Genomic DNA, 72,089 nt, shown 5'->3' on the forward strand with positions numbered 1-72,089 from the left:
GGGGATGGAGGTAGAGACTGCCTTTGTACCTTCATTCACACAGTTGAAACCAGGATAAATTTAGCAGTGATGACATTACTTCAACAAGGGTTGATCCTGAAACATTTTTCCTTGGAACACTATCGATTCTGCAACTTCTTTTGGGCTATAAAATAGCATGTGTTGGAAAGGCAAAACAGTTTGCTATGGTTAAATTTTCAGATAGATGTCAAACAAGTTCATTCAAAATAAGGCTTGAAAAAATTCTTTTTTCCCCTGTATACCTCAGGGCTGTTCAAAGATAATATTATGAAACACAAATGCTTTATTGGCCGAATAAGTGACATAAGTACATTTTTATATGTGAATCATAGTTTATAATACAAACCCTAACTATTATGTAACTAAAATTCACTGCAAATGCAATCTAAATAAAATATCTAAAATACAAAATATTTCCTGTAATAAGCAGAATTCTTTAGCAATCTCTTAGTGTGAAACCTTCAGTGCTTTTGGATTAGTTGCTTGTCATCCAGATTAAGTCTAGAGACATGTACGTCAGCCAGAATGCATTTAATGATTGCTGAATCAACTAAAGAAATCAATTTATATCACTAATGTGTTTATAAGAAGACCAAGGAAATGGAAACTGGCATGCTATCTGCCCATCACTTAGGAAGGAGAGTAGAGGCCAGATTATTTATTTGCACTGGCTCTTCTGCAGTCATTTACACCACCATAAAGTGCCCATAAAATGCTACTAGATGAGAACAGCAGCATTTTATATACAAAGAACTAGGGCCTCAAAAAGAAAAGATGTGGGAAAGGCAACATTTAGGAATGAAAATTTTCATGTCATAAGGAGAGGAAAAAGCAATTCAAGGATCAAAGAAGAAAGAAGAGGCATTAACAAAAAATGTGCCAAAAGGCAGGTCAACAATTTTGTTCTTAAATTAAAACACAGGAATATTCTGTAAACTGCAGTTAAAATAGTTATCAGTTAACAGCTTATTTGTTACATGAAGAGAAGGCACAATGTGTATCTTGGTGTGATTACATGGATTTCCAGAATTATGCCAGATTTTCAGCTGGCACATAATCGTATCTCTTGTGATTTTTAGCAGAGCCAGGGTATCTGACATACTTAAACACTGGGATCCAGTGGGTGTATCTGATGCCAATACATGGGTCCATCCTATGCATATACATTAAGTAGAGCTTTCATTGAAGTCAGTAGGTTGTTTTTTTTTAAAATCTCATAGGTGTAATGTTGGGCCCCAGTGTAGAGTTAATATGCAGTTTATAACATGCATGTTTTTGCAATTCTTTATTCTTGGGGGAGAGAAGTTGGAGAGGGGAGGAGAACCCACAGTATGTAAATCTGCACTATTAGGTCCATAAAAGCTATGAGAATTGGGATTAAAGCATGTTTCTACTAAAGGCAAAAGCAAGATTTTCACTGATTTCAAGAGTCATCTCTGAGCTTTTGGGGTGGAAGCTAAAATCTTCACCTGTAAAACTGTGGAATAAGCTGAGATGCCAGATGAATAGGGCTCCTCTCTGGGTACCTCTGAATAAGGACCTTGTTTGTCATAGGAAAGGGGGAAATGTGCTAAAACATCATTATATATACATGATAGACTAACAGTTATTGGGGCCAAAAAATACATCCAGTGAATTACAGAATGAGGTTTGATTTTGCTATGTTCACAAAGTATAGCTTGTATGAGAGGAGATTGTTCAGAAGTTATTTCACGTACTTGGCTATGTTCCACGCAATTTATAAATGTCTTGCTATGTTAGTTCCTTAAATGATTTACTGGAAAATACAGAAAGCACTGTTTCCAAACAAAGTACATGTACCATAATTATGTTTCATAGAAGCTTGTTCTTTTGGTGCAAGCTTATTTTGAAAAGAGCCGTAGAATGTTTTTGGTTCTCACAGAAATTGTGAATTTCCTTTAAGCAGCATTCAAAATACTTCATTTTGCATAATCCACACATGTTAAAAAGCTACAGTGGTTTTCTGGGTGGAAACACAGGCACAATGTTTGCACACTGATGGAGGGCTTTATGCCTCTTCTGATTAGGCTTCCATGAAATCCTAATTAAAGCTAATCAGGGTCAGAACTTCTCTATTTAATGGCTTGATGCAGTGGCCAGGACCCTAGTGTGATACAGTTGCAGCTGCTGTATGAATCATAAGCTAAAATAATCATCACGGGGCATGTCTACATGAGACGCTACTGTGCACTGGTTACCGTGTATATATTCAGTAGAGCTGTGTGAAGTTTCAGTCCCTGATTCAATTCAGCGGAGATTCGGCCTGATTCGGAGGCCAAATCTCCACATCCGAATAAAATCAGGACACCCTTTAATCTCTCTGAATCACAATGGAACCCTCCAAATTGATTTGGAGAGATTTGGAAAGATTTGGCAATTTGCACATACACACAGCTTTAAATGTTTTTTCTACATACCTCTAGGTACCAGGTGGCTCGTGAATGCTACAATGTGGGGGTGGATAAAGTGTCCCACAGGAGCATGGGGGGATCCCCAGCATGCTCAGCAGCAGACCCGGACATAGACCAGAAACACTTCTGGTCCACTTCTGGGTCTGCCAGGGAGCACACAGGAGGCCTCCCCTGCACCCCCCACTCCCCCCCGGCTCTGGACTGAAACTCCCAATATCTGACTTCAGTTCCCAGCATAACCATGGATTTCCTGCATAATGTTGGGAATGTCAGTTAATTCCACATTTTATCTTTTTTGGGCAGAGACTCTCTCCTCCATCTAGCACAATGTCACTTTGATTGCAGTTGAAGTATTTCCATACTGTCTTTTTCAAATAGAAATAAATAATCTTCAGGATGAGTTTCATCTCTTCCAACTGCCGTTACGCTCCTTCTTACTCCTGCCTCACCCAGAATAAAACCTACGGCATGTGGCTCCTCAATTTCAGTACATAAAGGCCATGTGTTTGCAATATAGGTGCTAGGCAAAGATTCAGTGCACCACCATTTCGGATGAAATGGCTGCCTGTTCATCATGGGTCTTTGAAACAACTGGCTGACTGTAAGAATTGAGCTAAATTGCTGGTGAGAGTTTTGCAACAGGCCGGGATTTTTCAAAAAATTTAAAATGTGGTATCTCAGTGCAGCTGAATATACTATAAGACAATATGAGTCTATATATCATCCCAAGTGGTGTCATCATGAAAAATCAGAAAGGATTAGTGCTTACATTTGGCCCAGTTAACAGTTGGTCTTTTGCTAGCAGTGGTTAAGTACAGACATTTGGGGATGTTAAATTGGATTCAAAATAGCCATTGAATATAAACTTAGTTTGTCCCAGTGCCAACCTTACACTTACAGACCCAGTCAGTGGCCAGCAATCAGTCTAAGCCTGTAACTGTACAGAAGTTTCATGCATACAAACAAGTCTAAAAATTGCAGGACCCAGTTTAAGGTAAACCTGGATCTATGTACTATCAAACTTATTCTGTTGAGGTCAAACCAGTACATGGAACTTCTGTACATTTTCCCTGCACAGCCCCGGGGCTGGGAAAACCCAGCCACTGGCCCCAGCTCCAGGGCTGCTCTTCTCACCTCTCCCCTTTGCAATGGGCTATCCCCACCCCCCCGCCTCGAGCCCTTGCTTCCCCCTCCCTGACCAGCCAGCTCTCTCAACTCCCATCCCACAAGCTACTCCAGGTACAGTGCTTTTATCAATGTTCACCCGTGCTAAAGCTGAGCAAGTAAGTCCCAGTGGGGAGAGGGGCAGGAGAGGTTGGGGTGTAGGTTCACTGTGGGGGCATCCCACCTGCAGGTCATGCCTGACCCCCACACCACCCATGAGTCCTGCCTTCTCACCCCACTTGCAGGTCACACCTGCCCCACCCACCTCACATGCAGGTCATGTCTGCCCACCCACTCCACCTGTGGGTTGAGCCTGCCCACCCCACATGCAGGTCTCACTTGCTCCCTCCCACCCCACCTGCTGGTTGCGCCTGTCCCTCACACCTCATGGGTCATGCCCCCATCCCTCAGTGACCCTCCCCCCCTGCTTGCCACCCCATCCTGATTTACCTGGTGTTAGGCAGCCATTTTAAATCAATTTAACCTCCCCCTAATGTCCCTGAATGTCTGTAATTAGGCAGTTAGATTCTAGTACCTAACTGAACTGTGCCTGGTGTTTCTTTTGCTCTTCTTGGAGTGACATTTAAACTTTCTGGATTCCCAAAACATAATTTAGATCTATCTCAGAGCTATTCTTCCATTATTGGCCCCTAAGTGCAGGACAAGGATCATGAGAGTGCAAAGTACCCCATCCCAACATCCCATCCTTCATCAACAAATCCCTTGAGGCTCTCTTATAGCAGACTCTAGTTGCCTTTTTTACTTAGAAATCACAGCTTCTGATCCTTAAGGTGTTAATTCTCTTTAAAAGATCCATGTTAGAGTCTGTCTTTTTATGTATAGATGCCATGTGTATTTATTATTTAAAAACAAAACAACACAAGACCTCCAAGAACTCCCTTCCTATTTCAGAACTGTAATGAGCAGTCTTCTGAAAATATAAATGCTGGCAGATATGTAAACTCTTATTACCCTTGCTTCAGTTACAGCTTAATGACACAACTTGATTGCATAATGAAATGCTTCTTCTCCCAGCTGAAGATTAAAGCTGAATATATTTATTTTCATCTCTCAAAAGCTCTGCAGTTCATGCAGCACTTTCATCAGCAGCTGCTGCTGCTGCTTTTTAATAAAGATCAGAAAGCATGTGGCAAATGATTTGGGTTTAACAATGTTTGAGGACTTTCAGATTTCTGTCAGCAGACAATGGAAGAGATATGAATGTGTACAGCATTATTTTTCTGTCTTAAAGAAAGTGTGGGATAATACTGGAGTTTAATATCATTATGGTACTGCAGGACTGGAAAAGATATGGCTCATGGGCTGGATATGGCCCATACAGCTGTATCATCTGGCCTGTGGAGCTGTGTGTGGGTCTTGGATTGGCACCGCATGGTGCATGCAGAATGTGCTGGTCTCCACCCCTGTGCTGCATGCAGTACCTGGAGCTGGTCTGGTCTGCACTGGACCATAACAAGCAGGAGATTGGTTTTGGCAATTGTTTTTCAGCCAGGTTCTCAGCTGGTGCACTACAGTATAGCTCTTTTGACTTTACATAAACTGCATCAGTTCCCAGTTGCTCATGCTCTGTAGTCTTTAGGACTTACTTACAGGATCAAAAGCTTTCTGTTCCAATTTTTATTTAAATTCTTTGGTGAAACAAAATCAATGTGGTGAGTAAGAGCTGAACTTGTTGGAATTTGGGAATTTCCCTGAGTGGTTAAGAGAGATTTATTTTCTTACTTGATTGAATATACTATAGGGTCACAGCAACTCAATGGGTATGTCTACACATGCATTTAAGCACAACTAAATTTAATGCTCATTAAGCTAATGTACATTAGTGATTTTTGGCAGGTGTCTACATGTTCAGAAACTTGGAACTAAAGTTAGAGCAAGTCCCTGCATGCCTGCCATGTGCTCCTAGTACAGGGGTGGGCAAAGTCTGGTCTGCTGGCCAGATCTGGCTGGCAGTGGACTCCATTTTCCAGCAGCCCCTGCCTGCATGGCTGGGGCTGGTCTCCATGGAGACCCGCTCCACAGCTGCACTGTGATAGCACAAGGTTGGAGTTGCCATGGAGATCAGTCCCAGATGCACTGGCAGCACACATGGCAGGGCAGGGTAGAAGGCTGCTCCAGAGCTGCTGGGATATTGTGGCAGGGGTAGCTTGGTCAGGGCCAGGGCAGAGCTATGATCTGCAGCGTGCACACTCTGGGAAGGGGAACACAGGCAGCGGATTGTGGCTCTGCCCCAGCTCAGGACCATGCTATCACTGCTGCAAGGAGCCAGGGCAGAGGTATAATCTGCTGCCTGTGCACCCCTGCCCAGAGCATGCACACTGCAGATCAGAGCAGTGTCCTGGCCCCAACCAAGCTGCCTCCACTGGAAGATCCCAGTGGCTCCACAGCAGCCCCCTGCCCTGCCCTGCCCCCTGCTAGGCGTGGCTGGGGCCCATCTCCATGGCAATCCTAGCCTTGTGCTATTATGGCCAGCATAGCTGTGGTTGGGGTCACCATGGAGATAGGTTCAAGCCATGTGGGCAGGGGCTGCTGGGAAATGGAGTCCAGTTGCCAGCCAGATCTGCCATTTTGCCCACCCCTGCCTTAGTGGCTGGGTTGTGTCTACACATGTATTAATGTGCTTTAACTAATCATGCCTACATTTGATACCTGCATTTGCAGGTATTAAATTTAGGTGCAAATGGCCTAATTTCACCATTTTTAATGTGCATTAAGGGTGGACACGTATAGGTGTACAGCCGTAATGCGCATTAAAATAGGCTAAATCACATTAACATATCTTATGTAGATGTACTCAATGAAATTGAAGTTAAACTCAACTTTGATGGAAAACAAGCTTTTTAACTGGTGATGGTAGTTACACATTGAAACAGCTTACCAGCAAACGGTGGTGGTTTTGCCACTTCTTGGATTTTGATGGCAATGTTGAATTTCTTTCTAAAACAAATGTATTTGGGATAATTTCTTTGACTCATACGTACAAGGTAGGAGAAGTTGATTAGACTCAATGGTTGTGATAGTCTTTTCTGGTATTGGAATCTATGGTTTTATTCATCCTCCCTTCTTCATGAGCTCTCGGAAAAACCAAGTTATTTCCATTGCTTTCAGCTCTTCATGAAGACAGTGATTATAATCAAATGTCATGCTTCAAGGCTTCACATAGTCAGCTATAGGAGTCAGACATAATTCAGGAGTCCTAATCTTGGAGATAGTTAAAAGAATCATGCTAATGAACACTGGGGTAGACTGATCACTGTATTTCCCCGCTCCCAGTCAGATGGGTAGGGATCACGGGTTTTTTTGTTTGTTTGGGTTTGTCGGTTTTTACTTGGTTTTGGGTTTTTTCGATCTTTTTGCTGATCTCTGTAGTATGTTGCATGATTCAGCTGCTGGGATTGTTATCTCTATCTATGGTATACATTTTAGTTTTTTGAGGACTATAAAATTTGCCCCAAATTGGTTTCTGATAGTTGGATATCATTTAGTTGCCTGTAATGTACAGGAAGCTAGAATAGATGACCTAGGGTGGAAACAGACACTGTCCCTTTTTGTCATTGTACCACCATAAACATTTGTATGGCAGCACCAAGTCCAAACAAACAGATGTCCATGTCCCTTGTCACACTAGAAATAGTGGCTGCAACAAAGGTGGCATCAATTCATGCCACTATTTAAACAGACATATTTGTGATGTGAGAGTATGGGCATCTCCAGGCTGCTGGAGCAATCCAGTTGCCCAAAGAAGGTGCCCTGGGGGGCTTGAAGAGCCTGATTCCATATACCCTGGGAATTCCTAGGGAGGATTGGGTCCTTCAAGTCTTGGAACCACCTGCCTGGCTTTCCCTACTTACTTACAGATACATTCCCAGGAGATCTCAGGGATGCATCTTGGCGAGTGGGGCAATTTTGACTTTCCCCATTAACAGAGGTTCACTATGGGGATTCTGGAAGTACATCTAGGTAAGCAGGGAAGGTTGTGCAAGTGATCTTAGGGCTTGAGGGGCCTGGTTCTGCACAGAAATTTTCAGGGTACACAGTACTGGGCCTCTTAGACTCTGGGAAAATATGTCACCCATTGTCCCACAGCATCAACAGGGAGAACAACAGGTAATGTGTTTTGCCCCTAGAGACTCCTTCTGCCTTAATTTCAGTGAAACAAGTGAAAGATGCAAGAGGTTGTAACCCACGCACAAATGAAATGTTCTCTAGTCCATCAGTAATTAGGGCAAATGTTTAACAGTTACTCTTTGAGTAAAACTTTTCCAGTACTACAAGACTAGATAACTTGCAAAAAGCAGTAGTAAAACAATTGTCCAAAGTACACTTATGCTAGGAATAGACATTCCAGTTGTCCCTGGATACATTTCGCCTGCGTTTGTCCTAAAATAAAAATATCCTGGGATTGGATCATACACATAGCACCCTTCTAATCAGGGTTTAATGAATGGCCTAATTCAGTGCTGCCTTTCCACCCTTGATTCAAAGATGCAATTCTGGGATAACTGTATAGACATACTTTTCAATATTCCAACAGGCATTAACAGTTTATCCAGGAAACTTCCTTAGGATTTATCCAGCGACAAATTGTATAGACATCCATACAGTTTGGATGTCTATACAATTGGACTTTGTCCCAGGATAAAACAGTTTATCATGGGATAAATTGTGATGTTTGCTTGTAGCCTGTGGACTACTTTTTCTTTTCTACACATATCCTATAAGCTACTTTTGCTTCTCTACACATACAGAGGTACAAATTGGAGGTGTAACTACTAAAGTTTGTACTGTGGGCCAGCATTCTTTACTCTATGCTGCTCCATGTTCCTCATTCTTGCTCTATCTTCTGCCACACTAGACTTCCCAGTTCTATGCCCAAGGCTATCCTCACCCCCCACTACAGCCACTACCTCTACCACTTCATGAACAAAGTAGCACCTACAGTAGTGAGGCAAGAAAGAGAGAGTTGGGAGGGCTAGGGAATCAGCAGCCCAGAGGCACAGGTGTTCATGGAGAATATGAAGAAGAGGGATGTACTGCTGTTTCATGTTACCATTGATGGCCACAGGAACTGAATTTGACAGCAAGAGGAGCTGCACATGAGCTAAGGAGGTGAGAGAGACAGCAGGGAACACTGGGAAGTTACATTTTAGGGGAGTAGGGGGAAGATTTGCAAGTTACACCTCTGCATTCAAGTGAATGATTGGTGGCTGCAGGCAGAGAGGATACCCTCTCTAGGTTGGTGCCTCAGGCTATTGCCTTTGTTGCTCATTCATCCTTAGTTATGGTACTGCTACTGAGAGCATTACTGGAGTAGTGAAGTATACCTTTAAGAATCTCAGTCAAGTTAGATTATCCAAGATATGGTTAGAAAGTGACTTGATCTCAGTGAATAGTTACCTGCTACCACTGGGGAGCAGGTTTGAAGACTTCCTGTAGGCAATCTTAGTCCTGGTCAGTCCCGTCATTTTAATGTTGAACTTTTGAACAGAAGTATCATTTGGGGAAATTATTTCTTATAAAAAACATAGAGGCTAAAATTATTGCTGCTGCTACCATCTGTCTATATTCTGGTTTAAAAAATGAAACAGAGAGAGGATAATCTTCTTCACTTGTGTGAAATGCAGAACAAAACAAGATGAGGATTCTGTAAAAGTACTAAGAGACTGTAAGTTTTTGTAGGACTTCACTCTCAAAATTAGATACAAACTACATAGTCCAGAGTAAAAGGTGAACTTATCCATTGTTGGGGAGGTTTAGATTTGTGGTATGTATTGGTAAACCCATTTAAAATCTGGGTCAGAGAAAGGTGCAGATCTGAATCTGATGCTAACAAATTCTAGGATGTTTGCATCTTCATTTTAGTTCTGATTCATTTCTAATTTTGACTTTTCTTTTTGTCTTCACTTTTACTAACTACCTGCCATATGTCTGGTGGAGGCAAACTATGTCTATTGTATTTATTTAGGCCAAAGAACATTTCTTTGGACACAATTATTGCTTGTTTGCATAGCACTGTCTTGCCGTTTTTGTCAAAACCTTGTGGCACTTGCTACTTTATTTTCCTCAGTCTCTGGTTATCCAGTCTACAGTTTGCTAGCAGTAGTGTTCTCTATGCTTCATGAATGCTTTGCATGCTGTTTTAAGTGATTTTAAGTGATCTGTCAGGGATATGAATACCAAGATCACATGTACCTTTAATATTTTTTTTGCCCCATGGTTACTTGATTCTACCATTAGAAAACGTTTTTTCCCTTCCATCTAGGACAGAAAACATGATAATATTTTAGCAGAATAGTGAGAATATATTAGCCATTCAGAATACCTAACAGAATATTTTGAACTATTCATACAAACCCTATTTGAACTTTCCTTGAAGCACATCCATGCCAATTCATTTTGCTATTCAAAACTAGTAGAATGGTGGGCTAAATAAAGCTGTACAAGATCATCTTCAAAATACTCCATAGTAAAAGTGCATTACCCAAAACCACTCAGGTTTTCAATTCAGATGGACTCTTCTAGTAGACTCTTACATGTGAACAAGAAATTTTAAAATATATAGTGCATTTTCAAAAAAGATTCTTACTCCACATTGTTTCCAGCTTTTAGAGAAACAGATTCACAGCAGGGGTAAGTGAACCTAACTTCGAACACTAAAATAATGAATTGCACTGTAATAAATGAGGGGTGATCAAGATAGAACCTGGTGCCATCACTCACCATATTGCTGAATTTCTGGACCTGCAGGCTAGATCTGGAGAGTGGAGTTACGTCATCTAGCCCACAAGGCTGCACCTGGAGCTGGAAATGTGGTGGTGAAAGCAGCTACTCCAGTTCTGGGAGCCACATCCATTAATGCTGCCACTGCTGCTGAATTCCAGGCCTGTAGGCCAAATGACATGGCCTGTGCTCCAGTTCTCTTCTATAGACCAGCTCAGTAGGGGTGTGTGAAATGGGCCATGTTCAATTTGGCTTCGGCCTGAATTGGGGACAGTGATTCAATTAGTTGATTCAGATCACTGTCCCCGATTTGATTCAGCTGAATCTAAATCTGAAGATTCGATGCCGATTTGGAGAATTAGCACAGCTTTAAATGTTTTTTTTCTATGTACCTTGAGGTACCATCACAGCTTATGAATGCTGAGATGGTGGGACGGATGGAATGTCCCACAGTAGCATGGGGGGCCCTCCTGCATGCTCGGCAGCCAACCCAGAAGTGGACCAGAAATACTTCTGGACTACTTCCGGGGCCACCGGGGAGCACATGCCCCCCTCCCCCCCCGCTTCCCTCCCAGCTTGACGATTGGCTGTGGAGGGGCCCCTCCAGACTCAGGAGGTATCAGTCACTGAGTCGGGGAGACACTGGGGTGGCGGGGGCACCCACGGGCTCCCTGGCAGATCTGAAAATGGACTGGAAGTGATTCTGGTCCACTTCTGGGTCCTGTGGGATGCTTCATCCACCCCAGCATCTCAGCATTCATGAACTGCCTGTTACCTTCAGGTATGTAGGAAAAGTATTTAAAGCTGTGTCTATGTCTAAATCACCAACTCTTTAAGAATCTCTCTGAATTGATTCGGAGGGTTCCAATTCAATTCAGAGAGATTAAAGTGTCTCCTGATTTGATTCAGATTCAGAGATTCAGCCACTGAATTGAGCCTAATCTCCACCGAATCAAATTGGGGATTGAAGCTTCGCACAGCCCTACAGCCCAGCACTTCAGATTGGGGTCATGGACTGAGCCCATTCTTTGTATGCAGTCCTTGGACTGGCCCTCTCTCACTCTTCTGACCCATGGTGTGGATGAGTTGGACAGTATGGTAATACATTTATCTGATAGACCTGAACCAAAATATGGATCAAATTTTTTTCGATCTGAGTCCCATTTGTAAATTCATGGCCACATAAACAGATTACATTTTCTGATATTTTTCAGGCTTATCTATTCAGTGATAACATGGCATGATGTAGCTTTTTTCAGATTTGTTTTAGTTCAGTTTATGTAGGTCTTTGAGAATCAGTAGGAGAAAATGTGATGATGCCTGTTTTTTCCCCAACTTTTTAGAATTCAATATTTCTTTTACACACACACACACACACACACACACACTTGAAAGAATCTGTAACTATAACCTGGAAATCCATTGAACACAAATGCCAAAGCTTTTCTTAAACCAATATATTGATGTTTCAAGATTATATTAGGCTTGATAAATCAGAGATGATTTTGCATAATGCTTAAGGATCCTTCAGGGATGCTTGTTCTGTTATTCAAGTGAATACAGGAAAAACCAGAGGAAAGTTAGCAAAAATGGCTGGTCCTGTTTTTGTAGTGTGTTGTTTCTTAATTTATAGTGAGAATTGGCTATTTTCAAAAAGGGTCCTATCTGAAAACTATTTTTGTTTCTTCAGAGGTACAGGACTTTAATTATTTTAGTTGAAATGTTGTGTGCTTTAAGTTCCTCCATATTTTTTTTGAAGGAATAGCTTTTGATGATCACCCATTAAATGACAGCACTATGCATTGCTTATTGAAAATGAAGCTTATTTCTGAGAGAGATGTTCTTCTTTAAAGCAGTTCTTGAATGCATGCTTCATAACCTGTTATCTATCTGAATTCTTAATACTTAATTCTTTGTCAGCTGTCACTGTCAGCTAGGCATCTCTGCTCTTGACAGTGACTGTCAGTTCTACAGGGTTGTAAATCCTCATGCTATACCTCTTCGCATTGGAAAACCCAACCTGTCTAAGCCATTGTAATAGATCAGGGTTGGCGGGGGGAGGAGGAGAAAAAGAGACATGGACAGTAAACACTAATTTCTTCAGAAAATGACTTGCCCTATTTACTATTTAAGCTGAGTGGCACTATTCAACCTGTTAAACATTTAAAATAGATTAACATTATAACATTTGGAGCAGATATTATAATATAAGAGGTGTCTATATATTCTATCTCAGTTTCAGTTTATATACATTGAAACTAGAAGCCACTCTATAGAGAGCTTGTTCCTTACCAATGGAAGCAATTAATTAACTTTTTAATAATAGAGGAATTAATTACAGATTCATTTTTAAGGTTTTATACAGAACAATAGGAAGTTTGACTAATCTATGCCAATGCTTATTGTTAATTTATGTAATAGATTTCATAGACATTAGGGCTGGAAAGGACCTCGCAAGATCGTTGGGTCCAGCCCCTGCCCAATGGGCAGTATGTCAGCTGGGGTCAAGTAATCCCAGAAAAATAGGAATCCAAGTGTTTCTTGAAAGTGTGCAGAGTAGGTTCTTGCACCACCTCTGGGGGGAGTCTATTCCAGACCCTGGGGACTCAGACAGAAAAGCAGTTTTTTCCTTATGTCCAACTTAAAACAGTCTTCCAGGAGTTAGTGACTGTTGCACCTTGTCTTCCCTTGTGGTGGCCTGGTGAACAGACATTCTCCCAGTTCCTGATGCACACCACTTCTGTATTTATAGGCTTCCACCAAGTCATCCCTGAGCTTATGCTTTTCCAGGATGAAGAGTCTTCTCATAAGGCCTGCTTTCTTGTCCTCTAATCATTCATGTGGCTCTCCTCTGGACTCTTTCAAGCTTCTCCACATTCTTTCTGAATTGTGGAGCCCAGAACTGGATACAGTATTCCAGCTGCGGCCTCACCAACGCTGAGTAGAGTGGGAGGATGACTTCCTGGGTCTTGCTTGAGGTGCATCAGTAGATAGAAACCAGAGTTTTGTTTGCTTTGCTGGCTGTGGCATTGCATTGGTGGCTCATCTTCATCTTGTGGTCAATCATGACCCCTAAGTCTTTTGGGGGTCTGTAGTAGACTCCTACCATTATATCCCCTTCACCATGTTCCTTCCCATATTCTAACTTAGAGGGTCTCAGGTTGCCCTATGCAGCCAAGAGCCCCATCTGAATGGAGGCTGGATCCACAGTTTCCGTCTGGGTGGAGGCCTCAGAGGTGCCGGGAGGACAGGGGGGCATGGTCACAGAGGGAATCTTTGGGGTGTGGTGCATCCCCACCATTGTACAGGTAGTAGTCCAGGCTACTGCTGTGCCAACACTTCTCTTCAGGCTTGCTGCCTAGAGTCTCCTTGCTGCCTCCTGATCACCCTCTGTGTGAACTCCCATGCTAGCTCTGTCACCGGGCCCGGTTTGTGCTCTCTGTTCACATGGATCTGTTCGCATGGCTGGGCCAAATAGGAGCCAGGGGAGGAGGCATGACCCCCTGCAGCTCCTCTCAAGCTGCCACCCCAGCTGCCTAGCACCCAGACATTGTGGGTCCCAGCTGTGTGGTGGAGGTCAGGATCAGTGTCTTCTGGGGGTCCTGTGCTCACATGGAGTGCAATGGGCCTCCACCCATGCATCTCACTCTGGATCCAGGCCCAAACTACGGCTTCTGCCATTGGTGGACCCTTTTAAATCCTGCACATACGCAATGGGCTGCTGTCAGTGCCATGCCACTCTCAGGGGCTGGGAATCTCTGCCCTGGCAGAGAAAGAGGCAGGTAAGTGACCCCCCTCCACTTCCCCTAGTCCCACACTGCCTCATGTGCTGGGCAGCATCTATCATGTGGGTCCCTGGAGGACTGGGCCAGGTAGGAACTGGGAGGGGGCATGACCCTCCTCGGCTCCTCTCAGCTGCCTCCCCCAGCTGCCTAGCACCCACCCACCTACCTCCCAGATGCACTGGGGGTCAGGGTTGGGGTCTGTTAGGTGTCCGCTGGGGGTCATGTGGGTCCTGGACTCATGGGGGCACAACAGGCTTCTGCCAGTGTATCTCACTCTGGAGCCAGGCCCAAATTGAATCTTTTGAAAAAGGGGAATAATCTCAGTCAGAAATATGGAGATAAAAAAAATCAGGCTCAATAAATAACTTACTGTTTTTTGTTTTTTTTTTTAGCCCACAATTTATTCTTTCTATATATAAAATAGTGAATGGGAGATGATAATGTTTTTATCGTCTTTACTGAAGAGAAATTTTCAGGCCTCAATTACTGAAGCATGTTGTCATGTTATATAATTTATACCCACTTGCAGTGACTGTTCTAGTTAAAAGAGTACCTGATCCATTGGCATTTGTTCAAGAAACTGATGGTTTGAAGAATCTGCACAGAAGCTGACTAAATGAAATCACTAGTAGAATACTCACCAGATTTAGAAACCCCTGGCCCAGCCTGACTCAAAGTTACATAAACCTCAATTTGCTTCTGTTGTTGCTAAACCAGAAAAGGAAGCAAATACTGGAAGCCCTAATAATACAGTCCTTGTTAGCTCTAGGCCTGATTTAGCAAAATATTCAAGTGCATCTACATACTTTAATCAATGAGGGCCAGACTAAATGAACACTGTATTAGTCTGGACTCCTAGTTACTGTCTTGCTTTTTAGATGGTACATGTTAAAAACAACCAAAAAACCAAGTTGAGGATTGTATACACAATAGATTAATTGATTATTGTAATTGTAACCATGCCTGTTGCCTGAGTTAGTCTCAAAATATGTGCCAACACTACATGCTGATTGACCAAACTTGGGTTAGGTCAATCTACGTGTTGAACTGTACATACATTCAGGAGTTTAGACTGGGCAAAAAAAATGGCCAGCACAATCTACCTTAGTTCATCTAAGGAGGTTCATTATGTAGATCAGGTTACCCTGTGCCCAATATAACCTACCATACGTACAGATTCTGTGAGCAGCCCTGAAGCTGGAGAAGACCAGCCCCAGCCTCAGGGCAACACTTTTCCTACACACTTGCCACCTCCCCCTGGAATAGGGTATTTTTAGCCCCCTCACTCCCCCACCCCCAGATGGAAACCATCCACCTTGGACTTGCCAGCACCCCCACTGATCCCACCAACCCTCCCTGCAGACCAGTTAGCCCCTGCAGATCCTATCCACCCTACGCTCCACGCCTGTTTACATAGATTCCCAATGTGGTTCCCAGCAGCAGCAAATGTCTGCACAAGCATGGACCCAATCTACCATCATGTGACTTAAAGCAAGCCATGTACTAGTAGATTTGGTCCCATGTACATGTACACATGCCCCCAAGGAAGAGTTGTAACTGTTTTGCACAGCCTTTTTGTTGACCCTTTTGTTCCACTACTTAGTGGAAGCAACAAGAGGCCATAAGATTCACAGAATCAATTAATCTATTGATACAGTTTACTCCGTCCCTTGTTAGCAGGCTAGTTGTGCATGCATGCATGTGTGTGTGTGTGTGTGTGTGTGTGTACTTGTGCATTTATACCAGGGAAGATAAGGTAGGAGGAAAATAAACTGCCACCTTTATTCCTTCCCTTTGCCCCATATCTTTGGGGTATTATGCAACCCCAGAGAGAGAGGAAAATTACTGCTGCTCTCTCTTTTTGCTGCAACGCAAAGTGAGGAGCTCCTTGTTCATTCTTTACCCAATATCCCCGTATCACTTTTTGTTCATTTACATAAGAGTAAGGTTAAGGCCCTAAGGCATAAGCATCTCTTCCCATTCAAAATCACAAGCAAAAGGTAACACGAAAAGCAAGTATTTTGTAGATTTTAAAGATTCAGTAAACATGAGATTCCATCAGAAAAGGCTTGTGTGACAATTGATGTACTCTTCAGTGGATATTGCTTCCAGGAAACAGTAGGGAATTCCAGTTTTATGACACTCCAGAAATGAAGTTTAACAACAACAGGTGCAGGACTGGAAATGATAGTGGGACTTTTTCATACCCCTGTCCCACAGCTAGCTTATAGCCAGCTACTCATCTTTGCTCTATATGGTCACATAGGATTTTGTGTTTTTCAAGAGAATCATTAAACCAAAGCTGTGTTGAAATTTCAGCATTTCTACTGTTCAAATACAGTTCTACAATGTAAGCCTGACATTTTGCCAGAGGCATTATTATTAGCATTACATAGGAAGGGCATTTTGTTATCTTCACTATGTAAGTTTACAAGTTATTGAGTAAACAGAAAAAGACAAATTTAAATGTAGAGCCACAAACAGTGTGATTTTGAATGTTCACACTCAGCATTTTTCACTGACGATAAGAATATTCTATTAGAACAAAATTCGTATGCACTTTGTGGGTGTATAGTCTTTCTCCACTACAGAGATGCTCAGACATTCGATTTGCTTCTTGTTCACACACTGCTCTCAGAAATACCCACAGGCCAGCCTAGCTCAGCCCCACAGCCCCAGCCTCAGCCACTGGCAAGTCAGGAGAATGGCAAGACCATGCCAGCTGGCTCTGGCCATGCTCCCTCCACTGCCACTGGAGTGGGGAGGTGGGGAATGGGCTGCTCCGCCACGGCCGGGCAGACCCAGGCTGCTGGTGGGACGGGATGGAGGGGGAGATTAAAACCCCCTTCCCATCCCTGTTTGATTCAGGCTGCAAATGAGGTGGGGGGGTAACTAGCCATGCCCCCCTACCACTGCTCAAGCAGTGAGATGGGGACTGCCTGACAGGGGCTGCTACACCATGGACAGCCAGCCAGGCAGGCCCCAGCTGCAGTCCCCTTTGCCTCAGGGGGTCACCCCAAGCCCATCTCTGGCCACAACCCCACCCCTGCTCTGGCTAAAGAGCAGAGGGGTGGTGCCAGACCTTCTGTCTGATGTACAGAGCATAGCCCTGCCTGCGGCTGAAAAGCATGCTGGGATGCTAGGGGACTCTGGTTTAACTTAAAGCAGGAAAGGGTCTGGGACAGAAGTTGCATAAACCGGTTTAACCCAAATCAGTTAAGTCTGATGCTACATTCAACCAAGTTTATCTTAAACCAGTTCCAGTCATTTTGAAATTGGCTTATGTGTACTGAATTATGTTCTGTTACAGCTTTAAACCAATTCCTGATCACTTAAATCTGTTTATGTGTAATGCCTGTCCCTAACCTAACAATCAGAATACTATAAGGGTCATATACTGCCCTAAATCCAGAGGTGCATCTCTGACTGATGTCAGTGGAAATTCTTAGCACTGTTTCCATAGGGGGAGATGATGCTTTCAGTTGACCATTTCAGAGAGCAACTATTAACAAAGAACAACTATTAACAGAAACTTTTAGCAATTCAGACAAAATAGTCTGACCGCAACCATCTTTAAAGTCTTTTGAGTCTTTGTTTATGTTGGTGAAAGAACTTTAATATCATTTTGATTTTAACTGGAAATGAAGATCATATTCCTTAAGAAAGTATCTAAAAATATTAAAACAGGGCAATGAATATAATTAACAAACTAAAAAACTGGGATTGTGATTGTGAAGCATTGAAACTCCTATCTCACGCCCCAGGCAGGGAAATGAAAAGATATGTCATCTCATGATGCATACACCCTTTTCTTTCATTCACAATCACAGCCTTTACCATTGCCACAACTACTATGTACCACAGGCCACAAACAACAACTTTAACTTCCCCTTTTCCTTTTCCACATGCCTCTGTTTACCAGGTTTCAGTAGTAGTTGTAGAGATTTGCTACAGGAATTTATTTGGGTTGTGGGGGTGAGGGTAGATTTGTTAAGAGGATCGTTGGAGAAGGCCAATTAAAAAAAATATTGAAAGTCTGGCATCCATAGCAGGAGAGAAGTAATGTGATACATGGGTTTGGATTGTGCAGTTGTGATATCAGTAAGGTGTGGACTTATGTGGGAAGAAGAGGTATGTGACTTTTTTCATCTAGAGTTGAGGACTTCGTATCCCAGCATATGTATATTTGTGAGTATGCGCTTCTGTTTGTCAACCCTGGTTCCTTCACAGCAAAATTGATTTTGTAAGGTTTATATGCTGACTTGAGATGAAGTTTGCATCTTGTAAATACTGTGTACCTCTGTAGAATATAACTGCAAATAGTGAGAGAAAAAACTTGATCTGTCAGTCACTGCACTTTAAGCCCCTAGCTCAGGCTTGAGCACACCTAACTTCAGTCAGCCAAGAAAAGGATATTGTGCCCAGGCTCCATTAATCAAGGGACAGATGCACAGTGCCTAACCTTTTAGTTCTAATATGAAGAATTGTTTAAAATTAGCTTAATACTGTTATTCAGAACAGAGACAAAATCTTATCATTGTGTGCAGTCTGTTCAGGATACAATTCTTTCTCAAGATTGGCACAAGATAATCACCAATGAACACCAAGAAGTTCAAAAACAAATTTCACCAGAACTGAATTCCAAAGACTTCTCATAAAAAGTGGAGGTGGACCAAACAAAAGGGTATAAAAGGGCAATCGGAGGGTATAAAAACTAATACAAAATTGGCTGTTTACTTTTTAGAGAAAAACATGAAGGTATCATTTTAAACCTGGTTTAGAAAGGGCGTTTAGAAAGCTGCATCACTGCAGATTCATGTGAGTGTATAGCCTGCAGTGTCCTCAACCTGGTTGTCCTGTAATTAATACTCAGTGAAAGAAAAAAAAGAAAAATCTTTTGTGGTGCCCATATGCAATGAGCAAGTACAGGTTTTGGCTAGACACATTTGAGCTAGTTTTAAACAAGAAACAGGGAAATTAACCTACACTGAACCCTATGCTAGGCTAGACTGGTATGCAGTCTAGGAAGTTTAAAGCAAGCTTGAGTATCTGTATACTACACTACAGCCCAGAGTGTAACCACCTCAGTTACCCATGACAAAAACTCATTATTATCTCACATTGGATAATCACGTCATTCTCAGGCCAGTAGTACCAGTGCTTCCAGTGGATTTACTTGCTCATGTATACCCATATAAAAATGTGACGCTGTTCACATTGATATAAATGAAAATGTTGCCACTGGTTTTCATGGAAATAAAATCATGCCATAAATCAAAGGAAAACCAGGAAGACAACTCCCCATTTCTAAAATGGGGAAGAACATATCTACCAACCTAAACTGTGACCTTGTATAGGTTCATTGGATAATATCTGCACATGATTTTTGAAAATGAAACACCGTATAGAAGTAAATCTGCCAAATAGTGTTGTTATTAATAGTAACCTGCACAGCCTGCAGCTAGAAATAACTGGTTAATTTTATCTCCTTGAACTGGATATGCAATCCATATGTTTTAATACCTAATAAAAACCACAGTTAGTTGCATGTTGTTTTAGCTGCTAATTTGTAATCCCATAAAGTTTAGTCATCATACCTCTTACAGTGCTTAGTAACGTTGCATACGCTTGTAGATAATGGACTAGCCAATTTAAAATGATCTTGATAAAATAATAAAATTTTAAATGGAGACGCAGTCTATATCACTCTTAGAATACATAGAGAACTGAATAACTGCAACCAGGGATATCTCCAGAGGGGTACTTCCTAGTTCCTAATCACTAATTAATTAAAATAGATAACACTATTTGATAATATCAGCATACTCAGAAACTAAGGTGCAATTCACCAAAAGCATATCCAGATAGCATTTTAAGTTGTTGGCAGTAGTCAGGCTTTCTTACATTTGTGAGATGATGCATAAAATTTCTTTTCAGGTGAGTACCCTAATTATTAAGCTAATGGTGATTCCTGTATAACTGAGAGGGGTTCTCTTCCCCTCTAATTTTGTACTGAAATTTCTTCTTTTTCAAAAGTGATGGATATGCTTCTGTGAAAAAAGTTTGGTTTTGGAAATCAACATTTTCTAATGAAAACCATTTCTTTTCCATCAATTTTCCAACCAGCTCTACTAGCACTAGTTCCTTATGGAGAGAAAAAAATGCAGTTGGAACTTGTGGGATGAATTTAAGGTAATGAAGGAACCAAGCTTTATGTTCAACATTTAGATTTCAAATATTTCCCCATGTTCAGGATTTTGGATCTGACATTTAAGTTTAATTTCATATCTAATTTAAAGCAATTGCATAAGAGAAGGGGCAGGTTCTTGGTGATAGTTTCAGAAATATTTTTCAGCTAGGATCCAATCATCCTCTCCCTTACACTTGTAAAAATCTGAACTAATGAAAAATTGGTAATAGCATGTACCAATCCCTTATTTATTTTTCTGAAACAGTAAAGCTTTGTCAATATTTATTGCAAAACTAGTCATAAAATTGAAGGGAAAAAGTTCACTGAAACTTTGTTTCATATTTTTCTTCTTTTTTTGACAAAATTTTCTAAAAGATTATAAAGTTGGCTAGATATATATTTCATGGAAAATATGTATTCCCTCTTGTCAAATCTGATGTTTGGCAAGTTTTCTTATCATCTTGAGTTGTACTTATAACCCAGCCTATTCCTAACAGCTTCCTTTATATTGAAAGAAAAATGTTTGAAATGTTCTTTGTCACTTCTGACAATCCGAATCAAAGAAAAAAGGGAAATGGAGTGGAAAACTTGGAAAGATGAAACCAAAATGGCCATCAGCAAGAAAACTAACTTGGAAGCTTTTGAGGCCAAAAAAATCTTTGTGAGAAGCAGCTAGAGATGTTTAAAAAATGAGGTCCGGGACCTGATCTGGGTCAGAATCTGATCTCTGTGTGAGGAGTCTTGCTGTGCTTGTTGGTATGGAAGGGACTAATTCAGGCATGAAAGAAGCATCTACATGAGTTCCTTATTTTATCCCCAAAATGCAAACCTGGAGAAAGTGTGGCAGAACTGATAGAAGATACCTTCCTATAAGCTCTGATTGATGTGGCTAGTATCAGAACAATAAGAGACTTTTTCTGAGGGAAACAAAATCATTCTGTTCCTTCATATGTGTCTTTTTAAATGTATTTTCCTAATATTACTGGCATTTGGAATGATCTTCCTAGAACCCAGCAAATTAAGGGACCTACCTTTGCATGAGGGTGATAAGCACTGGGAAAATTTTTAAACTGTAAGACTTGAGCTGCAACTACCAGCATATAATTATCTACCTGAAGGGGAGAGCTTTTTTGTGTTGAATAATATCAGTAGGACTTTTGTGGATGTAGAGTGCTAATCAATTTGAATAAATATACCATTTTCTGGCCCATACTGATTATTAAATCAATATTTTCATGAATCTGCAAAATTATGTATTTTCTGGAAAAAATGGAAATTCAGAGTCAACATACCCATTTGAACTTAGGCCGTGTGCAGATGAGTGTGGCCATGTGGTATGTGGTGCTGCAGAAGTATTTGTGGTGCTGCATACTGCACATTCAGATATTCTCCATGCTGCAAGGGTGCGCTGCCCATGCACACTCTGCTTCATTTTTTTCCATAGGTTTTTTAAAAGGAAAAGCAGCACATGCACCACTCAAAAGAAGAACCGGGTCCCCCGAGCCATGCTGCAGTTAGTGGCCAAGATCTGCGTGGCAGAATTGCCACTGCTGCAGCTCTGGGAGGCCCCCAGGACTCCACGTATGACAGCTGGGGCCAGCACAGTACTGGCACTAGCCTGCCCTACCCCACCCAGGGTAACTTGCCATGTGCCAAAGTCCATGTGGCATGGGCATTCCCCGGGGACAAGTAGTGGTAGTGCAAGGTGTGCCACTGCTACTTGTCCTCAGGGAACCAAATGTCCACGCTCATGTGGACATGTGTTGAGTTGCTATTCCTGTTGGAGATCTATCTAAGTTTCCTAGAGAAGTGTTCTGTAGTGAATGCTTGTAAGTGGGGAAATGTAGATATTGAGTGAGTTATGAAATGCCCAAGGTCCCAAATGCCTTAAGACCATAGAGTTGCATCCCCTGAACATGGCCCTTATTACTGCTGTCCAAAATACCTGAAACCAAATTCTATGTGTAATATCACAATGTAAGCAAGAGTGGAAATCGGATAGTGTAATGGATAAAATAGCATAACATGCACTGCTTTAAGATTAATTAAATGGCTTCTAAAATGTGAAAGTTATAGAATAAGAACAAGAATATATGTGGCACAGTAGGTCAGACCAATGGTCCATCTTTCCTAGTATCCTGTGTCTGACGGTGACAAGGGTGGATGCTTTATAGGGAGGTCATAAGAAAAGGGTGTTTCTAGGGTGATCCCCTGTCATAATCTCTTTGGCATCTACCATCATTGATTTAGAGATACCAGAGGATAAATCCTTGATTAACATTAAATGCAACTTGCAGGCATCTGTCATGGAAATTTTTTAAGTATGTGCTGCCAGCACAGAAGAGGTTAAACTGACATGCGCGGTTTGAAGCTGTGAGTGGAAATTTCCAAGGCTCACCCAGTCCTTGCCCCCTGGGTGACCTGCGGAGCTGTCAATCATTGTTGACCTACTTTCCCCACAGACGCATGCTCAGATTGTGTCAGCTCCTGACTGAGAGCATGCTCAGTCAGAACCTGACATGAGGTAATCGGACTAGAAATTTCTCTGCGGAGAGCACGCTGATTGGCTACTAAATTGATATAAAAGTTCTGTGAGCCCCTCCCTTGGGGTGGTGGTGTGTGGTGTGTGTGGTGGTGTGTGGGGAGATCGCGCGGACCAGAGACAGAGGCTGCTGCTGCAGGGACTGTTCTCTGAGTCAGGCTTCAGGGCCTATTGATCTCCTCCTTCGGTGGCTTATTGCTTATTGTACTACGGTTTTGACTACGTTCATCTGGCGTCCTGACTTACCTTTCGAACTGATTAACGGCTTACGATTTCGGATCACCCTCTGGACTTTGTTTAACCCGGTTCTGGATCATCGACCTCGGCTTTCTTCACCAACTACGACTCTGCTCATCCCTCCAACTGACGTCTCCGCTGCATCACCTTCTGGCTACTGACCTCGGCTTTTCTCATACGACCACCCGATTCGTCCATTGCTGTGGACTGGCGTCACGCGGTTCAACATCACCGTGTTACAGTTCGTTTTATTGTTTGTTTCGTTGTTTGTGATCCCCATTTATGAGCTGTTGACCAGCCCTGGGACTAGGTCTTCGGACTGAACCTCGTGGGCCAACAGACCCCTTTGTTGTTAATTGTTTGTTTGTGTTCCAACTGTAACTGAAGACCTTTCTGCCTACGCCTGAAGCGTAAGTCAAATAAATTCACCTGTTTTTCCTCAACCCGCTCCGAGTCCCTAACTCCAGACTCTACGCCGCTAATCCCACCTGTCCGTATCTAATTGCCACCCCGGCCCACCGTGACCTTGGGGCCCGATCCTTCGGTTTTCCCCGACATGGCGTCACGAACAGGATCAATGGGAGGCGTATTGGAGTCGGAGATTATAAGGAGTTGCCCATGGAGCAACCGAGTCCGGCAGACCATCGGTGCCGAGGACTTATGGGACCACATAGCATTCCATCAGGCCGCACCGGCTGAAGGAACTGTGAGCGGGTACCTGTCCCTCCGGGGAGAAAGTGGGGAAGAATGGGCCGTTCGGCTCACCCCAAGTGGACTGGGTTGCATTATCCAGGACCCTCGGGCCGTTTACCGCCCAAGGGGGGAGACCGGGACCGTAGCCCTGGCCCGTAAGAAACCTTCGGGCATGGCAACCTCAGGCCCGGATCGAGAATTTGCCCGGTGCATAAAGTATGTGAAGGAGGGTGGTGAGGATACCCCTCCTGACGGGTTTAACTGCCCGACCCTTGCCATCGGGTCTAGGGGGCATGAGCTCTTGGTCCAGCTACGAGAGTGCCTGGAGAAGGACGGCAGAAAAATAAAATGGTCGGGACCCCGGTGGAAGAAAGGCCGTATAATAAATGTGCTTTTCCGGGAGTATGTTGTCTTACTGAGGGAGCTAACTGACACTAGGGCCCAGCTCATGGCAGCAACCAGAGCTGTGACACAAAAATTGGCCGAGCGGCCATTACAAGATGGCACCGACCAAACTGTCAGCGCGCCAAAACCGATGCTGACGTCACGACGCCCAGCTCCACCCATCCCGAGCCCGCCTTCCGGAAAAATGCTGTCTATGGTTCCGCCCACCGAGAACCGGCCTCCCGCAACAGCGCCACCTGCTGTACGCAAGCCACCGCCTCCGTACGTCAGCCAGCGCCACCAGGAGGACGTACGCGAGAATTGCACCCAAACGGATAACGAAAACTGCAACAAAGTAATTAAGCACAGCATAGGAACGGAAACAACTGAAACAACAAGCGAAGATAAGACTAACAACGTAACCATAAGGAAATCAAGAGTAAGCACGAATACTATTGGAACCGATACGAATGATGTAACAAGAAGCTTAACGATTAAGACGAGTACCATCGGAACAAACACAAGCAACGGATTAATAGAAATGACTAAACCAGTAACCAAGATGAATTATACAAACGAAACCATAAGTGCTGATGAAACTGAGAATGACTTCATAAGAGTAACACGAAATAAACCAAGCCAACAACACAACGATTACACCGAAGAATTAGTGTCTGCTTTTCCCATTGCAGTTCAAAAATGGGTAACTGATCCTCAGGGTCAGACAAGACAGACCATCACGACACGAACCAGAACGCGCTCTGAGATGAATGAGTTGAAAAAGGAAACCGGCATACGAAATGATGAAACACCGATTGCCTGGTTGGGGCGTTTAGTAGCAGAAGCAGGGAGTGAGACCATCAATCAAGATGAAGCCTTGCAGCTCGTGCGCAATTCAGCTTGGAGCCGAGCTAAAGTAGTGGACCCGGTGCCAGTGCTGGCAAATTATTATTGGCCAATACCCATTCCAGCTCTGGTTACTGAGGCACTTCAGAGAAAGATTCATACGTGGCATGAGGGACATGCAGGCCATATGAGTGCTACCGCGCTGGTGTATACAGTGATCGGAGCCTCATACGCCATGTGGAACCCAGCCCACCAAGCTCTAAATCTGACACCTGCTCAGGTGCAGGGGGCATGGCCTCACAGATATGTATTATCATCTGGAGACGTACCCTGTCTGCAAGAAGCGGTTGATGCAGCCACGGAAATATACGGAGGAAGTCAAAGTATAACAGCAAGGCTCTTGCTAAGTACATCAGTAAACGGACCCGTAATCCATACCCTGGGTCAACTCGATCAGCTGAGAGGGGCGATGGAAAGATCGAAGCCCCAAAAGAGTGTACATTCTGTGGAGGAAAGGGAATGGGAATCAAAATGTGCTTACTCAGTGGAAAATCCTGTCAACCACTCAAGAGGGGGTGACAGAAGGGAATATCCCCGAAAGCAACCCCGAGTTTCACCCACAACTCCGAAAAAGTATTATACCCGAACCTCTTCACCTCCACAGCAAAGAGCCCGAGCAAGCTATTCACCGCCGCAGAGAACCCCTCTAGAAAGAGCCATGTTTGGGTTCCTTCTAGACAAGTCGGGCCTAAGTAAGGAACAACTGAGAGCCCTAAGAGATGAGGGACAGCGAGCTCTCGCCAGAGCTCTAGGGTTTGTTGAGAAGACCAAGCCAAAAAACGAGTGATCGCCATCGGCGTAAGTCCGGCGATCGATGGCTTGACCGGCTCAGAAAGGCGACAAACGGACTCAAAACTCGGAGTAACACAAAGCGAACGTAAGCGAGACGAACCTAAACCGAACTCAAACGAGGAAACGATTAACGCATTGAAACGAAGCGAACTTAAACGTGATGAAGCAAAACTAAGCGGACAAACCGAACTGAAACGGCGTAACCCAGAACGAAACGAACCAAAGCGTAACGAATCTACACGAAGCGAAACTCAACGAAGCGAATCCAAACGACGAAATGAAAAAAACGAAGTAAAGCGAAGAACACAAACCGAACTTGAAGAAACCGTGATAACCGAACCAAAGCGTACCAAAACGAAACAAAGTCTGAAGCGTAACGAAACCACACGAAACGAATCGAAACAAAACCAAGAAAACCCAAGCATATCGAATATGAAACTTACTGTAACAGAGACTGTTTTGACTGAAGGAATGCATGGAAGTACGAGGATCTACCGCCGCCCCCGATCATTGACACAACACTACACCTCACATTGTACGGAACAACCCAGCCGGCTTGGATGGCGTCGGATGGTTCCACCCGTGAAGGCGGGAAGTATGGTTTTTATTGTCATCCATGCTGCATACACGATATCAAACCCGGCTGTGAGTCAGCCCAACGTAATGAACTCCTGGGATTCCATGCAGTTACACAGCACTGCTTAGAAAACCACGACGCGACTCTCCCTGTCCCAATCATCGCTATTGATTCTCATTACATCTACGAGATAATAACTGGTACGACTAATCCGACTGAACACCTTGACATTTGGGAAGACACATACCGACTGTTGTCGCAGTTCACGATCCTACCACTAGTCCGCCACACACGTTCCCATAGGAATGACACCGACCCGGTACACGCTACAATCGATGAGTTGCTACGACCAGTACCTAATGATGAAGTACTCCCCCTAGACGATACGAGCGAACCCAGGCCACGACTAGTAACTAATGATGAAGTACTCCCCCTAGATGATACGAGCGAACCCTCGCCACGACTAGTACCTAATGATGAAGTGTTCCCCTTAGACGATACGAGCGAACCCAGGCCACGACTAGTAACTAATGATGAAGTATTCACCCTAGACGAAACGAGCGAACCCATTTGTATTGACCCCTACCTCACTTGGTTGCACGAGCGATGGAGTCATCCAGGCCCCAAGGCATGCTACTCCCGATGGCGTGAGACCATAGTAGAAAAGCCACAGTATGGCTTACATCGTGACTGGAGGCGCGTAGTCCAAGCCTGCGCAGCCTGTGCAAAGGAGAAAGTACATCCAACGAGGAGCACACAAGGAGCCCTCGCAAAAGAAAATTTCAACCCAGGTCAAACCTGGCAAGTCGACCTTTTTGGGCCATTACCTGGAGCCTCAGTCCCAAATAAGGGGCTACTCGTTATTGATCTCGGCTCTCGGCTAATGACCGTCGTACCCCTTCGGAAGTCCCACGCCGCAGCAGTTACTACAGCCTTAACCGCCGTCTTCGCGATGTGGCAAGTTCCCACCACAATACAATCGGATGGTGGGCCACCTTTTACATCGAACACTGTCGAAAAATTCGCTAGGTCATATAACATCACATGGCATCATCATCTTCCTTACCATCCCCAGTCCAATGGGGTTGTGGAACGGGCCATAGGACTTTATAAAGAAGCGCTCCGAGTAACGGGAAATGGGAGTTATCGAAATTGGACAGTCCGTAATCATGAGATCCTAATTAATCTGAATGCGACCAAACCCTTGTGGGAACAATCTACGGAAAAACCAGTCGAACCATGGGAGAAGAAATTTGCAGACAACGAGTTAGTGTGGGTCTCCCTTCCAGACCATAACCATCGCCATCCTAAAGTTTTGCAAGGCGTAATACAATCTGCAGAGAGCTATCCGAACACCTACTTGGTCACCCTTACAGATAGCGGACGGACCATACTCACCCACCACAACTGGCTATCGAGACGCTCTAATACAGAAACGATTCTACCACAAGACGTTAACCATACCAATGATACTACTTAAAGTCACAGCTCCTGTCCTCCCAGCAAGGGGGCAACTGTTTGTCCCTTATTAAGTGCTGGAAGGTACAGGAGAAAGAGGTCTATAGGAAAAAAGGACACGTTCTGTTGTTTTGTTTATGTTTGTCGTTTCAGGTTATCGGATCATTCCTCAGAGGATTTGAGAGGAGCCTGGAAATTAGAGTGACAACTTAAATCAGACAAGGCTACAAAGATGCCAAGAAGACAAAAGGACTTTGGAGTACTCTGGGTTTTGATGTGTTGTAAATATGTTATTTTTGTATCTACGGTATCGATCTCAGATTCTGAGCGGTCTCAAAATTCGGTTCTGTACTTGTTGTCAATGTGGGCTAATGCCACGGGAGACGACGAGAATGGTGAGGGATTGACCGCGTGTCTTAAAATCCCTCTGTCCGTAGAGGATTCGGTCCTCATCCCATATTCAGTACCGTTTGACATCGAAACATGGTTTACCAAGGTCTCAGAAAGTGGGGAGAATGTTATCAATATCTCTGTCCCCTTGATGGGAGGAGGCTATATTCTGACTAGTTACACTTGGCCCCGTGGATTTAATCTCACCACTCTCTCGCTAATCACTCGACCACCTCGTGAGGAGTGCTGGGAAAGGGAAGCTCCATGCGCTTGTTCCACTATCCCATGGGGGATACACCCCGAAGGTGAGGATTGGTCTCGACCAGACATGTCGCTAAAGTGGGACCCCCGCTCAATTATCCCACCTTGGCACCTCACCCTCGTTCCCAGGGGAAGGAAAACTTCCGACCCTGAGGTCGTCCTCTCACCCCTCGTAAAGCCTACTCCCTTGGTGGTGTGGAACGAATCATTAACAATCGATCTAACTCAGCCAGGCCCCAGGGGAAACAATTCATTGTTTAGTTTTTATTACCCCATATTACGAGCAGTGTTAGTAAGTGCTCTCTGCCATGGTGTGGAACAACCCATTAGACAATCCGGCCCCCCGGAAAGGACTAGGCATGCTTTTCCTGCCCCAGGTCGATGCTCTGAATTGAGTACACCAGCACCTTTGGGAATGGTATGGGCATGCTCGGACGGGCGATTGTACACCACCCTACCAGCTACATTATCAGGTGTACAGTGTTTCTTGAGTTCGATTTTATTTTGTCCACCCCTACAGGCTTCCACGGCACACCCGCCGAGTCCCCTTGTGTCACACCGAGATAAAAGATCTCGCACTCCGGTGTGGAGTTCTTTATCATTTTTATTCGTGTTCTTAGTTATCGTTCTTATTGTTAGTTGTATTTCTAAGATTCTGACACGGAAGGTTTCAGCTTTGTCTGTACACGTGTATTCCATCGTTCCCTCTCCCGATAAGTTTCGGAACGACGACAACACCGAGGGGGAGGAGGTATAATTCGGCCTTCTAGCTTCTGTGCTGACAGCAAGGGGGCATGTCATGGAAATTTTTTAAGTATGTGCTGCCAGCACAGAAGAGGTTAAACTGACATGCGCGGTTTGAAGCTGTGAGTGGAAATTTCCAAGGCTCACCCAGTCCTTGCCCCCTGGGTGACCTGCGGAGCTGTCAATCATTGTTGACCTACTTTCCCCACAGACGCATGCTCAGATTGTGTCAGCTCCTGACTGAGAGCATGCTCAGTCAGAACCTGACATGAGGTAATCGGACTAGAAATTTCTCTGCGGAGAGCACGCTGATTGGCTACTAAATTGATATAAAAGTTCTGTGAGCCCCTCCCTTGGGGTGGTGGTGTGTGGTGTGTGTGGTGGTGTGTGGGGAGATCGCGCGGACCAGAGACAGAGGCTGCTGCTGCAGGGACTGTTCTCTGAGTCAGGCTTCAGGGCCTATTGATCTCCTCCTTCGGTGGCTTATTGCTTATTGTACTACGGTTTTGACTACGTTCATCTGGCGTCCTGACTTACCTTTCGAACTGATTAACGGCTTACGATTTTGGATCACCCTCTGGACTTTGTTTAACCCGGTTCTGGATCATCGACCTCGGCTTTCTTCACCAACTACGACTCTGCTCATCCCTCCAACTGACGTCTCCGCTGCATCACCTTCTGGCTACTGACCTCGGCTTTTCTCATACGACCACCCGATTCGTCCATTGCTGTGGACTGGCGTCACGCGGTTCAACATCACCGTGTTACAGTTCGTTTTATTGTTTGTTTCGTTGTTTGTGATCCCCATTTATGAGCTGTTGACCAGCCCTGGGACTAGGTCTTCGGACTGAACCTCGTGGGCCAACAGACCCCTTTGTTGTTAATTGTTTGTTTGTGTTCCAACTGTAACTGAAGACCTTTCTGCCTACGCCTGAAGCGTAAGTCAAATAAATTCACCTGTTTTTCCTCAACCCGCTCCGAGTCCCTAACTCCAGACTCTACGCCGCTAATCCCACCTGTCCGTATCTAATTGCCACCCCGGCCCACCGTGACCTTGGGGCCCGATCCTTCGGTTTTCCCCGACAGCATCAAGGCATGTGAGTTGCTTTACTTTACACATTCTTCCTCATTGCTAGTTTATCTTAGTCAGTGATGACAAAAATGGTTGTGCATGTATATTACACCTCAAGTGACCATATGTCCCGTTTTAAACACCTGTCTCAGGTGTCCTGTTTCTTCAAATCAATGTTTTCATCCCATTTTCAGACGCCCAGATTAAGTGTCTAATCTCTTCAGTCTTCCATGCCAGTAATGCACTTGACTCTATACCCCCGATCTCTCTCCTGCTCACTAGCGTATTCCTCTGAGACCTGAGCTCAGAATCAGCAAATCATGGTGAAAGTTGGGAGAGGGGCAGAAGAGCCTGTCCTGTTTTGAGGTTCAAGACATTTAGTTGTAAACTGTTTTGTGTAAGTGGCAAAATAGTGGAATTGGAGCTAATGTGTCATTGCATTTGCAAATGTATGTACTCATATGCTTGGGGACCAGAAGGAAATATGGTAGGAGGGCAGCTACCAGGATAAAGAAACTCCCTTTTTTATTGCGTGTTCTACTCCCTGTAACCCCCAATAAACGCAATACTACCCATTTGTATTCTTAGGGCATGTCCAGATGAAAGGGGGTGTGCAGTACGTGATGCCACAGAACACCGCATATGCCACACATGCAGGCATTCCCCACGCAGCTAATTTGCAGCACAGGGGAGGGAGGGGAAAGATTTGACACTGGAAGATCCCAGTGTCAAAAAAACTTGCACTAGAAAAAAGTGGGACAGCACACATGGTGGCAGTGTGCACTGCATGAAACTGGAGCCTGGCTGGCCACAGAGCTCCCTCACTGCTGAACTCCAGGTAAGGCCGGTGGGGCCAGTTCAGCCCAAGTATTGGCTCCAACTTCCCCTGCCCCACTCAGGGCAAATGGCTATATGCCAGAGCACGTGTGCACCAGCATTCCCCCAAGACAAGTAGTAGCAGCACAATTATATGCTGCTGCCATTTGTCCCTGGGGAAAAGCCTGTGCATGCTCATCTGGATGTTCCCTTTGTTGCTGTTCTTGCTGCAGAACTGCCTAAGGTTCCTAGAGCACCGTGTTTTGTAGTGAATACTTGTAAGTGGCGAAATATCAATATTAATTGAGTTAGGACATGCCCCTTTGAATCCAGCAAGGCTATGGAGTTACATCCCTTGAACACGGCCCTTATTTCTGCTGTCCAAAATACCTGAAAGGAAAGTAATACAAATGACTTGTGGTACAAACAAAACTTATGTGTTGTTCTTTTCACCTTATTAGAGCTAAACAGATATTTCCTAATAAATAACTGGAGGTTCACACTGTCTCCATGAACCGAGCAGCACGTTGTAACCTATGTTTTCCGAAACACAGCGACAGCAAATTGTGGTCTGCTAGTTGGGTGGATTTGCTTCATGTGATGAATAGAAGGAGACATTTTTTGCAAAATGATTTGATAGTTTCTTGTAACGACACAGGAACTGGTCCCTAATTCAGTACTTGGATGCCCTCGATTTGTCATTCCAAATTGCTTTAGACTGTCAGTTTCAGACAGAGCTTGAAGAAATAGGGATACTTTGATAAAGCTGTATGTCTCTGGCAGATATTGATTAAAATAAATGTTCCCTATTATGTAAAGCTAGACCATTTTGTTAGGAAGTGATTCTCTGGGGAGCTTAGCTACACTGGGTGTATTTTATCATTACATTTAGGAAGATACAAACTTAAAATGTTACAGTAGTTTAGTTAGAAAGAATCATTAACAACATTACATTTCATTATCTTAGAATTCCTTTCTTAGCAATGTTGCATGGCAAAAATGTATGTGTGTGGTTGGAAGGTGGGGAAAAGAAAGGAGTTCTTCTTACTGTGGCTGTGTGGGAGAGGGTATTACAAAATATTGTCTTCTGTCCCTCATACAACTTGATTAAAAAAAGACTTCCACTGAGGTTGCTGGCATAAATTATTTGCTGTTCAAAGTCCTGCTATATCATTAAACATATTCCACACATTTAGATGTTTATGGCTGAGTTTGCATGTTGGACAATTCGTAATTCTCTACATTGTAATATAGGATTCAAAGTTCTGGTTTCTATCGGAGTGCGGGGATGGGGGGGCTGCAGGGGGTTCAGGGAGATGCACACAGTTGTGTGTTTTTTCTTGGTGGAATATACAAGAGCTTAGGTAACCTTCTTGTAATGATATTTGGAAAATTTTCTGACTCTTGTGCAATAGTTTCAAACAAGACTTTATTCCAATGCTGAATGTGCATCAGCTCTGCTAGATTACCCAAGGCAACTGTCATTTATTTTACTTACAGTAAGATATTCAGTCCATGGTCAGGGTGACTTGGTTATACTCATCTTTAAATTAATATTTGGACCTTTTTTTATAAAAATGATTTTCTGGAGAAATGATCAGAAATGATTAAAATAGAAATTTGAATGCAATATCATTTTTAGACTTAAACTTTCCCTATTCAGAAATAGGGAAGAAACTAATGATGTAAGGAAATTGTTGTGCTCTTTTGTGGAAAGCTAATGAAAATGACAGCATCTTGCAAAGCAGCAGAGGCCCTTAACATGTCCATGTCAGTGTGGATGATAGTACCATACAAGTAGAAGGAAAGTAATTTTGCCTTGCCAAGTAACAGTATAAACAGAACTGTCAAGCACTTTTGGCATGCATTGCATCATTGTTTATTATCAACTCCTTCCTATAAATGTCAGGCAAAAAAGCAGAGAATGGGATTTTTCTTAAGAAAATGTCCTTTAACATATAGGAATACAAGGATCATATTTTTTCCCCAGCTAAAATCAATCTATATATAATTAAAGTTATTTAAAAGATCTTTGCATTCTTATATTGCATAGAACATGCCAATGTATAAATGCCCACAGGCTAAAAGGCCTACATACTTGATTTTGGCAGCGATCAATAGGAGAGGTTTCAAAGGAACATGGAAAACACCTTTGTAGGTGGATTTGGGATAATATTAGGTTTTACTCAAATTTCTGTAATATTTACAGATTTGTTTAAGCCCCAGAAATATTAGTCCTAATAACTATTCAACAGATTTTATTACTATTCATGATGATAATGCTAGAATGTTCTGATTCCTTCTTGACCCATTCTGAATCCTTAGAGCTTAAATTGGACATATCCCGTTCAGTTTCATAAGAAATATTTGCCAAAAAATATTTCCTATTCTCAATTTTGATTTTTCTCAACCTTTCATTATATTTAATGCCCCTTACTTATGTGTTATGGGACAAGAACAGGAATTCCCAACCTACCTTCTCAGATCATTCCTTATTTTTTATTATTATCATGTGCCTTCTTTCTAAGGTAAACTGTTCTAGTTTGTTCAGTCTTTTTATTTGAGATTTTTTTTCATCTGAGTTTTTCAAATTGTTTTCATCGCCATTTTCTGAACCCTCCCTAGTTTTACAATATCCTTTTTAAGAAAGATTTTTTACATTGTATCCCAATGATGTATGTACAGGCATTATATCTGCTATCCTATCTATCATAGCATCATACTCACTTTTTAAACTGTAGCTACATACTGTGCAGAGATTGTTACTGGACTATCCAGAATAATGGCCACATTCAATATTGAGTTATGCTCATCTTTCACCGATGACCTCCAAAGTGCTTTTCAAGCATTAATGAATGAATTTCATTAGCTTTTAAGCAGTAAGTTCTTTTTCTTTACAAATAGGGAAAACACATCCAATGAAATTAAGATCACATAGCAAGGCAACAGAAGAGCCAAGAATAAATCCTAGAATTCCTGCTTCTTAATACTAGTAAGGCATCCTTGTTTAGATACGAGTTTTCATTTCAACAGGCATACATGCTTTTAAATGCTTTGGATTTGCTTGCTTTAGATTGCACATATCCCTAGTTCATTTTGAAGAACTCCCCATGTTGATGGGATTATTTTAAATAGGTCATTAAGAAGGTAGGATGCTCTAATGGATATGGCATTAGAGCAGGAGTCAAGAGACAACCTAGGTTTAATGTCTGGTTCAGTAACAGACTTCCCATGTGACTTGGACAAGTTACATAACCTATCCTGTTCCTCACTTCCAGAGAAGAGTATAATTCCTCATCTCATGGGGGCTACAAGGATAAAACCCATTAATGATTGTAAGGCACCCAGATACTCTGGTAATGAAGTACCTACATTGATATAATAAGCATCTAGATTGGTATCAGTCCTGAGACCTGCATCTGCAGTAGCCTGTGCACTTGAATCATCTAATTGATTTAAATGGGATTACCACTATGGATAAAGTTAAGCATGTACATAAATATCTACAAATCCAAAGCCTTGGTTATTCAGTACACTCATTATCTTCAAATTGTTGTTTCATGGAATTGTTCCAAGTATTTGATCTAATTATATGTTCATAGAGGCACAACATATGCTCACAATAGTCTAAGCTATATATAGCTCCTTAAACAATTATGAAAAGATCAATGGAGCATTTAGCAACCTTTATACATACATATTATCCCATATAATTCAAAACCCTTCAATGAGAAGATTAGAATGTAAATATGAGCAGGATTAAACTGATTGCAGTACTATCCATTTAAAGTTGTGATTAATATATACAATTTATATATAAGCAGAAAAGGAAACTCTAATTATTTTACACCAATCATAAATCCAGTCAAAATTTAGAACAACATTGTCATTGTGCTGAATAAAAGTCAGTCCAAAGTAGATTCTTCATGGAACACATGGCGTCAGACAAGTAAAGTACAAAAGATATTTCTTTCAGATATAGTCTTTGACATTTAAGCTTTGATTATAGGGTGGTAAAAATAAATAACTAGAAATTGGTCATATATTGTATACTTGTTTATATATAAAAGCCCATTGTTCTCTGTCATGGTGGTGTAAATCCATTGAATTACTCTTTATTTACTTTATAAAACTCAAAACAGAAGAAAATATGGCTGAAAGATTATGATCCAGCTTCCCATGCCTTTAGTGCCTTAATGTGCAAGTAGTGTTGCTATAATCACTCAAAAGGAATGTGTGGCAGAATCTGACCCTTTACAACTTGCAGGCATCTGAAAATGCTTTGGAATACTCTGCACTTAACCACAGTCACATGGATCGCTTTTGACAACAGGATTAAGAAAATGCAAAGTTTACGGTAGAGCAGTCAGGCTTGGAATGTCAAAATTTATATTACTAAATGACGTTCTGTGATAAACAGATTCCATATAGATTAAGCCTAAAGCAGTGATAAATGAATGGCTACAATTCGGAGCTCTTTAATCAATGTTACTGTTTTTGTTTATAGACACACACTTACCTTGTGTCTGTCAAGTCAGCTTCCTGTTCTTACATCTAAGAAATGGTGCTGTGCTACCCTTCAGGCACATGAGAGACTGAGGCAATAAACGCCAAACATTTTTTTTTTCCTCTGATCTTTTCTCACTTGGCATTTTGTAGCACAAAAGTTTAGTGTGGCCAGCCAGCCCTTAAAGTAATGGAGAATATCAATGAATATGATTTCAACTTTGGTTGTGAATGCAAGGCTGGGTGTGGACTCAAACCCTCCTCTGGGAAGTGGGTTCCTGGTGGCTGGGAGGAAATTTTTCTTTTAACCATGACACATGGCAACCTGCGATGGTCCCCAGAACCAGTGGGACTAGTGCCATGGCTCCGGGGCTGAAAGCTGCAACGTGTTTCAGCATGCTACACAGAAAGTTTCGGCATGCCACAAAACCAAGGGGTTTCAGCGTGTCACGCAGAGCCCTAGACTTTAGGCCCATGCTTCAATCAGAGCACTCAGAGTGTCTCTGAGGAGGGGGAAATTGGTGTGGCCAAAATGTTTGTGTTTTGTTTTGTTTTGTTTTGTTTTGTTTCCCCCAGTTTTAGGGCTTTTTCAGCTGAGATCACTGAGGCCCAGGCAGTGAAGAAGCCAGCAGCAGCCCTGGAGTCTTGCCTTGTATCTCTGGGTTTGAGCATCATGCTAGCAGGGAAAGCAGGGATGTTTGTGGCTGCCCGTGGCCTTTTCTTGTGGGGCACAGGGCCCTCCCTCAAGGCTTTGATTTTTAAAATTTTTTTTAAAGTGTGTGGTGGTGGATTGCATAGGGATGTAGGTGACTGTGGTGTTGGTCTAAGCAGGGAGTTGGGGTCAACTCAGTCTGTCTGAAATGCCAGCTGTAGAATTAACAGGAAAAAAAACAGTGTACTTTTCTGTGATCTTCAATCTGAAAATAAACTGGATCTTTCTTTTCTTTCAAGTGTGCATCTGTATGTACAACTGGAAGCTTATGTGATTTACAAAACCATTCAGTTTGCCAAAATTGATTTTTCAAGACATGTATACAACTACTTTCTGTGCCATTTGTGGAAATCTTAATTCATGGCCATGGTCTGCTGCTAGACAAAAATGCTATTTCTAGTGCTGGGCACAGAAATCCCTGCAGACAGCATCAGGTGGAAGGTTATATTTGACTCTAGACCCTTCATGCTTCTTAAGGCAAAATTCATATATATCTGTCAAACCCATTTCTTTCAGAAGAGGATATTTATGATGCGATCTCTTCAAAATTTAACTCTTCATTTATTAGGGTATATTTTTGCTTAATAGCAAGTAGTAAAACACTTGCAATTTCAAGCAAGCCATAGATAGAAAAAAACCTTACTTTTACCATTGCTTCAGCACCCACAAGCATGACAGTCTCATCATTCAAAACATACCCATATTTCTTCTTCTTGTTTGCATCATTAAACTTGGTTAAGAATGTTTGGAATGTTTTTAGCATCTGGACTTGATATATGGAAGTCTTACTTCTAACTAAGTGATTTAAAATGATAAGATGAAAGCTCAAAGGATAAATAAATTGGTAAATAGGATACGATCTCGTTTTTTCCTGTCAAGTATCATTTTCTCTGCAAATGGAAACAGAATCAGCTGCCACCAGAAGATGAACTAATTTTAGCCACCTGCCATTAGTTTTGCTTTTCACTTCCATTTCTGTGTGGATACAGGTTACCTTAGCAAAAATGAAATAAGCATTATGTCTGCAACCCCTGTTAAGAATATTTGTATCCTCTACCAAATTAGACCCTGCTTCTGAAATCTAATGAACCTTTAGACATGTATGAAGTGCTCTTCAGGACAATGCCAATGGTATAGGCATAACATTCCCCATTAACTAATGGGGCCTATGGTTAAATTAGCTTATGTGGATGTGGCAGGGCACTGTTGGTGCTTGTCACTTTAAGAGTAGAGCCAAGCTGCCAGCAAGTGCTTGATCGCGGCAGCCATTTTAGGCCTCTGGCCACCCATAGAAATAGATCAGTTTCCTGCTGGCAGACCAGGCAGTAACATTGCCTGGCTGCATGTCTCCATCTAACATTCTGGAGGTAAGAGCAAGAGCTGTAGGGGATGGCTAGGAAGCTCCTGGTCCTGGGCATTGTCACGCCCCATAATGCCGGTGCACCCTTGACCTGCGAGCTTGGGTCGGCACGACCAGCTTGGCGCGAGGAGGGGGATTTATGACCGGGCAGGTGGGTGATAATGGTGAACAGGAGTCAGGATGATTTAAACACAGCGTGATGTTTTTACAAAAGATTTATTTTACTTACGCTTCTGATGGCTAGAGCGCAGGCAGTGGGGTTGATTTATTCTTTCAGTTACAGCATGCAGATATCATGTTACCCAGCATTTACAGGGTGGGTAAGACAGTTGCTTCCGAGCGATTCATATAAGCCGTTGCAGTCTGCAGATTAATGGGAGCTCTTGATAAGAAAGATAACATCGGAGATAGAGAGATAAACGGGGGTACGCCAAAAAGATAATGTAGGTGGAGAGAAATATTCGTGCACGAACTGTTCTTCTTGAGTGTATACACAGTTCTCTGTTCTCTGCTTTGGGCAGAAGTTCCTTCAAAGTTTTATCTGACACAGGTGACCAATTACTATATGCCAATTATAAATAATTAATGAGTTGGCACTTGTGCTTTCTTTGTTTGCTCAGGTTTCATAAAAAAGGGGGGTTATTTTTACTTGGGTGGTACTGGTTCTGTTTGGTCACAGGATGGCGTGCATAGTATGTTTAATTAATTTTACAACTTTAGTAAAGTCAGTTAATTTCGTTACTGTAGATACTTTATCTTTTGTGCTGGGCTGTCAAGGTCAGATTCTCTCTTGTATGAGAACTCAAGTAATTTGAAATGAGGCACAGATAGGGGTGTGTATATGCAACACTGTTAATACAGAGGCATAAATTACAACCACAGAGTTTGTTGTGTTAGCTTCTGACCCCTTTTGTCATCTGACCTTTTGCCATCAGCATCTGAATCAAAGACTTTAATCTTTGACAGGCATGACCTAAAACTGCACCTTGCCGGCCTGGTGGGGCTCTCAGTGGTGAGGGAGCCCTCAGGAAATGCCACGCCAGTTAGCACCCTGATGAAAGGTGAGTAGGAGCACCTTAACCCCAGCCCTCACCTTCAAGTGGGTCATGTACCATTGGAGGTAGCTGGGGTCAGGCACAGCTGTAGACATCTGAGCCCTGTGGGGTGCAAGACCTCCAAGGAGCAAGAGTGGGGCCAGCCATTGCTGCGGCCACCTGAGCCCTGTGGGATGTAGGACCCTGAGGAAAGGTAGTTGGGGCCAGGCACAGCTACAGCCACCTGAGCCCACTGGGGAGGGAAGCCCTGTGGCCCCAGTGAGGGGGTCAGAAAGGAAAAGCCCCAGTGAGGGGGCATCCCCATGTGAGGGGAGTAGGCCAAGGTATGTCTCTGAATGCCTGAGGCTGTAGTTTGGGGCAGAGGCTGAGTAAAGCAGGGCTGAGTCAGAGAGGGGTGAGTCCTGACCCCGGTAAGTCCTCCACCACTGGGAGGCTGAGTGTGGGTTGAAAGTAAAAGCTATAGTAGAGCACAATGACCTGGTTCTCCATGGGAAGAGTGAGGGTCCCCATGAGACCCTGGAGCACCAGTCGTGGTATGAGTTAAGAACATCCCAATGAGAGGTGGCCCCAGAAAGGGGGAAGAGATGAGGAGCCCCAGTGGGGTGGGGGAGAAAAACCAGAGAGCTGGAAGCCTACTGTGTGTGAGTGTATAGAGGTGCCCCAGAAGGGGCCAGGGCAAGCTTAGACCTGATCGGGTAATTGGCTGGCCACTACCCCATTGAGGGGCATGGGAGAGGTCTGCCACCCAAGGTATGAACTAGCTAAAGCTTATGGCCTAAGGGGTCCACTCCAAGAAGGTGCAAGGCAGTATAAGTTGTCGATGCATGAAAGAGACCTTGTGAGAGAGGGTGGAGCATGAGAGGCCCTAGTAAGAGGAGGGTAGTATGAATGTGCGTGTGACTGAGGCCTGACAACGAGGCCTAAGCTTGACCTGGCTATAAGCTGGGAGCTTTGTGTCATCTGGATGCTATCTGCGAGGCTTGGGCTGCAGTGTAGGGGAGGAATGGAGCCACAGATAGCTCCCCCTGACACTGGGGCAAGAATGGGCAGCCTCCTACCTTAATCAACAATTTAATGAATTAACAAGGCATGGCAGATGAGTCAGGTGGGTGGTGTGCACAAAGGCAAGTGAGTAAACTATCACTGTGGCTAGCTGGGGAGTTCTACTTCACCACAGTGGACTGAAACCTACTTACAAATAGGTGTTTGACCAAATTACTGACAAAATTGTGGGTTTTCAGCTTCAGGCAAATACATTTTTAAATATGTCCTAAAATTTGAATTGTTGACAAAAGATATGCCTTCCTTCCCTTAATCCATAGACTTCCTTTCTTGACAGTGTGTCCCTCTGATTTCCCACTGTGGGTCAAAATGGAAGAAGGGGTCTGCTTCTCACCTCCTCTCAAATTTATGTCACATGATGCTACAAAATCTGGATATATGACTGTCATTTAAATCCTTCAAATCCTCAAGTGTGACGGGTTGTTATAGTAAAATGCATAAACATCTTTGCACCAGCATTTCTCAGACTGTGTATGTGCAAGTATGTGAATACATATGAATGTGAATATGAGCTGTTAACTACCTTTGTCTGTTGTGAAGTTTCTATAACCTAATGTAGGAACAAATGACCTGTGCATTCTTCTGTAGATAAATATATTGTCTATCGACAGACAGGGCAAGATGCAGTTAGCTATGATGATGAAAATCTGAAATAAAGGACCATAACATATACAAGCATGCACATACATACACGCATGCGCACGCATGTGAAGAGAAGAGAGTGAGAGCATATCTTTTAATTACAAGTGCACAAACATGGTAAATCTGTATTGAGAGATTCAGAAAGGCAAACCCTTGCATAAGAAATTTTTACTTTATGGAATAGATGGCCCATTCAGGATCACTTTCTATAATCATTCAATTTATAGGGGTTTTTTTCCCCATGTATTTTCTATCATATCTAAAAATAATCACACGGGGTTGAATTTGCATTGTCTGTAGAGCTGCATAATTCATAGTGTTTGTGTTGATACATTTTTGAAGTTTGTCAGCCAATAGAAGCAATAGTTATATTCATTATTTCTTTTCACCGCATAAACTGAGCTAATTGGAATCAGACATATTCCACATCTCAGACTTACTTAATAGTATCTGAATTTCAAACCTCTTCATGAACAAATAATTGTTTTTCAAAAACTGTTGTTCAAACATACTGTATAATATTAAAGTATTTAATTTAATACCAAGTACACCTTATAAATGTAGGCTGTTTTATAATAATGAAAAAGGAAAATGTCACAAAGAACATGCATTATAAAAAGAAATTTAGCATCAATACCTAATTGTTAATGTCTCTAATTGGATTGCTAGAGAATGTAACTGTCGTTAATTGTATGAATAAAAAGGTCGCTGCTATTGTGATTGTTAGGCCAAAAATGTGGTCAATGTGCTAAATTTTTGAATTGCAGATGAGTTTATGAATGTGATGCATAATTAATACTTTTTTCCATTGTGCTTTTCTAATCTAATCTATGAAGGCAACAAAAGGAAATGTTCAAGAATCCTGCTGTTTGAGTGTTTCAGAGAGCAGGGGGCTTATAAATTTTACCTTGGTGTTCATATGGAACAGCAGAGCAGAAAGACAAAAACACATATATGAGCACACTGAAACCATATTCATATGCTGAGGCAATAGAAGAGCACACAAATTGTATTTTGATGGGATTCAAATGAAGTAGTTTTTTCACATGTGGGGGCAAACTATGTTTGCGTTCCTTAACTAATAGTGTTAAACACTAATGAAAAACTATTACCAAGGGAAGAACTTCTCATAGCATTTCAAGATCTGATTTGTATCAGCAAGACTCAATTTTTGCAGAAGAAATTTTGTTCTGACTCCTACATTCCAGTGCTCTAACACCTTCCTAAATTGATGACAAAATGACACGTGCCCAGAACCTATTTGTTTAGATGCATTTTTATTTGTGAGAAGTAGTTATTCAAATGTCTTAATCTCACAGCAAGATCAGAGCAATGGGGTGTTATGCTCTGAGCCAAAGTAGTAGGCCTATTTTCTTCAGCTTTGCGGACTCTTAGGGTGTTAATAAAAGTGCTCTGGGAAGTGGTGGGTGGGGACACTTTAATTAGTGAGCTATAATAATTAAAAACAACCAAGTGTCATGTGTATCAGCATCCCTGCACTGAAAAAATGATGGTGGGGAGCTTTGAACTAAAGATGATTTGACAAGCTTAGTTCAAAGTGTCCTGCTACCATTTGAGACTTGAGCGGTCGGCTTTGTATAACAGCAAACATTATTGGACAAAGGGAGGTAAGTAGGTTCCAAAAATACCCGTCATGTATAATATGCAACAAATCAAGTTTAAGTAGTTGTTTACAACTTCTCTCCAAACATCATAAACATTTACAAAGGTATCTGAAACATTTTCTTCACTTTCTGGTACATTTGAAGTATTCTTGCAAAATAGTGCCAAAGTCATTTTTAGTGGAAATAAGACCATGAGGCTGACTGGTGCTATCACAAGTTACCTTTTGTGGATATATTGTAGGGTGGATCAACAAGTACCACTACACTGGCTGGAGTGGGCTATGGAACTGTAACCCAGTGGACCTCCATATACGTGACTGAAAAATAGAAGCACAGGAGAGTAGGGCTGGGCAGGACCGCATGAGGCCATCTAATCTACCCTTCTGCCCAAGCAGGATCCTGCATGACTAAACTATCCTGATCAAATGTCTGCCTAACTTACTATTGAAAATTTCCAGGGATGGAAATACTACACACATGATTCCCAGATTAGGCCCCCTTTTAGCCAAGAATCCTTGATGTGCAGATCTCATAGCCAGCTGGAGCCAACCCTTTCTATATCTAAGATCAGGAAGCTGTGGATCAAAGGTCACTTACATCATCAAGTCTTGCAAAGAGGATGTCAATACTGGAGCAGGGCAGGATTGGTTTGCCTGGCCCTGGCTCTCTGCTGGCTCTCTCTCTGGATTGGATCTGGAAGATGATTCATTTTGGGGAAAGGAGGTAGGACATGGAGGTTGCTGCTAAAATGTCAATGGATTTCCAGCTCCTCTTCAATTAGAGTTCATCTGACTTCCTGAGGTTAGGTCACCTTGTACTGCAGCTGGATCTGTACATTTTTGGCCCAGCAGAGGACATCAGGGGCTTGGCCAGGCAGAAGCTGGTTCTTTACCAAATGGATAAGGAAACACAGGACAAAGCGACCCTATAAGTGCTAGAAAAAAATTGCATCTTCTGAACCAGGGACTTAATGTAGACAATGACTTTGTAGTTTATTATAATCTTTCTGCTACTCTCTCTTGACCCTACTTGACAAGCTTTTGTTCTATCTGTTATTTGGCTCATCTGCATCTATGACCATCTCAGAGGTCTGAGAAAGGGTACTGTAATACTTAAAAGCTACTTTATATATGTAGATCAACCATGTTGATACTGGGTAGGCCACTAAAACGGGACTGCACAAAGAGCCAGATGTGTGAAAAAGCGAGACTGAAAAGTTTGAAGGGGATAGCCAAGATGGCACTGGGGAGGGGGAACAAAAGTTCTAACTTGAGAAAATTCCCCTCCAGAGCCTGGAAAAGAGCTGCCCTTCCCTTTCTGTAAACAAATATCTGTGCAACCCATAGGCAAAGTGTGTATCTCATACTTCTCTTGGGTTTGTTCACTTAGAAGTAGAAAGTTGTAATCCTCTGTCATTCAGTTTATCTTAAGTGACAGAGGTCAGTGCCTCTTTTTTTTTTTTTCTTCTTCTGGACTTTCACCTGGATATGTTGTCTACCACTTTCCCCTATTTATTTAAGTCTTGTGCTGGGTTATTCAGGCTTGTCTATGTCAGGTTGATGGTTTGGATATCTTTCTCTATTATTAAATTAAATGTTTCTCTAGGTCTCCCCTTTCTCTCTTTCCAAGAGCTGTTGGTGTTAGCACTTGCTGTGGAAGTCACGTTAGTGATATCCTTTCAATGTACCTGAAATGCATTCAGTATAATCTACTTGTCATAGTCAATGCTTGAGGTTGGTTTGCACCACTTAGGATTTCTGATATTGTAAGAAGCTCTTTCTAAAGAACTCTGAGGGTCTGTTACAGTTATTTACTCTGGAATGACATGATCTTCTTATCATTTACTGTTATGGATTTTCACATCTCTGTCCCCAAAACAAAGATGTGTTGCTGGTGTTGAAAATTCATATTTTCTTACCACTGGCAATTATGATTTCCAAATCCTCTCAAGCTTGAAAGCTGTTTTCTACTTTTTCTATTTGTTGCTTGACATCTAGCATGGTCTCACAATCATTATATATCTCATTCCTTACACAAAAAAATAACTTTCTTCTAATGTTGCACTTTGATCATTGCTTTTGGGGCATTGCTAACTACATATTTTATCTTCTCTTTATTGATGAAAATATCTACATGATTTTAAAACCAGAGTTCTGTGCAACGGTTCTATGTTTCAGTCTTTCTGATGGCCAATATGAACAAAAATAAGGTGGATTTTTTTTTGTTTTAGGTTAGATTCATTAGGGGCTGGAAGGGACCTTGCAAGATCATTGAGTCCAGCCCCCCTGCCTGAGGCAGGAAGTCTGCTGGCGTCAAAAGATCCCAGCAAGATTAGCATCCAAATGGTTTTTGAAAGAGTCCAGAGTAGGTGCTTGCACCACTTGCTAAGGATGCAGAAAGTTTGCTTTCTAAGGATGCAGGAACTTACAAGCCAACATACTACATTAAGAAAAATCATTCATTGAAAAGTCTATTATTCAAAAAAAAAAAAAAAAAAGCAAGGATTAAAAATGGTGCAATCTTAACTTGCTCTTCTTCTGTATATTAGTTATGGTACAGAACTCCTGCTTCACTCAGTACTGTATGTCCTTGATTCTAAAACAAGGGTTTTTTTCCCCCCATTTAGTTCGAGGGGGAAAAGCCCCTCATTTTTTAACCAAGTAAAAGGGAGGTGGAGGAGGGCAGGTGGTTGCTGTGGCTTGGGCTCTAGCCCCTACCCTGTGTCTGAATGTAGCCACAGCTGCTGCATGTGGCCCCCACCCCTTGCCACTTCTGCGCCCTGCCATCTCTCCCCTCCAGCCTTTCTCGCCACTCCTCTACCAACACAGCCTTTTCCCCCATGTGCCCTTCTCCCTGTCCCCTTACTCTTGCTCTGTACCAGCAGATTCTGTGCACGCAGGCTGCAGCCTGGTGCACCAAGCATGGCCCCAGAACAGCCCCATAGAAACAGTGCATTTCCTGTGACGGAGTCTGTCAGCATGAAGCAATGGCTGGGGAGGGAAAGCAGGGGGCAGAGGCTTGGGGGTAAGGGGAGAGCAGAGGTGGGGGGAAGGACGCAGTGGAGGATAGGGGGGGTGAGAGGGGACCCACGTTAGGCAACCAAAGCCATATGCCTTTTGACCTTAATCTCTCTGTGCCTACATTTCTCATATGCAAAATGAAAATAATAGTACCCTCTCACCTTGGAAGGATTTTGTGAAAATAGGTTAACATTTACAAAACTGTTAGATATTATAGTGGCAAGCACCATAGAAAAGTGCATGTGGAATTCAATACATCTCTGTTCAGAGTTGTATTTGAATAGTCTACTATTAAAAAGACACTGAACTCAGAAGAAACTAAATATTGAGCATGTACTCAGTCCATGAGTAACATCCATCCTGTGCACTGAGGCAAATTCATAATTCATAGTTCCTAATTCATAGGCAATAATGTGTTAATGGTGGATAACCTTGAGCTCTACTTTGGAGCTGATCCAGAAGAGGAGCCTGCCTGCAGCCTCTGCCCTGACCCCACCCCGCTCCCTGCACCATTTAGCATTGACAGACTGACCCTAAGGTGCTCCACTTTGGAGTGCCTTCATCTGATCTCCCATTAGATGAGAGCTAATTTCTCGTGCAGTTGACCACTTTAAAATCTCCTGCAGCCATGCACATGTGTCATGGCATGGCTATAGAGTACTTTCAGGGGACTGATTGTGTGTAATGTAACTCTGTCAGTGCCCTGTATTGTCTTCCATAAGCGGATGAAAAGTTCCGCCTCTCAGATTGTCCTTATAAAGTCCTGGTTGTGCTTTTTACATTGATGTACATTTTTGTGTTCCTTAATTTCTTGGAGTTTCTACAGACTTTACCTTTGCATTGACAACTGTTTACATTGCGAGACTGTTTCCCACTGTGAAAATGCAGTTTTAGAATGTTTTCATAATTGTGTCTCTCGCTTGACCCCAATTTTATTTGCTGTGTGAGTCATGTGATACTGTTATAGCTCAGTGGCACCTTTCAGTAGTATTGCTACAGTAGTATTCAGTATTCTGTATTGATATCGAATAGTACTAAAATAGAATGGTACCTGTGTTGAGTGATATTCTCAATTTCTTGTCAGTCAGTATCTTTTTCTGGATTACTTATAATACATAACACATGGTAATTGGTCCCTTAATACAATATTAATTTTTATAATTCTTCCATATATTCAGGAACTGTTTCATTGTTCCAGAAATGTTCTGCAGTCATCAGTGGTTTGGGGGTTAGGTGATTTTATAGACTTTCCACAATTGCAGAAAATCTTTTGTCTCTTGGTTTAATAGGAGCTGTTAGGCTGCACAGCAAGTTCCAGCTTTTAGCTCCCATTACATTCAATAAAACTCCCACCCTTTTCTCATCCCTGATATCATTAGTGATTGTATGCTGCTTCTGTTTCTCAGAATAGGTGGCCTAGTCCCCTACTGATTTATCAAACTGGTCCATTTTCTCAAAATAACATTCTGAAGCTTTCATATTTCACCTGCTTGTGGATGATACTTTAGCTTTTTGTTTTTTCTTTCCAGTGGTCAAGTAATTTACAGTCCCCATGTTCTGGGCTGCTTTTCTAATTTCACTTTCTCTAGGCTTCTTCAGTCATTCTCTTCCACTCTATCCTATTCTAGATTAGGATCCCATTCTCATCACAAATTGAGCATTTGCTCTGTATACAAATTTAAGAATAAGATGAAGCCCTACACAGTTGGATTCCAGAAAGCACTGTTTTCTAACTGTGTACAGCGTATAAATTAGCTGTGTTTTCTAACTTATATAACTATAAGGCCTAGCTACCCTGTTGCTCTGTCAGGGTTCTACTGGCTGTAACAATAAAAGACAATGAGACATGCTAGCAGAGTACATAAGCGTTATCCTCAAATAACTTCTTCTTTTGTCTCTGCATTAATTCCCACTGTGGAAGACCACAGTGATGCAGTACCAGTAATAACACATTAAAAGAAGTATGAATGAAAATGAGGCATGTTTACTCTATCACACTTCTTGAAAGAACTATGGTTTGGAGTTAATTAAGCCAGAACAACTAAGGTAAAATGACCAGCAAGTAATGACCAGCTGGTAGGAGATGACAGCTCAAGTCTTTGATCATTATTGATAATATAGGTTGAAAACTGAGAAGAGTATAGTGGGAGTATAGGCTTATGGATCATTGTATGACATTATTAGGGAGGTAATACTTTGTAAATTAGTCAGATTTCTGAAATTATTCCTCAACTTTTCAGTCAGTCCATAGTTTAATTCAAATCAAGGAATCCAAGAGTATGAATTTTCCGTTTGATGGCTGTCATAGAACAAAATGCAGTTGTGTCTGAATCTTAGCTGTTCCCTGTTATAAAAAAAAAACTTCCACTAAGTAGAATATTTCATAAGGAACTACTGTGACATGTGAATAAACACTGTTTTAGCATTCATGGTATCAGAAGATAAAACAGCTGCTTCCTGGCAGACCCATGGATTTCATCAGTTCCATTTGCCACTGTTTTCATGGAAACAATATCTTCCACTTAACATGAACCTTGTTCCATTGTGTGTAATGATTGTGTTTATCTGTTGTATCACGGTACCTGGGAAAATAATGGTTGTCACTAACATAGCTTTAGTGCTAGGTTATACCAGAGCATTAAAATCAGATTCAGTTGAGCCTAAAGAAAATGTTTTGAGCTGCCCTGGTGAACAGAGCATCTCTGATCCCTTGCTGCATCCCCCTAATGAATTTGTAGGTGGACATAAGGTCACCTCTCAGTCTTCTCTTCCGGAGGCTGAAAAGGTCCAGTTCCCTCAGTCTTTCCTCATGAGGCTTGTCCTGTAAGTCCCTAATCATAGGAGTGGCCCTCTTCTGGGCCCTCTCGAGTCTATCAACATCCTTCTTGATGTACAGTGCCCAAAACTGGATGCAGTACTCCAACTGCAGTCTGACCAATGCCGCATAGAGGGGAAGTATCACCTCCTTGGATCTATTTGATGATAAAGTGCAGTTAGCTTTGCTGATAATCTCATCACGCTGATGCCTCATGTTCATCTTGGAGTCCACTGTGACTCTGAGATCCCTTTTCACTTCTGTGCTGCTGAGACGGTTGCTTCCCAGCCAGTAGGTGTGCTGGATATTTTTGCACCCTAGGTGCAGCACTCTGCACTTTTCCTTGTTGTACAGCATCCTATTGTGTACTGCCCACTTTTCTAACCTGTCCTGGTCTGCTTGCAATCGTTCCCTACCTTCCACAGTGTGCACTTCACCCCACCATTTAGTATCACCTGTAAATTTGGACAGAGTACACTTCATATCCACATGCAAGTCACTGATGAAGATATTGAAGAGTACAGGTGCAAGGACCAAACCCTGTGGTGCACCACTACCCACATCCTTCCAAGTTGATACTGACCCATCTACTACCACTCTCTGGGTGCAACCACTAAGCCAATTTGCCACCCACCAGACCATGTAAACATCTATCTCGCATTCTCTTAATTTATTTATGAGAATAGATGAGATACCATATCAAAGGCCTAAAGTCCAAGAAAATGACATCCACCTCTACTCCTGTGTCTAAGCATTTTGTGACCCTGGCATAAAATGAAACCAGATTGGTCAGGCATGATCTACCTGCTACAAATCCATGCTGGTTTCCCTGCTGCATTAGTTTTCCGGCTGCACTCGCACAAATTTGATCCTTTATAATCTTTTCAAAGTCCTTTCCAAGAATGAAGGTGAGACTGAATGGCCTATAATTACTTGGATCCTCCTTCCTCCCCTTCTTAAAAATAGGAACCACACTGGCCCTTTTTCAGTCCTCCGGGACCTGACCTGAGTGCCACGAGGGTTCAAACAGCCATGGCAGTGGTTCTGCTATGACACCGGCCAATTCCTTCAGTACCCTCAGATGCAGCTCATTCAGGCCTACTGACTTAAACACATCCAGTCCATCCAAGTGACTGCGCCAAGTCAATGTTGACAGTTGGTGGGCTGGTGTCCCTCTGATGCCCATCTAAGAACCCATTCGGAGATTTATCTTGAGCCCTGTTCAGGAACACTGAGGCAAAAGACTCATTGAATAGCTCAGCCTGTCTCCCCTTTCTGTCACTAATTGTTCCTCCTTGTTCAGTAGGGGTCCTGTGCCTTCCTTTTACTCCTTATATACCTGAAGAAAAAAAAAAAGACTTTTTGTTGTCTTTAATTTGTGTTGCCAGCCTCAGCTCTGTAGTTGTTTTGGCCTTTTTAACTGCCTCTCTGCAAGTGCGGGCCAAGTAGGTATACTCCTCCTTGGTAGCTTCCCCCTGCTTCCACTGCTTATATGCCTTCTTTTTTGCCCTTAGGTTCCCTTGGATTTTCCTGTTTAGCCAAGGAAGTTTTCTGGCTCTTTCCCCATTTTCCCTCGTACTAGGATAGTCTCCTTCTGTACCCAAAAGATCTCCTCCTTTAGCTGTGACCACCCTTCCTGGACTCCCATTTCTCTAATACTCTTCTGTAGTGTGTCATTGACTAGACTTCTAAGCACGTTGAAGTTAGCCTTCCTAAAGTCAAGCACTTCCATCCTACTAGTTATCTTACCCACCATGTGCCGTATAGTGAATTTGATTGATTGGTGGTCACTGTCCATAAGGTGACAGCAAATCTGCAGCTCCCCTACCAGGTCCTCCTCTGTAGCCAACTCCAAGTCCAGTAAGGCATTTCCCCTAGTGGGACCATATACCTGCATTAGGTGAAGGTCCTGCACACAGGTTAAGAACCTATGTGAACAGTTGGATTTGACAGACTGCTCCTCCCAGCAGATGTCAGGGTAGTTTAGGTCCCCCATGACAACCATGTCCCTAGACTGCATGGCCCCTGAAACCTGTCTCAAGAATTCCAAGTCTAGCTTTTCCTCTTGGTGTGGTGGTCTGTAGCAAACTTCCACCACCAAGTCCCTTTCCCCATGACCTCCATGTATCCTAACCCACAATGCCTCAACTTTCTCCTTGTCTGATCCCTTTTTGATTAAGGTAGATGTATAATCCTCCTTTACATAGAGAGCAACCCCACCCCCTTTCCTTCCTACTCTATCCATTCTGTACAACCTGTAGCCCTCAATGGATACTGCCCAGTCATAGGTAGGGTCCCACCAGGTTTCCATTAGCCCCACTAAGTCAAAGTTATTATCTGCAAGCAGAAGTGCAAGTTCTTCCTGCTTGTTCCCATGCTCCTAGCATTAGTATAGAGGCACTTAAGTCCTCTGAATGTTGCCTTTGGTGCCTGCCCCTCCATTCTGATGCCCAAAGGTTCGCTTGGTACTTACCTGGGGTGTACTGCTGTGTGTTTTGCAGTTTGTGGGTTCTAGACTCTCTCCATTTCTTGTCTCCCCATCCCCCATTGTACTTAACTTAAAGCCCAATGTAGGAGGTCAGCCAACCTGTAACAAAAGAGACTCTTACCTTTTGTGGAGAGATGAAGCCCATTGTATCCCAGGAGCTACCTTGCACGATACTGCGGATCGTGGTCCAGGAAGCCAAAACCCACACAATGGCATAGTCTTAATTCACAATTGCATCAGTCCGATCTTAGCCAAAGGAAAAGCTTGTCAAAAACATGAAACAGAAATTCCATTCCTGGGTAAACTCCAAGATTTCAAAACTTTTTGTCCTGGCTAGTCACTTCCCTTCCTAAGAGCAGTATGCCTAGTGCAGAGGCACAACATGGCAACTCCCTTCATGCCCACTCTGCCTCCCTGTGCCATGACTGATCTTCCCCTAGCAATGATGACCAGCACCCCATTGCTTCAGCCCCTGCCTCTGGCAGCAACAACCAGCACCCTGACCTTCTGCTGGCCAGGGTGCTAGCTCTGCTGACCCCAGCAGGCACCCCCTGCTCAGGCACCAGGAGAGTCATGCACCCACCAGCAGGGGCCAGGGCACTTGGTGTGGGAGGCTCCAGCAAAAGACCTCCTCCTGACTCTTTGCTCTAGCCTACCTGAACTACTCCCCACAGGCCTCCCAATGCCTCCCTCCCCCCCCCCCCAGCCCCTGCTCCATGCTCACTACAGACATGTCAGAAAAACAAGTCTTTATTTCCATGTGAAACAGACCCACCTCTCCCCTCCCTCTTCAACACATAGAGCCTCTCCACCACCCACTCTACCCTCCAATAATGAAAAACCCTCTTCCCCATGGAAACTATGTACAAGGCATGTTTTTTGGTGTATTCTTGGGGTCAGGGGCAGGTAGGGGGCAGAGCCCAGGGATAGGTGGCCAGCGCTCCAGCTTCTGGCTGTTCCCCCATGGATCTGCAAACTATGGCAACTGCCCCTCACACCAGGACTCCACAAAAACACACACATTGTACATAGTTTCTATGGGTGGACGGCACAGGCATATGCACATGGGTGGTGCTGGGCCTGGATGGGGGGGTGAGGATGCCATACTGGGTCCCACATCAGCTCTCTGGGCTCCTGTGTGGTTATCCCTCATTTACCAGCCCTGGGCAGCTGCCAGTAGTGCCCAGAGGGGCATGACAAGGGATCGTCAGCAGCATGGCAGAGGCTATGCCTCGCAGCACCTGCAGGTGAAGGGCAGGCTGCTGGGGATGTGCAGCAGGGAGGTGATGCTGGCCCTGCTGCCAGAGACAACCTGCAGGCAGGCCAGGGCTACTAGGGCCTACAGCAGCCTGCAGCCCTGCTCAGTATCTACCTGACCTGACAACAGTGCCCTGGCAGCTGTGTAGCAGCTCAGTGCCTTGTAGTACTGCTGGGGTTATGGGAGGCAGGCACAGCAGGGCTGTGGCCTGCCCAGGGGGACACAGAGGGGCTACAGTGCCCTCAGGCTCCCTGGCGTGTGCGCTGCAGGGCACAAAATGTCCATAGTCTTTCTCAGCTTACAGATGGGCTGCCAGAGGCAGCACAGCCGTGGGGCAGGAGAGGCTCCCAGCCAGGAGTAGGTAGCAAATTTAATCGTGATTAAGGGTCTTTACTGCAACCTTGCAGTAACATGTCTCTTGTAGACAAGCCCACTAAAGCATCACAATCTACACATGGGCCAGTATTAGTGCACAGTAAATTAATTAACTCTGCCATAAGATAGCACTGTTGGGAGCGTACTATCTTATGGCAGAGTACTTATGTGAAATGTAACACACATGTAGATGGTGAGAAGGGTTGCTTGGGGCACAAGGGTGCTAAAGTGCAGGATCTGCCTGCCACCTAGTTCCACATTTTAACATCCTTGTGCCCCAGCCAGCCCTGACACTGTCTTATATCACCACGTGGAGCCAGAGGCTGGCTCCCCCTAGATCCCTGCAGCCCAGGGCTGCTGTGCCTTGGCTCAAGGTGATACAGTCCTGGACACATGTGTAGACACTGAGCTTGGGAGCAATTGATTCCAGTGTGAACTGTGCTGGAGTGTATTGCTCCCCCTTAATTTCACATGTAGATGCACCCACAAAGAAGTTACCACAGGGATCAGGTAAATTCTAGTGAGCCATAAAACTATTGTTTGTAGTGGTTATAATAAGCTATAAAGCCATCACATGTGCTCTGAGGAACATACTCTGGGATGCTACTTCATCAGTCTAAATTGCCTTCACCCAGCAATGACAAACTATAAAAGAAGTATACTGCATCTTTGAATGAGCCACCTCAATTCCTTGCTCTCATGTATTAAACCCTCTTGGCTGTCGCATACCATTCCACAATTGATCCTATAAAAATGTCATACAATTTTTGTGGTTCATTACAATTTACCTGCTCCCTACCCATCTGTTCTGTGCTCAATAAGGAATAATAGATTTTCTTCTCTTCTGAGTGGTCATCTGTTCTTTACTAATGATCCGTAACCAGTCCTGTTAACCTACCCAATCAGTTTTGTGCCCACTTGCCTTCTCAAGTGACTGCTTAAATTAACATAATGGTCTGATTCTTTCCCAGACCTGAAGATAGGCATTTGGGTTGTTTAAAGACATTTAAAAAATGGGGGGGCTTTACTGGAAGAAGTAGCATGTTAGCTCAACCTGGCTCTGCAGCATCTGTATAGATTGGTTGTTTCAGCAGGGCTTTTTGGTGCTTTTATCTAAAGATGATTCAATCAGTTAGGTCACACTGATGCGATGCCTCTTCTGGGCATGCACTAGGCTTAATGTGGGAGCACACTGTGTTTAAAGGGCTGGAGGTTTTTTTGGTGCCTGAAAGCGTGTCTAACATCTGTTACGAATTACGCTCTTAAAGCCACATGCAGTTCACTCTAGGCTGGGCCAATGATCACGCAGAGCAAGTATCCAAAGTCAAATACAGAATCTTTATTCGCTCGAGCGAAGTGCCTCTACAGAGAGGGACCCCGCCTACTAGTTAGAATAGTTTTTTATACTTTCTAAAAGCAAAAGCATTAGCTCGTGATTAGCTCGTGCTCGTAAAAATACCCAATCATCTATTAGCTAAATCACTATTCTATCCAATCAAGCGGCACTGTGGGCCTGAACACCAAAGTTTAACTCTCGTGAATTACATGCCCCCTATATTTTGTCTCAAGATGTTTCTTTATCTAACAAAAACAAATCGTGCCCGACTTTCAAGGTTCTCATGTTGACGAGACTCCCCTGTTGACTGGATTCAGCTAGTTTCATATCTTATCAGTAACCCTCACACAGTACCCCTTTTCCATCCCTGCCGTCTTGTAAGTGCTGGGTCCACTTTTATGAAATGGAGGCAAAAGGAGAAAGAAATGGCCTCACTTTTAACATTACAAAGCCTTGCTTTAACCCTACAAGATTCATATACAACACATCTCTACTAAATAAATAGTTGGTCCAATATTCCTTGGTCCATCACAGCTACAGAATACTACAACACAACTAGTTAAAACTAAAATATATAGGACCTAAACTATAGTTTAAAAAAACACTATAAAAAGGAAAGGAAGCACTGATAATTAAATGGGCTGAACTTCTGCACTAGCTGCTGTTTTCAAGTTCTTTTTATGTCATCCCCAATGCAGCATCTTGCATGTCATCCAGACAGTAGCATGGATAACTGCTACAAGTCTCACATAAAAAAGTCTTATCTGCCTTGGCAAATAAAGAGTAAAGGGATCATGGTCCATTACTGCTTGGACATCTAGAGGAAATCAGTGACTTCAGTGATGAACTCTGCCACTTCCTTCAACTGATTTTTTTCAATCTCAGCAATGTTACTTTGGTTTTCTGACATAAGATTCATCTGACAAGCTCTTAAACTCTCAGTCTTGGATACATTTTAACCTCAGTAACAACAACAAAAATGGACAATGACTGCAATTCAAAAAGGAAAATGGTCAAAAACATAGGTGACATTTCCCTATAATGCTTTATTTAAAAGAAAAAAAAATCATATTTTTGTTCCTATCTCGGATTATTTTATTTATATACTCTTGGTATTCTATTTATTACCTTCATGAATTAAGCAGGATGCAAGTCAGTTATGAAATGTTGTGACTGTCACCTGAAACTAGAAGAAATATTTACTTGCAATGAAATAGGTAATTCAGTGAAGATGTAAAGATGAAAAGGAATAAAAATAGAACAAAGACCATCCTTTCATGAGGTTGAATGAAGTTAACAAACAGACAAACCTTTGACACAAAACTGCATCATACTGAAAGCAAAATAATGTGAAAAAAGATTTAGTGCTTTATTGTGTGATAAATATTTGACAAATAATTTCACCTCCTGATGATGTTAGTATTACAATTTTCCTACCTCTAGTGTTTGTTTGTTTTTTCCCCTCTTGTTCCTGGATGTAAGGTTTTGAAATCTTTTTTCAGTGATACAGGTTTTTATTTCATGAGCAGAGAGAGATGAACTTTCTTCATGAATTTTTCCTTCATTTGATGCAGAAAAATATTCACAGCTTTGACCAGACTTTGTTTTAGGTACTCAGCTGTATTATTGCATTTCATTCAATAGAATAGATTTGCTGGTATTTTTTCTTCTGACATCTTCTCTCAAGTTTCACTTGATGTATAATCAAGTCCTGTTACTGAACAATGATTTTGCAACAAACAGAACTATGTGCCTCATTGTCATTCTTATTCTTGTTGAATACTACTGACTGCAAGCAGGTCCTTGATTTCAGTAATGCTATTCACAGACTTTGCTGCTGTTCAAACAACCTCATCTTCTATCTTAAAATAGTGCCTTTGCTCTCCTGTATTGTGATGCCTAGAACAACTTGACATCTGTTAGACAGCTTCTCTGTTGAGACTGCTGCCTATCATGCTGATCTGGAGCAAGATGTTTGCCTCTGATTCAGCGTTACTTACTTATTAAATGCCCATTAGACTAGGGACAGAAATTACACATAAACTGGTATAAGTGATCAGAAACTGGTTCAAATCCATAACAAAACAGAAGTTCAGTGCACACATAAACTGCGTTCGAAATAGACCAAACCAGTTTAAGATAAACCTGGATGGATGAAGTACCAGCTTTAACTCATTTAGATTAAATTGCTTTTTTGAACTGCTGTCCCAGATTCCCTCTAGATTCAAGTTAACTCGCAGTTCCCCAGTATCCCCACAGTCCCCCAGTGTCCCCACAGTCCTCATCTGTAAACCTCCTTCACAAGGTGGGTGGGATAGTTGACCCAACCTGCATGTGGCTGCATTTCCAGATACAAAAGTGAATCACTTGCCTATTGGGTCAATATACACAACTTAAACTAACCTGGGAAGATTGACTCGATTCAGTGTTGGACTTTCTGACTATCTATTTAGTATTAAAATCACTGGGTTTTGATATTACTTTGATATTGCTTTGCACCTTCTGTAGTCATTTATATTGGTGCAATTAGACAGTAAAAAGTTGCTAAATCAGAACAGTAAGAAGTTACATCTACTTTACATTGGTGTCAATGAAATGAAGGAAGCAAGGGAAACTGAATTTAAACAATTTAAACTGAGTTAACTAGTTATACAGTACAATCTCCTGTGTGGATATTATTATGTCAGTTTAGCTATAAACCATTTCCAATTGACTAACCCTCATCCAAAAACCAGGTACTTTTTAAAACCAAATGAGAGTCCACACAGGGGTCTTTAGTGTTTTAACTAAAGTGATTTAAATTCATGCCCCCAACTTTCCCATGTAAACAAAACAACAAACCCTCGTATTCCTTTCTAGTGTTTTAGTAAATGTATATGGTAAGGAATTCTGGATCAATTCCTTTGTTGGCATTTAAAATACAAGTAAACTTTTCCAGTCTCAAGATGTTTGATAAATTAATGTATTTGATGTTAAGTTTAATTAGTTTACATTTAAACACATATATTAAAGTCATTTTTCTTTTAAAAGAGGTGGCAGGGAGCCAAAAACCCTATGTCATTATTGCCAAATTATGTTCTCCTGAGGCTTGTGATGATGGTGATTTTATTTTTTTAACAGAAGGAAAAATAATAGCCTACACAATGAATATTCCCAGGCTCTTGAAAATCACACTTTTCTTAGGAGAAAATATTCTGAGATGAACTTGGCACTTTTGGGTTTGTTGGCATGAGAAAATTATAGAGCACAAAAAAAGGAAGAGTGGAAAAATCTTTTTAAAATGTTAATTACATTCCTAGTAATTGCTGTTGTATTTTATTATTTTTAGCCTAATCTAAGTACTGTTAGTCATGGCTTTTAGTCACCCCAGCTAGAATGACTAATAAAACTAGAAATAAGGAAGTATCTTCGAACAGAAGAGAGGTTTATATTAATGATATAAGAAGGAATAAAAAAAAAGGGAATAGGAAAATAGCTTCAATGCATCCAAAAAAATAACATTTGTCTCCCACCTTCAAACAAACATGGAGCCAACAATGCACATGAGAAGCATATCTGGAGCACTTTCCTTGTACATTATCTTCCTTTCCCTTACTTGTCTGTAGCTTGTGATTTTTACTTTGTTTATCTTTCCTAGATCCCTGCCCCATAAGAACACATATGAGCAGTGTTACTTACAGGGCTATTCCCATGGAGTTGAAAGTCTACTTATTTAGGTGATTTAATGTTTGGACAGAGATGTTACAAGCTCTTTGAGTTCTTTGGAGAAGGGATCCTGGGGCATATCACTAGGTGGTAGAAACCATAACTCCAATAAAAGTTATGGGATATGACATTACAGACTAGCTGAAGATCTGAATCCAGATCTTTTTATATTTCTATAAATGCTCGGCATATTTTGGACACCGTACTAAAAATTAGAGTTTTGATATGTATATTTCAGAAGAACTAAAATTTATTAATTGTTAAATCTGTTTTATTTTTTATTTTGTTTCCCTCAAATGGGAACATGGGAAACTGCCAATTATCTGTCAAGTTCCATGAAGAAAACAGTTTCTTCATGCCTGCCCTTTTCCACACAGAGTTTATACAAACCAGTATTAATTTATAGGGGTAGGAACAGCCAAAGTTTGAGTGCAAGCTGACAGTATTTTTGTAGCACAACTTTTTATCAGATTTAGAACTAAGAAAAAGCACATGAGTTTGTCTCCATAAAAGCAAGTTTCCCCCTTTAGGAAGGTATGCACTAAACTCCTAGTGGGTATGTCTACATGTGTACATTTAATCTACATTAGCCCAATTTAGGGTGCATTAAGGGTACATGTCTAAACATATGCACCTTTAACGTGACTAAAATGGCAAATTTAGGCTAAACACATATAATTTGATACCTACAAAATCAGGTATTGAATTTAGGTGTGATTAATTAAAGTGCATTAAAGCACATGTGTAGAAGCATTAAAGCACATTAACAGAGTGACTTTAGTGGTGGGTCTGCCCAACCATTAGGCAGCTGGCCAGAGCCCAGCCCCACAGCTCCTGGCTGGCTGCCTCTCCTCCCCCAGGGCTCAGCTATTCTCTGACAGCCCCTACCTGTAGGCTACAAAAGCCTGCAGCCATTTTGTGCCTTGGGGCACACTGCACAGAATCCTGAACAGGTATGCTGAACTGTGCAGTAATTCCCCCCACCACCGCCTTTGGAGCTGCCTGTGCCAGCAGTGCACCAGGGACTGGATCCTCCTGCTTCAGCAGCTGGTGGCAGTGGTGGAGAACTGGTCAGCATGGGAGCAGCCATGGGAGATATGAGACCTGGCCTAGTGGCAGGAAGATATATTCTGGGAGACTGCCCAGGCGGAGGCATGGGACTGGGTACAATGGGAGCACGGGTCTATCTGGAGACCCTGGACTAGTGCCATGCTGAGTTGCTCCAGCAACAACTGTCCAGTCAGGGCCACCCAGTGGAGGCCATGTCCAGGCCCCCCAAAGCCTGGTTTCTGGTCCCATAGGGTCTTCAGGTCCCACCTGCTGGCTTGCAACACACCCCCACTTGGGCCTTGGAGGAGGGCCTCCACTGCCTCCTACCTATAGGAGCCCCTAGCAGCCCCCAGACCCATGAAGGAAATGTCTACAGCCAGGGTGCTGGCTGCCTGCTGCCAGGCTCTGCACCCTGAGCACCCCCACCCCACAGCCCCCCACTCCAGGACTCAGACAAGGACTTAGACTCTAGTATGTAGGTTTCAGTTTGGGAAGAGGGTTTTTTATTGTTTGTGGGTGGGGAGGTTGGTGGAGAGGCTCTGTGAGTTGTGTCCTGACTAGCATGGTAAGCCCAGAAGCAGCGGGTCTGGTAGGACAGGAGTGTGATGGCAGTCCCAGCAGTGGTATCCTGGACCCCATGGTCACTGTCGCTGGCTGCAGCAGCTGCATGGTGGTGGGAGCCATGGAAAGCTGTGTACCAATCATCCAGCAAATAGCTGGAGTAGATGGGGGGAGTCAGGTGGTGCAAGGTGGCTGAGCGCCAGGCACTCAGAACAGCAGGTACCTTTGGCATCAGCATGGCTGCCAAGTGCTGAAGCTCCCTGCAGTGGCCACAGGGGCACATGGCAGGGCTGGAGACACTACGGACTAAAGTTAGTCCCAAGTCTCAGTACATATAAAGACCTGCCAAAAATGTTTAATGAACATTAGCTTAATGCACATTAAATTTAAGTGTGCTTAAATTCATGTGTAGAAGGGTGTTTTTACTGGAAAGCTTGCAAAGAACATTTTTTCCAACTATTTAGTGGGTCGAATAAAAGATATATCACATTTGCCCAAAGAATTTTGTCTTACTGATATTAATTCACACAACTTCAAAACACTGTAGGATGTACCTGAAGGATTTATAAGGGACAATTCTCACCAAGTGCAGAAATACTTTTTCAAGCATCTCTTTTTCCAGGCATTAAGTAAATATATAAAAACATAATAACCTGCATTAGAACATATATACTAGTGGTGATCAAAAAGATAGATTTACCACAAGTCACCACAGAGTGGTGTTAGAGGCATTGCAGTTTTCCATTCACCCGACATAATGATGCTTAATTTCCAATTGCAAAATACCTTTCAAAATGCAAATATTGACCTTTTAAATGATAACTATGCCAGGAAATTAAAAAAAACAATCCTTATGTAGAGCCACCTCAGTTGTTTAACAGCACACAAGACCAGTGTGCCATAAATGAAGTGAAGATCTGTTTATCCAGCTGAAAATGAAGGGCAGGATGGAATAATTAGCCTAGCTGGAAATGGGCCAGGAAACATTAACAGCATGATTTATGTAAAAAATGTAATGTTAGTCTGTCCTACTTAGTCTTTCATGCCATCCTCATCACTACAAGACTTTAACTTCTGTACCATTCTATCTAAAGGTATACATGCATATAGCACTTACTCTATTTTAAAGCAGTTTAAGCTGGAACATACCGACATACAAGCCCATTAAACCAGCTTGAAGCTGTTTGGAATGGCTCAGAAATGTACCTGGGAAATTAAGTATTTTTTGAGCTGGTGCATTGTAAATTGAGTGCACACTCTTGGTGGACCCAAGTGTTTTGTGATATGGGTCTGGTCCATCCTCCAGGCATTCTGCCCAACATCATTAATTTCCTGTGCTTTACCATCACAACTGGCCTCTTTTGTATGCAGCCAGTATTCTACTCCCCCTTTTTTTTATTTAATTTTTATTAGTATTTTTATCAATGAGCTCCATTGCAGTGTTTATTCAGTGAAAGCTGTCTTTCTAGCAACCATCTGCATCCTTGTTCCCTACTCAACTTCAATGCCTTATTATGCTCACCTCCCCCACAAGCCCCTGGGAACTCAAAGTGTGGGTCCAAGCACTCAGCCCCCTCTCTCCAGCCCCTACCAGCCCAGGTCAGACAAGCACACTACAGAATCCCATCAGTTGCAGGCTTCTGAAGCTTATTGAACCTAAGTTTAATAGACAAGGGGAAGCAGAAAAGTAAAAGCATCCCCAGCCACAGGACACCTGCTCTCTAGGACACCCACGGCATGAGTTCAAGCACTCCCTGCACTTGTTCCCTGGGAGGCACGCTGAGCTGGGTGATCATTCCTATCAGAACCACAAGACCTGAATATGTAAGGTAACCATCCTACCTGCAGTGCTAGAGTACTGCATGTGTGGATACCTCTGACCTACGAGAGTTATGAACCAGTTCTCAACTGGTAACATTTGGGAGCGGTTCCATTGCTGCACATGTCCAAACCTGATTGTGTAGTGGGCTCTTTAACATCAGGAAGTCAGGGCTGTGGCAGGTTGAAAATTGTCATCCAAATGAAATTGATAAAGCACAGAAGGAAGGTAATCATGACAAATATTCCCTCCTCCAGTTTTCTAATCAGAAACTCTTTTTGGCAGAACACTAACTCCTACTGCTAAACAGGGGACTTTGAGAAGGGTGCCCTCCATTGAATAATAAATGTATTCTGCCACATTTAGTTGTTCTTTGGAGTTCTCTCATATCGAATTGACACTGCCTGACCATATTTAATCATTCTGTGATAACTGCAGGCAGAAGAAAGGTAAGGAAATCAATACTATCTCTTTAAAAATTGGATTGGTGCTTGACAGCTTTTTTTTTTTTTTAGAAAAGATTTTGCCCTCAACAGTGCTATTTGTTTTCTGTGTTTCAATAGTATTAGGCTCTAAAGTCACTTTTGAAAGTTCAGATTAAGAAAGAGATTAAGTGATTTGCCGAAAGAAGTCTGTATCAGAGAGCTGGAAACAGAAACCCTGTTATGGTGAACAACATTCCAGTACAAGGACATCTTTTCCTACTGAGAATCCAGCCATTAATACAGAATAATTCAGATGTCAGAATAGTAGTCCAAAAAGTGAGGCTTCATAAAAATTAAAAAACTAGCCAAACAACCCCAGCCCCAACCCTCTACATAGAACAGATCAAAGTACTGCACGTAGGGGGGAGTGAGCGATCTGCAGATGACTGTGTCTTTAGGTTTGAGGTTGGATGGCTCTCTTTATTGAAGATGCAGAACTGCAGATGTCAATACTTGTCACCAAATCATTGTATCTTTTTATAACATCAACCAAGGAGAGTCTCTTTCACCTACAGCTGTGTGAATTCTACAGCTTCATTACATAATCTGTGAAGTAATTTTTCTTCAAGGCTTCAGATTCATTTAATTAGGTGATTGATAATACAATAATTCTTCTGTTATACTGCTTAACTGACCATTTAAAAATATTTTTATTTGCAAGATAAATTGCTGACTTTCTTAATTTTAAGAATTATTTTTAAAATCAGTATAAAATATCTGTTCTATTTACAGACTATTTTGTGAAATAGGCAAAAAATCTCTTGCTGCAAGCGTATAGGCAAAATGTGTGCATCTTCTGCCTTCATCTGGCACATTTGGGTATAGCAATTATATAGAGTTTCTATTCCATTTTAACTATAACATAGATTCATAGATTCATAGATTCATAGATGCTAGGGTCGGAAGGGACCTCAATAGATCATTGAGTCCGACCCCCTGCATAAGCAGGAAAGAGTGCTGGGCCTACATTACCCCAGCTAGATACACATCCAACCTTCTCTTGAATACCCCCAGGGTAGGGGAGAGCACCACCTCCCTTGGGAGCCCGTTCCAGACCTTGGCCACTCGAACTGTGAAGAAGTTCCTCCTAATATCCAATCTAAATCTGCTCTCCTCTAGCTTGTGGCCATTATTTCTTGTAACCCCCGGGGGCGCCTTGGTGAATAAATACTCACCAATTCCCTTCTGTGCCCCCCTGACGAACTTATAGGCAGCTACCAGGTCGTCTCTCAACCTTCTCTTGCGGAGGCTGAAAAGGTCCAGTTTCTCTAATCTCTCCTCGTAGGGCTTGGCCTGCAGGCCCTTAACCATACGAGTGGCCCTTCTCTGGACCCTCTCCAGGTTATCCGCATCCTTCTTGAAGTGCGGCGCCCAGAATTGCACGCAGTACTCCAGCTGCGGTCTGACCAGCGCCCGATAGAGGGGAAGTATCACCTCCTTGGACCTATTTGTCATGCATCTGCTGATGCACGATAAAGTGCCATTGGCTTTTCTGATGGTTTCGTCACACTGCCGACTCATGTTCATCTTGGAGTCCACTAGGACTCCAAGATCCCTTTCCACTTCCGTGCCACCCAGCAGGTCATTTCCTAGGCTGTAGGTGTGCTGGACATTTTTCCTCCCTAGATGCAGCACTTTGCATTTCTCCTTGTTGAACTGCATTCTGTTGTTTTCTGCCCACTTGTCTAACCTGTCCAGGTCTGCTTGCAGCTGTTCCCTGCCCTCCGGCGTGTCCACTTCGCCCCATAGCTTAGTGTCATCTGCAAACTTGGACAGAGTACATTTCACCCCCTCGTCCAAGTCGCTGATGAAGACATTAAAGAGTATCGGTCCAAGCACCGAGCCCTGCGGGACCCCACTGCCCACACTCTTCCAGGTCGAAACCTACCCATCCACCACAACTCTCTGGGTGCGACCCTCCAGCCAATTCTCCACCCACCGGACTGTGCAGTCATCCAAGTCACAGCCCCTTAACTTGTTCACCAGTATGGGGTGGGATACCGTATCAAAGGCCTTCCTGAAGTCCAAGTATACGACATCCACCCCTCCTCCTGCGTCGAGGCGTTTTGTGACCTGGTCATAAAAAGAGACTAGATTGGTCAGGCACGATCTACCTGCCACGAACCCGTGCTGGTTTCCCCTCAGCATAATTTGTCCTGCCGGGCTCTCACAAATGTGAGCCTTGATGATTTTCTCAAAGATTTTGCCAAGGATGGAGGTGAGACTGACTGGCCTATAGTTGCCCGGGTCCTCCTTCCTCCCCTTCTTGAAAATGGGAACCACATTGGCCCTTTTCCAGTCCTCCGGGACTTGACCCGTGTGCCACGAGCGTTCAAATATTCCCGCCAGTGGCTCTGCAATGATGTTGGCCAGTGCCTTCAGTACCCTCGGATGGAGCTCATCCGGGCCTGCCGACTTAAAGGCATCCAGTTCCTCCAAGTGACCCTGCACCACCTCAGGGTCCACGCATGGAAGTCTGGTGCCTTGCTGCTGCCTCCCTACACTCCCAGTGAGAGACTTGTCATGCCTCTCGCTTAGGAACACTGAGGCGAAGAACTCGTTGAGGAGTTCAGCCTTGTCCCCTCTGTCCGTCACCAATTGTTTCTGCCCATTTAGCAGGGGTCCTATTCTTCCCTGGGCCTTCCTTTTACTCCCTATATATCTAAAAAACAATTTCTTATTGTCTTTTACTTGGGTTGCCATCCTCAGCTCCATGGTAGCTTTGGCCTGTCTAACTGCCTCCCTACAAGCACGAGCAGAAGAGGTATATTCCTCTTTGGTGATCTCTCCCTGTTTCCACTTTTTATGTGCTCCCCTTTTGGCCCTTAGTCTGCCCTGGATTTCTCTGGTCAGCCAGGGAAGCCTCCTGGCCCCTTTCCCTCTTTTACCTCGCACGGGGATCGTCTCGCTTTGTGCGAGAAGGATAGCTTCCTTAAGGCACAGCCACCCTTCTTGGGCTCCCATCATTTCAAAACTACTACTCTGCAGTGCATCCTTCACTAATCGCCTGAGTTCGCTGAAATCAGCTTTCCTAAAGTCCAGCACGTTCACCCTACTGGTTACCTTACCCACTCGACGCCTTATGTTGAATTGTACTTTTAGGTGATCACTGTCCCCCAGATGGCTACCGATCTGTAGGTCCCCTACTATGTCATCCCCCGTTGCCAATACCAGATCCAGTAAGGCATTCCCCCTAGTGGGACCATGTACCTCCTGCGTCAGGTGGAGGTCCTGTACACAGGTTAGAAACCTGCGTGAGCAGTGGGACTTTGCTGTCTGTGTCTCCCAGCAGATGTCCGGGTAGTTTAGGTCCCCCATGACCACCGCCTCTTTAGCTTTTATGGTCTCTGAGAGTTGCCTCAGGAGCCCCAAATCTATTTCTTCCCCTTGATGTGGGGGTCTGTAGCAGACCCCTACCACCAAATCCTTTTCTCCTTGCCCCCCATGTAGCCTAACCCACAGTCCTTCTACTTCCTCATCCTTTGATTCTGTCTTGATGAGGGTTGATGTATATTGCTCCTTAACATAGAGCGCAACCCCTCCCCCACTTTTCCCCACTCTGTCCTTTCTGTACAATCTATAGCCCTCAATATGTACCGCCCAGTCGTGGGATGGATCCCACCAGGTTTCCGTCAGCCCCACTAAGTCATAGTCGTTTAGTGCAACCAGGAGCGCTAGTTCATCCTGCTTGTTCCCCATGCTCCTAGCATTAGTATATAGGCACTTGAGCCCTGTGACTGGTGCTTTTGCTACCCCCTCGCTCCAAGTCCTAAAGGGCTTTTTGTCTCTAACCTTCCCGTTCCTTACCTGTGCCGTATTGCTGTCCACCCCCTGTCTTTCACGTTCCCAAAGCTCTCTTTCTTCAGGCTGGGCTGTCCTTGTGGGTGCCACCTGGTTTGGTGGTCCACAGCCTCCCCCACCCTCATCTTCCCCTCCCCCCGACGAGCCTAGTTTAAAGCCCGCCGGAGGAGATCCGCCAACCTGGAAGAAAACACACGCTTACCTTTGGGGGACAGGTGAAGCCCATCCCAGCTGAGCATGTCCCTCGTTGTAATGTGTGGGTCATTGTCCAGGAAGCCGAAGCCTGCCTCGAGACATCAATTCCGAAGCCTCCAGTTGGTCTCTCGGATGCAGTTCTCATGCCGTCTTCCGCGTCCGTTCACTGGTAGGATGGAAGAGAATACCACCTGTGCACCAAATTCCCTCAGCACGCCGCCCAGAGCCTGGTAGTCCGCCATCAGGTGATCGGGGGTTCTCCTGGCCAACAACAGTGCAAGATCTGTACCCCATTTATTGTAAGTTACCTGACTGATTTAAAAGTTAAGTTATCTGTTCTCATTATATCTTCTCTACCATTATAAATATGTAAAAAGCCAGCAATATTTATAAAGGAAAACAAATCACACGTGATTAAGAATGGCACTTGCATTTTTCTAGGTAAGGTAAAAATTAGAAGAGTTATCAGTAAATCTTTATGACTTAAATTCAGTGAAAGCTATTTCACTGATCAAGAAGACATGGCCTTTCACCTTCCTTCCCATTTCATGCCTTTTCTTTCCCAAACCAGGGCCCTGAGTTTACAAAATTGAAAAGGTGAATTATGAGGAGATTTCATGATATTCTAAATAACTAGACACAGTATTTCAGGGCTATTTTTCTGCAGTTGCTTTTTTCTTACATATACATGAGTCCTCAACCAATGGAAGGGAAGGCACAAAAGCTTGTCTTGGGAATGAACTGCCTTTTGTCTTCAAATAAAGTGTCATAACATAAACAATGAATATTTCAAGGTGTTATGTGTACTGGTGGTATTAAAGGTCCCTGGTCAAATATGGAGCCAGATTGTGTCTGAGTCTTACATTTGGGATGGAGAATGCAAACAAATTGTGTAAAGGCCTGACAAAATAGAGAGGAAGGATTCTGTATTTGTGCATCTCCCCTGAACGAGAACTCAAAGGACTTAGAAGAAAAGCTTAGTTCAGAGGCCTTCTATGCTGCTTCACTGAGCGGTCCCTCTGCAACCAGGGAAGCAATAAGCATCATGCTGTTCTTTGTGCAGTGTACCTGTATTACATGCTATTCAGAGAAGAGCGCTGAGTTTCAGAACTGCACAACAACAGGGATTAAATTAAACTCCAGAGGCTCAGTCTACTATTAGAAAGATGAAAGGGGAATCTCCTTTACCAGTGCAAGCTTCAAACCCAGCTGAAGAGTGTCCAGTCCCATCCAACAGAAGTATACATACACAAGCTGGTTCACAGAGGTGTATTACTTTACTATGTGGTAATGAAATTACTCAAGCATGCCTCAAGTTTACAAAATAAAAATACGTTGCCTTCTGTTCTTCCTTACTGGCTTGGCATTCCTTGCATTGCATGGAAAAATGAAATCAGTTAGAATCAGCTCCTGTATCGATCCCCTGGTGCTGTGGAACTTTTTAATTTAAAAGGACATTTGTTCCATCTGTCTTCTTTTATTTGTTACTGACCAAAGTTAAATGATTTTGTAGCCAGTGCGTTGCAAGGAAAATGAAATTAATAGCAGTCCCCAGTGTACCAAATGGTTGGTATACCTATACTAGCTTAGTCATGAGAGAATTTTCAAGAATATGTGCTTTTTTTCTCACTCTCATTAACTTTTTAAAATCTACTGACTTTGTGGAATCTCTTTAGGGAGCTGTAAATGATGAATGAAATGCAGCATTCTTACTCATTCACTGCAAAGAGAACATCCAGTACTCAGTAATCACCATTGCGCTATTTACCGTAACACACAGAGCAAGAAAAGCTGACCATACCCAGTACTCTCTGGTAAACACAGGGACCAAATCCATCATTTTAAGTGTTTCTTGTGCATTTTTTGTCTTCTCTTTCCTTCAGGCAGCCAGCTATAACCTTTGAGTTAGAAACAAATTCTTCCTCTTGCTCACACATCTGTAACAAACTTTTTCACAAATAATGGTTATTTTCCTGAAGCTAGTTTTCTGCTTTGAAACAAGCCTAATGGAGATACATTGACTTTTGTCCTAACTCAGGCAACCTTCCCAATGATTTCAAAAAGGAACTGTGGACTTAGGTAAGGGTATGACTCCAGATGGCCTTATCTGCTTGAAATGGAGCACAAACTTAAAGAAAAGTTACTATTATTTTGTGATCCGTCTGTGTAGTGGGGGTCACAGAAAATGTTTTGCAAGCTTAACTCCTGCTCCAGTCCAGGTTTGCATAACAGTTCAGTTGCAATAGCCTAGATATAGGACATCAATCTTTTCCCCCCGTCCAGGTGATAGATCACCTGGTCATAAAAGGAAATGAGATTGGTCAAGCAAGACCTACCCACAACAAACCCTCATGATATTGCCGTCAGCTAGTCTGTTAAGGATGGCCTCTTTGATAATCTTTTCCAAGACCTTCCCCAGGATAGAGGTCAGGCTGATGGGCCTGTAGTTTGCCAGATCTATTTTCTTCCCTTTCTTGAAGATCGGCACCACATTGGCCTTCTTCCAATCTTCGGGCACTACATGAGAGCACCAGGAGGTCTCAAAGATCCGTGCCGGGGCTGAGCTATGAAGCTTGCCAGTTCCCTGAGTACCCTTGGGTGTAACCCATGAGGGCCAGCTGACTTGAAGGTATCCAGCCTGTCATGGTGTTTCTTTACAAGGTCAGCTTTGATGGGGGGTAGGGAATCTCCCTCACCCGGGCCTCCCTGACTCACAGTGGGCAGGGGCGTCCTGTGGGACTGGTAAAAAACTCATGCAAAGTACCCATTTAGCAAGTTGCTTTTTCATGGGCATCAGTTGTCCCATCTGGTTTAGCAAGGCTCCAGTGTTGCCCTTGCTTTTCCTTGCTTTTTACTTCAATCTAAACAATTGCATACAGTTGGCAGAGTCTTTTTTACTTTTTATGGAAGAAGCATTTGATGTTCTTGGATATCCCATCATGCTTCACTAGGCTTTTTGTATGCCGAGACTTTCCTTGTAGTGAACAATAGGACACACCAGCCGCATCCACACGTCGTGTAGTTGTTTGGTTCTCCAGGGACAACTAACAGCAGTGCACCTTGTGCCACCATTAGTTGTCCCCGGGGAATGCCTGTGCCACGTGTGCATGGCAAATTACCCTGGATGAGGTAGGGGAGGCTGAGGCCAGCACTAGGGTCCTGGGGGCCTCCTTGGGCTGCAGCAGTAGCGATGTTGCCACACAGAGCCTGGTCGGTAGTGGAGTGTGGCCCCAGCAATCCCCATGTTGTTCCTGGGAAGCCATACACTATGGTTCAGGGACTGGGCTGGGCAAGCCCCTTCCCTTCCAGGGTGGTCTCCCCCACAGGCTGCTTTAGGGCAGCAGAGGGGCTTTAAGCCCAGCTCTGGCAACCTTTCCTACCCAGAGTGCCTCCCCATCCCCAACACCCATTTCTGTCTCATGCACACCCCTGCTGCCGCCTCCACCCCTCCCCCAGACTGTTAAACCCCTCAAGTGGTTCCTGGGACTAGGAGATCCCCCAAGCTGGGGCCTCATGTCCCAGCAATGGTGTGAGCATGAGTGGCCATCATTCATATACAGAAGCTGAAAACATGTGAGTAGCCATCTTAGGAACTGTGTGCCAGTGAATTATTATAGCTTGGAGGGACATTAAACCTGAAACTGTTTCACATTCATTAAAAAAAATGCAAGATAAGTAATTCTATGAATGAGGAGGATAATATTTTGTGGTGTGACAAAGATCAAACAGAGGAAGAAGGCTGAGGACCCATATGATGATTGGATTTCTAACCAGATTGGAAAGAACTGTTTGTGGATGACAGTTCTGATGATGAAAGTGAATAAAGGTTTTTAAATTGTTAAATTTTCCATAGTTAATTTTTCATATTTTTAAAATGCCTAAATTAATTAAATGAGGGATTTTTAACTGTTAGCATTATGAGGGATTATTATTATAGATTTCATAGACATCAGGGCTGGAAGGGACCTCAGGAGATCGTCGAGTCCAGCCCCCTGCCCAAAGGGAAGGAAGTCAGCTGGGGTCATAGGATCCCAGCAAGATAAGCATCCAATTTACTCTTGAAGGTGTTCAATGTAGGTGCTTGAACCACCTTCGCTGGCAGACTGTTCCAGACCTTGGGGGCTCGGACAGTAAAGAAATTCTTCCTTATGTCCAGCCTGAAACGGTCTTGCAGGAGTTTGTGACCATTCGACCTCATCATCCCTTGGGGCGCTCTGGTGAACAAACGTTCCCCCAGATCCTGGTGGTCACCCCTGATAAACTTATAGGTGGCCGTCAGATCACCCCTGAGCCTGCGCTTTTCCAGGCTAAAGAGTCCCATGGCTCTCAGCCTATCATCATAAGATCTGTTTTCCTGACCTCTGATCATGCGCGTGGCTCTCCTCTGGACTCTCTCAAGCTTCTCCACATCCTTCTTGAATTGTGGAGCCCAAAACTGGACACAGCACTCCAGCTGCGGCCTCACCAAGGCCGAGTACAAGGGGAGAATGACATCCCGGGATTTGGTCGAGAAGCATCTATGGATGCAAGCAAGCATTTTGGTTGCTTTACTAGCAGCAGCATCGCATTGCAGGCTCATGTTCATCTTGTGGTCAATGATGACCCCCAAGTCTCTTTCTTCTGTAGTGCTAACCAACGTAGCACTGCCGAGCCTATAAGAATGCTGCAGGTTTTTCCTCCCAAGGTAGAGAACCTTCCATTTTTCAGTGTTAAACACCATCAGGTTCTCATCTGCCATTTTGCTGAGCTTGTCCAGGTCAGCCTGGATCACCCGCCTATCTTCTGGCGTGGATGCTTTGCCCCAAAGTTTGGTGTCATCAGCGAACTTGGCCAGTCCACTCCTGACTCCAATGTCCACATCATTAATGAAGATGTTGAACAGTATGGGTCCAAGGACAGAGCCTTGAGGGACCCCACTGGTCACAGAGCACCACGATGAGTGACTGCCATCAATTACAACCCTCTGGGTCCGACCACGGAGCCAATTTCCCAGCCAGCGGATCATGGTGGAGCCAAGGCCACAACTGGCCAGTTTGGCCAAGAGGTGATCATGGGATACCAGATCAAAAGCTTTTTTCAAGTCAAGATATATGACATCAATCTCTTCTCCCTTGTCCAGGTGATAGGTCACCTGGTCATAGAAGGAAATGAGATTGGTCAGACAAGACCTACCTGCAACAAACCCGTGCTGGCTATCCCTTAGGATGTTAGTCTGGGCCAGTCCCTCAAGGATGGCCTCCTTAATAAACTTTTCTAAGATCTTCCCCAGGATAGAAGTCAGGCTAATGGGCCTATAGTTAGCCGGATCCACTCTCCTCCCTTTCTTGAAGATCGGCACCACATTGGCCTTCTTCCAGTCTTCGGGCACTACACCAGAGCACCGGGAGTTTTCAAATATCCATGCCAGGGGCTGGGCTATGACTCTTGGCAGCTCCTTGAGTACCCTGGGGTGCAGATTGTCAGGGCCGGCTGACTTGAAGGTATCCAGCTTCTCAAGGTGTTCCTTCACGAGGTCAGCATTTATGGAGGGTAGGGGATCCCCATCACCCGGATCTCCCTGTCCTTTATTGAAAAGGATTTTTAATGTTTTGTGACTGCAAGCTGCAGTGACCAGTGATAATAGCTGCTGATGGTACTATTCATGGTGGTGATTATTCGAATGATCGCTCCTTATCTGTGCTAATTGCTGATTACATATAACCCATGGCAACCAGTGCTGATTGTGCTAATCATGATGATGACTGTTTGTTCTTGACTTTGAATGAAATATCGGTCGACTTATACACCACGTCTATGAAAATCCTGAATTTTTGCATTGAAAAACCAAGGTCAACCTATACACCGTAAAGTACGGACCTCTGCCATAAGATAGGACTGTCCTATCTTATGGTAGAGTTAATCAATTTACTGTGCCCTAATACTGGTGCGCATGTAGACTGTGACACTTTACTGTAGAGCTAATTAGTCTGCTCCTTAATAAAGCGCATGTGTACATGCACCTACAGGGTGTGTCTAGATGAGCATGGCCGTGCCACATACTGCACATTCAGCTGCTCTCTGTGTTGTGTTGGGAAGGTTTTGACTCGAGGAGTTCCCAGGGTTAAAAAAAACTGCAAAAAAAAGAGGAGCAGCGCACGCAGAGGCAGCATACACCACCCAAAACCAAAGCTGGCAATCAGGCTCTAAGTGACAGGATCACCACTGCTTGTAGCCCCAGGAGGTCCCCAGGATCCCAGATAAGGCTCTGGGGTTAGCCAAATGCTGGCTCCAACCTACCCTACCTGACTCAGGGTAACTTGCTGCATGCCACAGGCATGAGGAACAGGCGTTCCCTTGGGACAAGTAGCAGCAGCACAAATGTACTGCTGCTTCGTGTCCCCGGGGAAGCAAACATTCATGCTCATGTGGACATGGCCCCAGTGCCTACCAACGTTAAGCAACAAGAATTATAGGACTTTTGATCAAGCTAAAAAAAATGACTAGTTCTCTCCCTCAATATCCTAAGATTCTTTTTTCTTTTTTGTGAGCCAGTGCTGTTCCTTCCATGTCTATGTAAATCCAGTCAGCAAAAAGGGAATAGCATTCTTTCCCTGAATCAGTCTAATGCCGCCTGATGGTGGAGATGTATTTCAGATGGCTTGAGTTTGGGAAATCATCTAGTACTATGCTGGGCTGTTTTGCTGGCTGCACTAACAGTTGACCTCCCAGAAGGAGGAGGAGAACATTGAGCAGCAATTTTATGATTACATTTCCATGGAGCAACTCCACATGTTGGTATGCTATTACTGGAATTGGAAAACTACTGGTTTCTGATGGCAAAGGATTGTGATGCAGATCTGGGATGTCCCATACTAGCTGCCACTTTCTTAACTATCTGCACAGAGTTTACCTCAAATTAAAGCAGTGGCATACCAACACTGGGGATTTACCTAGTATTCAGAAGCACATGGCTCTTGCCTCCTGGAACCTTAACACCCTGATTGCATCTGTTCAGTAGTTAATCCATTTGTTGTG

The 72,089-nt window shown here is 43.3% G+C and overlaps 1 protein-coding gene across 1 annotated transcript; it reads left to right on the top strand.

The window, feature by feature from the left end:
- The first annotated feature begins 20,290 nt into the window (after window positions 1-20,290).
- On the top strand, window positions 20,291-29,629 carry LOC149871590 (uncharacterized). Its single transcript, XM_090034946.1, has 2 exons — window positions 20,291-20,335; window positions 28,076-29,629. Exon 2 carries the CDS (start codon window positions 28,155-28,157, stop codon window positions 29,328-29,330), a length of 1,176 nt encoding a protein of 391 aa, XP_089891072.1. The 5' UTR covers window positions 20,291-20,335; window positions 28,076-28,154; the 3' UTR covers window positions 29,331-29,629.
- Window positions 29,630-72,089: the final 42,460 nt, after the last annotated feature.

This window comes from Crocodylus siamensis, chromosome 2, assembly GCF_052110815.1.
Source record: "Crocodylus siamensis isolate JL-2025a chromosome 2, ASM5211081v1, whole genome shotgun sequence".
In the NCBI taxonomy this organism is placed as follows: Eukaryota; Metazoa; Chordata; order Crocodylia; family Crocodylidae; genus Crocodylus; species Crocodylus siamensis.

Bases quoted from the DNA above. Each gene is read 5' to 3' on its own strand.
- LOC149871590 (XM_090034946.1), top strand. From the start codon at position 28,155: ATGCCAAGAAGACAAAAGGACTTTGGAGTACTCTGGGTTTTGATGTGT.